Source organism: Pseudophryne corroboree, chromosome 6 (genome assembly GCF_028390025.1).
Source record: "Pseudophryne corroboree isolate aPseCor3 chromosome 6, aPseCor3.hap2, whole genome shotgun sequence".
NCBI lineage: Eukaryota > Metazoa > Chordata > Amphibia > Anura > Myobatrachidae > Pseudophryne > Pseudophryne corroboree.
Window position 1 is genome coordinate 397,703,174 of NC_086449.1, and position 72,089 is coordinate 397,775,262.

The following is a 72,089-nucleotide window of genomic DNA, read 5'->3' on the forward strand; positions in this document are numbered from 1 at the left end:
TGTCTTCAGTCCTGCAGTATAGTGTGTGTGACCTATCATGACACGTGTTTATGATGTCCCACGCACAGAGAGATGACCCGAGATGTGCACAGAAAAACATGAACTCTCCCAATGTGCTTTATTACACTATTTTTACTAATTTTGTATAAAATGCATCTACTTTAAATTCCAATTAGGCGGGGGCATTGCTGTGCAGTGTATATCATCCACCTGCTACGATCAGGGGGTGTGTGTGTGGGGAGGGGGGTGGGGGGGAGTACACTGGATGATGATATATCAATATGCTATTATACTCTATTTTTAGCACTACTGTGTATAGGGGATGGGAGTCTGCCTGTTACAATCAGTGGGGAAACTGATATATTATCAATATAGTCTCACTGACTGAAGAGGGTAATAATGGGTATTATAATATGCTGATATAAAATGCAGTCAGTGAGTGGACATTGTGCAATCAGTGAAGGGGAAAGTAATATCAAATAATTTAAAAGGCATATATCAGAAATGAAAATATAATGCTATGGATTATTTGAGGGAGGGGGTCTCAAAACGGTATCTTGATTAGGGCCCCACGAGGTCTAAATCCACCTCTGCAACTGATGGTGTGGTCTAAAGATGCACAAAGCATGATTGCAGCATTTGTAGAAACTAAAAGTGGGCATCTCAGTACTTGCATATTTGGACACAAGGATGTACACCAGTAGCTGCATTAGCAAGAAGTCGCAGATCCAACTGCAGCAAAAGATGTAAGAAATGACAACAGGGAGTTGTTCCTGATTTTCTCTTCTTATCAAGTGGGACCACCTCTGTTGGTACAATTTGCAGTGTTACAATATTTGAAGAGTGTTTTATTGCGCTATTTCTTCACAATGAATATACTCAGTATATACTTATTATAGTTGCTTTTTATTACACAAATGTTTAAAAGATTCACAGTACTCATTAATAAAGCATACAGTAAGTGGCTCATTAATTACTGCTATACTTATAAATGTATCCCTCTCGCTTATTATTGCAGAAGGTTATTTTGAAATATACTTTAATATACACAAGATCATAATATGTACTTTATATCTTAACTTAGTGAAGCATCCCTAAATAAAAGTGTTATATTATCAGTATATTATTATAGGACAATTGAACAATTCTCTGTAAAACATTTTAATTGCTTTTCAGAGTGTAAGATATTTGTTATTTTATAGTATGATGCATTCATATTAACTTAGTTATAAATTGAATTACCACTAATTCACAACACATCTAGGTAATTTTGGGGGGAATGCTGACCATTGCACAGGTCCCCTTACCTTAGTGGAATTATGTGTTTAATAGGATACTGACGATATTATGCAACAATGATTGAGAGAAGAGTGATGACTTTTCCTTCTAAAGTAGAAAAGCTTCTTCGTGGAATTAAGGTAACAGAGCTGCCGGGGGAAAAATAAATAAAGTGGCAGCAGTAAATACACTTATGGGAAGCCACAGTTTTGCAGAGACAAGTTTATGCTGGGATAACCTTATGTAGACAGCCAGCTTGCTGAGGCAGATGTTCCACAGATTTGTTACAGGTACAGTATGTATAGTATGGTGTGTACAGACTTTTTCATTTCTCTACAGTATTTCTTTGTTTTTGTTTTCAGGCTTTATTGTATACTGTGTAGCATTATCATTATATTACAGTATTTTACGGTTTCTTGTCATGTTTTTTTCTCTGTTAAAGTGCTATATTTCTTTGTATCAGTATTAAAACTTAAGGGTCATCACATACAGTATGGTAAACAAAAAATATATGGATACTGTATATGGCTGTTGATGATCACATGACAGTAAATGCTGGCTATTAGTGTTGGACTGGAGCATAAAGGGCCCACCAGGAGAATGTAGTCATAGGGGCCAATGCTTAGGAGTGTGGCCAGCCTCCAGAGTGAGTGTGGCCTGCCAACACAGAGGCTTGGCTAACTATAGTATTTGAGCATGCATGTTCTGGGACCCTTGATAAATATAGTTCATGCATGATCATTTATCATATTAATAACAGCAACACACTGTATAAAATATGCCATGAGCTCTGCGCTGTATAATGTAACATAAGTATAATATATAATTAAAGTGCACAGTCTGCAACCTTATCCCTGAAGGGGATACCTGTACCCCTGTGGTCCAGTCCAACACTGCTGGATATTACTGTACATTCTCTTGGTAATGAGACTAACTGCCATTTGCCATTGCTATTTCTTCTTAGCATTATCACTGTAGATATTTTGTAATTACTTCTTTAACACTTGGTTCTAAAATGTAATAAGCCAATTTCAACTACAATTTAGCCAAGACCTTCAGTACAATATTTCTAATTTATGTTTTCCCCATTAGCACTAGAATGAGTACCATAAAAAAGAGAGAGGAAACTGTGCTAGAGTTGGCCAATGACCATCGATGATTTGAAATCATTGATGTCTAAGACCAATGGTAACTAATTTTACAATAGATGATACAGAGTTATCAAATATTTTTCTCCAGGGTGTTGGAACTTGGAGCATAGCTCCACCCCCTGACACCCATGTAGCCACACCACTAAGCTCTGAATGTCCCGCAACTCACTGAACATAAAAGTAGGGGTGACTATCGGTTGGTGAAACCATCATTCCCTTAAAAATAGTTTTACACCCTTGAGGTCATTTATCAATGGTGCCATCGATGGTAACCATAGATGAATAACCCACCACTCACAAGTGGCATGTTTAATCATGCTTTTATTTGGCAGATTTTAATTCACATGCTGTACATTTCTCACTCCATTGTTTGTGACCATGGCTGTAGTATGAAATTAGATAAAGCAGAGATATTTTAATTCTTGCACTTCTTAATTAAACAAATAAATGTGTGAGAAATAATGAAACACAATTTGAGCCATTTTGTTACCATACTTTCCAGTATAGTATATTTGTTTAAAAACAAATGATTGAGAATTAAGGTTGACTAGAGGAATGGAGAACAACGTGTCAACTGCAGTTTAATGACAAAAAAATTAAAACCATGCAATTGGGTCTCAAAAACCCAAGGGCTAAATATAGTATCAAGGACACTATAATGGAAACTACAGAGGAGGAAGGGGATTTAGGAGTCACTATCTCAGATGAATTAAAGGCAGGTAAGCAATGTAACAAAGTAATGAGAAAGGCAAGTCAGATTCTTGGTTGCATAAGGAGAGGAATCAGAATCAGAAAAAAGAAGTAATAATGCCGCTGTATACTTTAGGTCATTGGTACGGCCTCATCTAAAGTTCGGCTCTGGAGGCTATATCTCCAGAAGTATATAAATACATTAAAGACTGTACAAAGAAGGGCAACTAGCATAGTGCATAGCCTACATCACAAAACTTACCAGGAAAGACTACAATATCTTAATAAGTATAGTTTGGAGTAGGGGGATGGAGCACATCATAGAAACTTTCAAATATATCAAGGGCTTCAACAAGGTGCAAAGAAGAAACATTCTCCAAAAGAAGATAATTATTAGAACATGAGGACATGCACTGAAACTGTATGGCGGTAGGTTCAAAGTAAATGTGAGGATACTTTACTTAGCAGAATGGGTAGTGGATAAATTGAATAGCCTCCCATCAGAAGTGGCAGAGCATAAGACAGTAGAGCATTTTAAACATGCTTGGGATAGGCAAAATAATATTCTTACAAAGAACTAAGGAACAAAAATGGATAAAATAATAAGTGTCGGAATAGATGGGCCAAGAGGTTATCTCGCATTAAATTCTATGTATCTATGTTTACTCTGGCATGTGTAACATCCTTTTTTCTCTATCAACTTTTTATTATGATAATAGAGTAATCAAAATGATTCCCTTTCAAAGTATTTACAGTACATTATAGTAATTAATACAGCTACAGTAAATTAGAGTTAGGATTAGAAGTTTTTTGGAATTGGTATTGAGGCCCACTTACAGTCTAGCACAGAGAGAAGAGGAGGCATTCAAACAACTCATCCACAGGGTTGGTAGAGGTATGTGCTGTATATGCTGACTTTTTATTTCTAGTTTTATTTATTTATAAAAGTTTGTTTATGATTATGAATATTATTTATAGTAGGAGGATTAGTAGTAACTTTTATTTTACTGTATCTTATCATATTATTTCTCTTTCACTCACAGTGTTTTTCTTTGTGTTGATTAGCAGGCCCATTAACGGCATAGTGGGTGTGTATTTTTTAAATTATGATTCTGCTGTATGAGGCTCATTCTGAGTTAGAAGAAAAACAAAAAATCAAGTGACTACACATAGGCCCTCATTCCGAGTTGATCGCTCGCAAGGCGATTTTAGCAGAGTTACACACGCTAAGCCGCCGCCTACTGGGAGTGAATCTTAGCTTCTTAAAATTGCGACCGATGTATTCGCAATATTGCGATTACAAACTACTTAGCAGTTTCAGAGTAGCTTCAGACTTACTCGGCATCTGCGATCAGTTCAGTGCTTGTCGTTCCTGGTTTGACGTCACAAACACACCCAGCGTTCGCTCAGACACTCCCCCGTTTCTCCGGCCACTCCTGCGTTTTTTCCGGAAACGGTAGCGTTTTTATCCACACGCCCATAAAACGCTGTGTTTCCGCCCAGTAACACCCATTTCCTGTCAATCACACTACGATCGCCGGAGCAAAGAAAAAGCCGTGAGTAAAAATACTATCTTCATTGTTAAATTACTTGGCGCAGTCGCAGTGCGAATATTGCGCATGCGTACTAAGCGGAATTTCACTGCGATGCGATGAAAATTACTGAGCGAACGACTCGGAATGAGGGCCATAGGCAAGTGTATGCTGCACTCAGCACTGTGGGTAGGGTAGACTTAAAATATTTAGAGTACAGGTTGAGTATCCCATAACCAAATATTCCGAAATACAGAATATTCCAAAATACAGATATTTTTGAGTGAGAGTGAGATGGTGAATCCTTTGTTTTCTGATAGCTCAATGTACACAAAATTTATTCAATGCACAAAGTTATTAAAAATATTGTATTAAATGACCTTCAGGCTGTGTGTATAAGGTGTATATGAAACATAAATGAATTGTGTGAATGTAGACACTTTGTTTAATGCACAAAGTTACAAAAAATATTGGCTAAAATGACCTTCCGGCTGTGTGTATAAGGTGTATATGTAACATAAATGCATTTTGTTCTTAGACTTGGGTCCCATCACCATGATATCTCATTATGGTATGCAATTATTCCAAAATACGGAAAAATCCAATATCCAAAATACTTCTGGTCCCAAGCATTTTGGATAAGGGATGATCAACCTGTAATATATATTTGAGAGCGGAGTGTCCACACTCAAACCTAAATTACAGTGTAAAAATAATGATGCCCAGCATTTTTGTGCTACAGTACATAAAAAGCATATTTAGCTTGCATGGAAAACAAAACTAAAAGTTTATGTTGTCACTTACATTGCAACATGCTTTCTCTTATGTCCTAGAGGATGCTGGGGACTCCGTAAGGACCATGGGGATAGACTGGCTCCGCAGGAGACATGGGCACTAAGAAAGAACTTTAGGTATGGGTGTGCACTGGCTCCTCCCTCTATGCCCCTCCTCCAGACCTCAGTTTATTAATGTGCCCAGAGGAGACTGGGTGCATTACTGGGAGCTCTCCTGAGTTTTCCTGAAAATAAAGTATTTGTTAGGTTTTTTATTTTCAGGGAGACTGCTGGCAACAGACTCCCTGCAGCGAGGGACTGAGGGGAGAGAAACAGACCTACTTTAAGTTAGGCTCTGTTTCTTAGGCTACTGGACACCATTAGCTCCAGAGGGAACGGAACACAGGTCTCACCCCGCAGTTCGTCCCAGAGCCGCGCCGCCGTCCTCCTTGCAGAGCCGGAAGACAGAAGCTGGGTGAGTATGTGAAGAAAGAAGACTTCAAAGGCAGCAGAAGACTTCACATCTTCACTGAGGTAACGCACAGCGGTAGTGCTGTGCGCCATTGCTCCCACACAGCACACACAAACGGCAGTCACTGTAAGGGTGCAGGGCGCAGGGGGGGTGCCCTGGGCAGCAATATGGACCTCCAAAGGTGGCAATAAACTTATATACAGGCTGGGCACTGTATATCAGAGAGATCCCCCGCCATATTTTGAATTTTTAAGCGGGACCGAAGCCTGCCGCTGAGGGGGCGGAGCTTGTACCTCAGCAATCACCATCCCCATTTTCTCCACAGCACACCGCTGATAGGAAGCTCCCCGGACTCTCCCCTGCTTACACGGTGAAAGAGGGTTTTAAAGAAGGGGGGGGGGCACATAATTTGGCGCAAATAGATAATTACAGCGCTACCTGGGTAAACATATAGTGTGTTTTTTCCTGGGTCATTAGTGCTGGGTGTGTGCTGGCATACTCTCTCTCTGTCTCTCCAAAGGGCCTTTGTGGGGGAACTGTCTTCAGATAAGAGGTTTCCCTGAGTGTGTGGTGTGTCGGTACGCGTGTGTCGGCATGTCTGAGGTAGAAGGCTTTCCTAGTGAGGAGGTGGAGCAATTGAATGTGGTGTCTCCGTCGGCAACACTGACACCTGACTGGATGGATATGTGGAATGTTTTAAGTGATAATGTAAATTTATTGCACAAAAGGTTGGACAAAGCTGAGTCCAGGAATTATGCAGAGTCAGGCCCTGCCTGCCCCTATGTCGCAGGCAGTGCTGTAACTAGGCATTTTAGTGCTGTGTGCAAGAAACGGCATTGGCGCCCCCCCCCCATGCAAGATAGAGGCAGTGCGCGTCGTAGGCGCGCAAAAAATATATAGGGGCGTGGCTTCATAGGAAAGGGGCGTGGCCACAAAATAATAGCAATTCATACTACGGTGCACAGTAGTCTCCATTATTCAAATTACGCTGCACAGTAGCGCCACTACACCAGGTAGAGCCCCTTTTATACATTACAGCAGACAGCGTCCCCCTTTTTACACATTACAGCAGACAGTCCCCCTTTTTACACATTGCGGCAGCCAGGCCCCCTTTTTACACATTGCGGCAGCCAGTCCCCCTTTTTACACATTGCGGCAGCCAGTCCCCCTTTTTACACATTGCGGCAGCCAGGCCCCCTTTTTACACATTGCGGCAGCCAGGCCCTCTTTTTACACATTGCGGCAGCCAGGCCCCCTTTTTACACATTATGGCAGACGGTGTCCCCCAGAGAGAGAGAGAGAGAGAGAGAGAGGGATATCCTTACCTTCTCCCCGCTGACAGGCTCCTCATGCTGGCATCTCCCTCTGTGCAGTGTGCAGGCATCGGACAAGGAGGAGGAGGGAGGGGGACTGAAGCCGCAGCAGCGCTATGTCGTAAGCACCGCTGCAGCATCCCCCTCTCCTTCCGTATTGGTTGCCTGGCGCTGCTGTGGATGCTGGGATGGAGGAACCGCATCCCAGCATCCACAGCAGCGCCGGGCAGCCTATACGGAAGGAGAGGGGGATGCTGCAGCGGCGCTTACTACCAATGAAATAGTGCTGCTGCGGCTCCAGTCCCCCTCCCTCCTCCTCCTTCTCAGCTGCCTCCGGCGCTTCTCTCTCCTCCAGCGCGGCTGCGGCGCACTGCGCGGACTTCAGAGGCGGCATGTAATGAGTCAATTTGACTCATTACATGCCGCTGGCCGTGCGCCCTCAGGGCAACTGCGCTGTGTGCCAAGCCCACTTGACACACACGTAGTTACGGCCCTGGTCGCAGGGACCCTCGGGGTCTTAAAAGCACCCATTATCCCAAATAGTAGACACTAATACCGACACGGATTCTGACTCCAGTGTCGACTACGATGATGAAAAGTTACAGCCAAAATTGGATAAAAGTATTCAATATATGATTATTGCAATAAAGGATGTTTTGCATATCACAGAGGGTACACATGTATAAGAAAAGAAACCTGAGGTAACCGTTACCCCTTCTCATGAGCTGAACGAGTTATTTGAAAAGGCTTGGGAATCTCCAGACAAGAAACTGCAGATTCCCAAAAGGAGTCTTATGGCGTACCCTTTCCCGACTAAGGACAGGATACGGTGGGAATCCTCCCCGAGGGTAGACAAAGCGTTGACACGCTTATCCAAAAAGGTAGCACTGCCATCCCAAGATACGGCTACCCTCAGGGATCCTGCTGATCGCAAGCAGAAGGCTACATTAAAGTCCATTTACGCACACTCTGGTACCTTACTCAGACCGGCGATAGCGTCGGCTTGGGTTTGTAGCGCTGTAGCAGCGTGGACAGATACCTTATCTGCGGAATTGGATACCCTGGATAAGGATACCATTTTATTAACCCTGGGTCATATTAAAGATGCTGCCTTATATATGAGGGATGCTCAAAGAGACATTGGCCTACTGGGTTCTAGAGTCAATGCTATGTAGATTTCTGCTAGACGAGTCCTATGGACCCGGCAATGGACAGGTGATGCCGACTCAAAAAGGCATATGGAGGTTTTACCTTACAGGGGTGAGGAATTGTTTGGGGAAGGTCTCTCGGACCTGGTCTCCACTGCTACGGCAGGTAAATCAAATTTTTTGCCTTATATTCCCTCACAGCCTAAGAAAGCGCCACATTATCAAATGCAGTCCTTTCGGTCAAATAAAAACAAGAGAGCACGAGGATCGTCCTTTCTTGCCAGAGGTAAGGGCAGAGGGAAAAAGCTGCCATCCACAGCTAGTTCCCAGGCCTCTACAAAATCTGCCGCATGACGCTGGGGCTCCGCTGAGGGAGTCCGCCCCAGTGGGGGCACGTCTTCGACTTTTCAGCCACATCTGGGTTTACTCACAGGTGGATCCCTGGGCAATAGAGATTGTTTCCCAGGGTTACAAGCTGGAATTCGAAGAGGTGCCACCTCGCCGGTTTTTCAAATCGGCCTTACCAGCTTCTCCCCCAGAAAGGGAGATAGTCTTAAATGCAATTCAAAAATTGTGTCTTCAACAGGTGGTGACCAAAGTTCCCCTGCTTCAACAAGGGAGGGGGTATTACTCAACCCTATTTGTAGTCCCGAAACCGGACGGTTCGGTCAGACCCATTTTAAATTTAAAATCCTTGAACCTATACTTGATAAGGTTCAAGTTCAAGATGGAATCGCTCAGAGCGGTCATCGCCAGCCTAGAAGGGGGGGGGGATTTTATGGTGTCCCTGGACATAAAGGATGCATACCTTCATGTTCCCATATATCCACCTCATCAGGCGTACCTGAGATTTGTGGTACAGGATTGTCATTACCAATTTCAGACGTTGCCGAGGATTTTCACAAAGGTAATGGCGGAAATGATGGTGCTCCTGCGCAAACAGGGGGTCACAATTATCCCATACTTGGACAATCTCCTAATAAAAGCGAGATAACGAGAGCAGTTGTTGAACAGCGTGTCACTTTCACAGGAGGTGTTACAGCAACACGGATGGATTCTCAATATCCCGAAGTCGCAGTTAGTTCCTACGACCCGTTTGACCTTCTTAGGCATGATTCTGGATATGGACCAGAAAAGGGTTTATCTTCTGATAGAAAAGGCCCAGGAACTCATGACTCTGGTCAGGGACCTATGGAAGCCAAAACAGGTGTCGGTGCATCACTGCACTTGAGTCCTGGGAAAGATGGTGGCATCTTACGAGGCCATTCCTTTCAGCAGGTTCCATGCGAGGACCTTCAAATGGGACCTACTGGACAAGTGGTCCGGGTCACATCTACAGATTCATCATTGATCACCCTGTCCCCCAGGGCCAGGGTATCTCTCCTGTGGTGGCTTCAGAGTGCTCACCTTCTGGAGGGTTGCAGATTCTGCATTCAGGACTGGGTTCTGGTGACCACGGACGCGAGCCTCCGAGGTTGGGGAGCAGTCACACAGGGAAGAAACTTCCAAGTTATTTGGTCAAGTCAAGAGACTTGTCTCCACATCAACGTCCTGGAACTGAGGGCCATATACAACTCTCTTCGTCAAGCAGAGACTTTGCTTCGTGACCTACCGGTTCTGATCCAGTCAGACAACATCACCGCAGTAGCTCATGTAAACCGCCAAGGTGGCACAAGGAGCAGAGTAACTATGGCGGAAGCCACCAGGATTCTTCGCTGGGCGGAAAATCATGTAGGCGCACTGTCAGCAGTGTTCATTCCGGGAGTGGACAACTAGGAAGCAGACTTCCTCAGCAGACACGATCTACATACTGGAGAGTGGGGACTTCATCAGGAAGTCTTCGCACAGATTGCAAGTCAGTGGGGCCTGCCCCAGATAGACATGATGGCGTCCCGCTTAAACAAAAAACTACAGAAGTATTGCGCCAGGTCAAGAGACCCTCAGGCGGTGGCAGTGGACGCCCTAGTGACACCTTGGGTGTTCCAGTCATTCTATGTGTTTCCTCCTCTTCCTCTCATCCCCAAGGTGTTGAGAATAATAAGAAAAAGAGGAGTACAGACAATTCTCATTGTTCCAGATTGGCCACGAAGGGCCTGGTATCCGGATCTGCAGGAAATGCTCACGGAAGATCCGTGGCCTCTTCCACTAAGACAGGACCTGCTACAACAGGGGCCCTGTCTGTTCCAAGACTTACCGTGGCTGCGTTTGACGGCATGGCGGTTGAACGCCGGATCCTAGCGGAAAAGGGCATTCCGGATGAGGTCATTCCTACTCTGATAAAGGCTAGGAAGGACGTGACAGCTAAACATTATCACCGTATATGGCGAAAGCATGTTTCTTGGTGTGAGGCCAGGAATGCTACTACGGAGGAATTCCATCTGGGCCGTTTTCTTCACTTCCTACAAACTGGAGTGAATTTGGGCCTAAAATCAGGCTCCATTAAGGTTCAGATTTCGGCCCTATCCATTTTCTTTCAGAAGGAATTAGCTTCTCTCCCAGAAGTACAGACTTTTGTGAAGGGAGTGCTGCATATTCAGCATCCTTTTGTACCTCCGGTGGCACCTTGAGACCTTAACGTGGTGTTGATTTTCCTTAAGTCTCACTGGTTTGAACCACTTAAAACAGTGGAATTAAAATATCTCACTTGGAAAGTGGTCATGTTGTTAGCCTTAGCTTCGGCTAGGCGAGTGTCGGAATTGGCGGCTTTGTCTCATAAAAGCCCCTATCTGGTTTTCCACATGAATAGAGCGGAATTGCTGACCCGTCCTCAATTCTTGCCTAAGGTGGTTTCTTCTTTTCATATGAACCAACCTATTGTGGTGCCTGTGGCTACGCGAGACTTGGAGGATTCCGAGTCCCTTGATGTGTTCAGGGCTTTGAAAATTTACGTAGCCAGAACGGCTAGGGTCAGGAAAACAGAGACACTGTTTGTCCTGTATGCTGCCAACAAGGTTGGTGCTCCTGCTTCAAAGCAGACTATTGCTCGCTGGATCTGTAACACGATTCAGCAGGCTCACTCAACGGCTGGATTGCCGTTACCAAGATCGATTAAGGCCCATTCCACTAGGAAGTTGGGCTCTTCTTGGGTGGCTGCCCGAGGGATTTCGGCGTTGCAATTGTGCCGAGCTGCTACTTAGTCGGGTTCAAACACCTTTGCAAATTTCTACAAGTTTGATACCCCGGCTGAGGAGGATCTCCTGTTTGCTCAGTCGGTGCTGCAGAGTCATCCGCACTCTCCGTTTGGGAGCTTTGGTATAATCCCCATGGTCCTTACGGAGTCCCCAGCATCCTCTAGGACGTAAGAGAAAATAAGATTTTAAACCTACTGGTAAGTCTTTTTCTCCTAGTCCGTAGAGGATGCTGGGTGCCCGTCCCAAGTGCGGACTACTTCTGCAAGACTTGTATATAGTTTTTGCTTTCATAAGGGTTATGTTACAGTTTTCATCAGTCTCGGTCTGATGCTGTGTTGTTTCATACTGTTAACTGGTTCGTGTATACCCTAGTTATACGGTGTGAATGGTGTGGGCTGGTATGAATCTTGCCCTTGGATTAACAAAATCCTTTCCTCATACTGTCCGTCTCCTCTGGGCACAGTTTCTCTAACTGAGGTTTGGAGGAGGGGCATAGAGGGAGGAGTCAGTGCACACCCATACCTAAAGTTCTTTCTTAGTGCCCATGTCTCCTGCGGAGCCCGTCTATCCCCATGGTCCTTACGGAGTCCCCAGCATCCTCTACGGACTAGGAGAAAAAGATTTACCGGTAGGTTTAAAATCTTAATTTTGAAGGTGCAAAATTAATTGCTTTGTTTCCTTTGCTTCCAATCAGCCCTTATGTTGGAATGTTATTTCTCAGTTCTAGTCTTTTTCTTTGTATTGTTAATCATTAGTCTTTGTATTGGATTTATTTTTAAAACTAAGTCTTTTTAAAATAATATTTATAACTTTAGCTTATTACTAACTTTACTGTAAAGATTCCTTTATTAACCACTTATCTGACATTGTGCACGATTCTGACCTGATCGCCGCTGTGCATTTTTCGCACAGCGGGCGATCAGCGATTATCTGCAAATGTGTATGCACCACAATGCACACGCGCGGCGGCAAACAAAAGGCATTGCCGGTCAGCTACTGGCTGGTGCAAAAATTCCAATCGCACAGCCATTCGCTTGCAGACTGACATGAAGAGGCCGTTTGTGGGTGGTAACTGACCGTTTTCTGAGAGTGTCAGTGAAAACGCAGGTGTTCCCAAGCGTTTTCAGGGAGGGTGTGTGACGTCAGCTCCGGACCCAATCAGCCTGTTCTCATCACACTGTAGGAGTAAGTCCTGGGCTGTGCACAGACTGCACACACTGGTAAAAACCATTCACTGGTGAGTAAGGGGCAAACGGATTTGCATCTGTGCGCTGACTGAGGGATTTTTTAGCTGCTTGGCGATCGTACACTTGCACAGCAAATATACACTCCCCTTGGGCAGCAACTATCTGATTGCAGGACAACAATGTTAGCAGCCCAGCATTCAGGTCTGAATCACCCCCATGGTCTGATGCGACCACCCCAGGCTGTGCTTTCCCTGACATGTTTGCATCTGATGCGATCTGTCAGAAAGCTCACTGTGCAGCAAGAGCAGCTTCCAGTACTGTGATGTTGTTTGACTAAAAATATTTTCAATCAATCAGGGAAACATCACAATTGGTGTTAAAAAATAGTATCCCTACCCATGGCTGTAAGGTACTGAAGTAGTTTTTTTTTTTTTATAACTAAAAACCATAGGTTCATTGCCCTTCTACATATTATTGTGGTGTCAAGTAGTACTGAGGCTATGGTTGGATGCTGAACAGTTTGAAGTTTGTTGTCCCATTTGTATATAAACTGTCTTTCATGACTGTACCCTTTACATTTGTAGCAGACCATTCAATGTATCTGTTATCCTCGACATTACAGCCTTTAATATCCTGAACTTCTCCCAGCACCTTGTCAGAATATCCTCCTTCAGATTATTAGGTGTAGCCATTTTCTTCCTGCCACCATCAAAGTTGACATTGTTGGCACAAGTCAGGTACAGGTAATATGACACACTGCTTATGCATATTTATGCATTTTGTTGTGACATGTGCTAAACACACAGCTGGCGTGTCAGTGGCAATGACACTTAGGATGAGGTCAGACAGAGGTTTTTCATATTTTGGAATAAGTGAAGGGGTGCTGTGCATGGCAGGTATTTTATATGAAAGCCCACTTGTGTTGTTATCCAGTGTATTCACTTCTACTGGTAATTGGCTGATGGCATTAGTATAGTGTCCAGGTTGCAGTCCGTGTGGACATCTTTGCTATAAGGTAATTCATGGATGACAGTTTCACCACTGTGTTGTGCACCTTCATCCTGTGTATTTGTATTGTACCACCCAAAAGCATAGTGCTATTCTTCATTGGTCTTCAGAACAGCTTGCTTCACAGATTTTTCTAGCAGCCTCCATCAAGTTTTCCCTGAGATTAGCCACTTCTGCCCTGAGAAGTCTTATCTTACTAATAAACTCTCTCATCATCTCAGAGCAGCTGCATGTACAGTTGTTGACACCTGTAAAACTGAGTCTCCCATGGGGTGAAAGTGGGATGCAATCAGGAGCTGTTCTAGGCACGGGCAAGTCGGGTGGGTGTCTGGGGCACTGCGGCCTGAGGGCGCAGCTGCAGTCACCACCGCAGGTGCCCCCCACCCACCCACACCCTGCATCCCGGCTGCAACAGGCACCGCGGGCTGTGTGGGCACCCACTGCAACCGGCACCTTCCACTTCGCGGCAGCCACATCCCTATTTTTTGCCATGTGCCTTCGTTGCGCACTAACCCTGTTTTGCCTGTAGGGGAGTGGGGCGTCAAAGGAAACTTTTGCCCTGGGCACCACAAGGTCTGGAACTGGCCCCGGATGTAATGTAAAGCTGTCCTGTCCACAAGTACCATTGTGAACTGCGAAATGTTTTTATTACATCGTTGAGTGTTGTTGATTCATAAAGGACTTTCCATGTTTCTTCTTTAAAGCGTACATCATTGCTATTTGTGGGATCACTGAGGTACAGTACTGTAAAGCTGGCCATACTTTAGGTCGATATTGTGTATGAATACATGATTATGACGCATCATACGATGCACTGTGTGCATATCGTGCATGTTTTGGGTACGATTACAATGTTATGCACGGTACTGCGATATGAATGTTGCATCCTCTGATCATACGTATAGCCCATATTATCCATCGTAATCATATGCACATCGTACCATGGTTTATGCACATACGTTGCGTCATACTATTTTTGAGTGGTATTTCCCTGGACTTTTTTTGGGGTAGGGTACACGATCGATCGTTTAACGACTGGTTGGTAGCACATCATGTGTCACTCGTGTGTCCAGGGCTGCCAGGAAGCTGCTGGAGAGTTCAAGTGATATCATGCTACGACTCACATCGGTTGCGGGTCGTCTTAATGTATGGCCAGCATTAGTCTATAAGCAAAGTGAGATACACTGGAATGGGTTTCACCACAGAAACTCACAACATTCACCTTTATGTTCTTGCAGTACAATTCATTCTGAAATGGAAAACAATAATAATAAATAATATTAATGTCAATTTTGGACAATTACTGTACATTCATTTTAAAAATATGCTATTGCAAAAAAATGCATATAGACTATTTATTTTATACTACAACTACTGTATACACTTTATAAATAAAGCATGAAATATACAGTATACCAAAGTATAAATCGAGTGCAACTAATCCCAATACAATATAAAAAAATAAAATAAGATAAACTCTGTGATATCTTCTTAAAGGACAATATTGCTGCTTCGATATAGGACAATATTGCTGCTTCAATATAGTATCTCTGAATACTCTCAAGCGGAATATTTTCTTTATTAATGAAAAACCTCAGTAAAAATAGCACAATATTTACCACATACAAATAAAATCAATTTATTACACACAATAAAAATACGTATATTTCATTAAGGTCAGTGCACCAAATTTAATTAGATCATCAGAACGATCCTAATAGGGAGGCAATCACGAGATCGCCTGTCGGGATCCCGGCGGTCACAATGCCGACGCCAGAATCCCGACAGGCGGTGAAATGTCACCGCTGGAATACCAGCGCCACAGGCTTTTCTCCCTCTAGAGGGAGAATAGATCCACTGTACCTACAAGGGGCTTTCTAGCGCTCGCCCCTCTGCCAGCATACTGGTGGCCGGGATCTCACTGTCTTCATTCTCACAGCCGGTAAAAGATATGTATTCCATCCTAATACTATAGTTGAAATGTATATTAAAATAAAAAAAGTCCAGAAATATATAAAGGAGAAAAACTCTAGAGCATAAGAACAAAGTCACAAATTGCTGTGCTATAATAATGATTGAGCATTTAATATGGTACACTTGGATGGCCAACTGGTGTTAGATGAAATGTCCAATGTAAACAATCACGTCCATGACACTGTTGCAGCCAAGATGTACTCACTGGATATAACCAGTGGCAGTTTCTTCAAACAGAGAATATACTGTATAAAGTAGTCATCAAAAGATTTAAAATTTTTTACAGGTATTCAAAAAAAATCTGTTTTGTATTAGTTAAATCTAAATTTAATAATATTAGTTAATAATGGAACAAAAATATCTAAGGCATCACAAAAGAAGTTCAGGAAAGGCATATTATGGCTATGTGTATAACTAAAAACCATGCATTCTATTGCTTATTAGAATGGCTTATCTATCTAATAAAGCCTCATAGTGTATCTACGGTCCCAGGTCCGAGATCTGCTTCTGCCTGAATTTTTAGTTATACAGGTTGAGTATCCCTTATCCAAAATGCTTGGGACCAGAGGTATTTTGGATATCGGATTTTTACGTATTTTGGAATAATTGCATACCATAATGAGATATCATGGTGATGGGACCTAAATCTAAGCACAGAATGCATTTATGTTACATATACACCTTATACACACAGCCTGAAGGTAATTTTAGCCAATATTTTTTATAACTTTGTGCATTAAACAAAGTGTGTGTACATTCACACAATTCATTTATGTTTCATATACACCTTATACACACAGCCTGAAGGTCGTTTAATACAATATTTTTAATAACTTTGTGTATTAAACAAAGTTTGTGTACATTGAGCCATCAAAAAACAAAGGTTTCACTATCTCACTCTCACTCAAAAAAGTCCGTATTTCGGAATATTCCGTATTTCGGAATATTTGGATATGGGATACTCAACCTGTATATATTTTTTTTAATTGATCAGAGGACATAAGAATCTCTTGAGCTTGAACTCAATGAATAGTCTTAATTAACAAAGAAACAAAAGTGTCTAATATATCACTATAAAAATTCCAGGTAAGCATATTATTTATAACCCTACGGTATGTATAAAAAAAACGAAAAAACAACAGCTCTACGGAATAATAAGATGACTCAAAGGTATAATACAGCCACACAGAGGATGTGAGCAGTGGTAGTTATAGGGGCGGGCAAGCAGGACTACCGCCCGGGGTGCTGCTGCCTAAGGGCGCAGCCAGAGTGATTCTCCAGCGCCCTCCCTTTCCTGCCGCAATTTACAAATTGCACAGTGCCGCTGGTGTTAGGATAGATTCAGTGCAGGCAAGAAAGAGGGACACACTACCTTCACAATGTAACAATATATAGTATCCCCTTCTTTCCTGCCCACACTGGCACTTTCAGTCTCCCTTACCCGCACCCCTCAAACAACTGTGACTGCCATCGTGAACACCAGGAATAGCTCCACATTCACAGTGTTCCCTTTTCCCCTGTGCGTGACCGCAGCGGGTCAGTGTCGGAATGTCCTCATTGCCTCATTTCCGGATCCGGAATCTTATGATGGCTCCCCTCCTGAATTCAGAGCATGTTGTGGTCACTGTGATTAATAGTCTTTCTCAAGTGCCCTTTATATAGTCACAGTTTATAATCACAGTCTTATCCGTGTGATCGTTTAGAATTTTCAGTGACCTATTATATCACAGTTTCCTGGATACACAATTAATAAGTCCCTTTGTGGATTGTGGACACATAATAATTTCTAAATAAGTGCATATGTTCCACAAAAATGCAGAGGATGGTCACCATTTTTATGGGACTCGGATTTGTATTCTCTCTACAGGTAATCTGAATATACTGTAGCTATTGTTCTAGTTTGTAGTCCTGTGAATTTCCTATATTAATGTTAATATGTAGTGTATTTCACTTTCTCAACATATGGTATCTCCCCTCCGGGATTCAGAGCACAGCACCACTGCCATAGCTGACAGCATTCCCAATGTGATCCTGTTAATATGTAGTATATTTCACTTCCTCAACATATGGTAACTGCCCTCCGGGATTCAGAGCACAGCACCGCTGCCGTAGCCGACAGCGTTCACTATGTGAGTCTGTTAATACTGTATGTAGTGTATTTCACTTCCTCAACATATGGTAACTCCCCTCTGGTATTCAGAGCACAGCACCGCTGATATAGATGACAGCATTCCCAATGTGATCCTGTTAATATGTAGTGTATTTTGCATCCTCAACATATGGTAACTCCCCTCCGAGATTCAGAGCACAGCACCGCTACCGTAGCTGACAGCGTTCACTATGTGAGTCTGTTAATATGTAGTGTATTTCACTTCCTCAACGTATGGTAACTCCCCTTCGGGATTCAGAGCACAGCACCGCTGCCGTAGCTGACAGCATTCCCAATGTGATCCTGTTAATATGTAGTGTATTTCACTTCCTCAACATATGGTAACTCCCCTCCGGGATTCAGAGCACAACACCGCTGCCATAGCCGACAGCGTTCTCTATGTGATCCTATTACGCTTACAGTTTAATAGTCTCCTATGGGCATGTAGACAATAACTCACTCTCGGGATTGCAGACACACATTCATCTTAAATCATATTACACAATATATTTGTTCTTACAGAGGTCATCTCCGGTGTGCATCTAGCCTGATGCACGTTTCTCTACCTGCTTTATCAGAGGCAAACCCGAATGCCTCCCGCGTTCTGCTTAAATACCGACAAGACTCCTAGTTCACCAATCAGAATCAGGCTGATTCAAATTTACCAATAGTGTCTCATCATAAGTGAATGTGTATTGCCCGGTCACATAACTGGAGTCTTCCATCGGCTTCGTCCGTATCACTTCACGGTTTCCCTAATCGATGGCTGGTCTAATCCAATTCTGTTTTGACCCTTCAGGCTGGATCAGTAGATTGCAGATCTGACATTGAGGAGATTTTCATATACTGTACATCTTATGTATGTGCCTGATCTTATTATTTTCTAATCTAATTTAGGTGTATCTCCACGAATTTATCGTGTTCAGGATCTGTAATTAAACCCAAACCATGTAGTTCATATTTTACCTAAATATAAAAATTAATTAGGTGTAGAAGTCATTGACAAATTCATAATCTGTTGTTATAAATAGACATTTAGGGAGTATAGATAAGTATATGAATGTTGGTCCATGTTCATATTGGTAACTCCACTATTCATACTAATCACCAGATTGTGTTTACATTTGTAGGGATTGGGATGATATTGTGTTAATCCATTCTATTAAAAGGACATCATTCTATAATCTTAGCTCCTAGAACAGGAAAACATTTGTAAATTGTATAATATTTTGTAACGTATAAGAATACTATTTTTGTGATATACTGTATCTGAAAATAAGCATTTACCATGTGATACTTGTGTCTGTAAAGCAATATCCTACTTGTTAGTGAATTTATTGAGCGCTGTAAGCAAAAAGGTTTACATTATAGTTGTGATTGTGATATTAACCTAGTTATATATAAGTGTGTGCATGAACTGGTATATATGATTATATACACGTGCCTATCTCGTGAACAAAATTCATTAAAAATTGATAGTGTTTTTACAGAGAATATTTGGCCATTCATATCAGTCCCTGCGCCAGTGGATCTTACAGTCTATTTTTCCTACAACATGCACACGCACACTTACACTAGTGAATTTGGGAGCCAATTAACCTACCGGTATATTTTTGAATTGTGGGAGGAAACCGGAGGAAACCCACACAAGTACAGGGAGAATATGCAAACTCCACAGAGTTGGGGCCATGGTGGGAATTGAACCCATTACCTCAGTGTCTGAGGCAGTAATGCTAACCATTACACCATTCGGACTGTCCCAATGTATGTATGAGCATAGTGGCTGTATCTACTGTATGCATAGTTTGTATGAATATAGTGATTGTATGTATGAGTATAGTGACTGTATGCATGAGTATAGTGACTATTTACTGTGTGTACATGTACAGTATGTATGAGCATAATGACTGTATGTATGAGTATAGTGACTGTATCTATGTATGTGGGCACCTCTATCTGTCTCTGTATACGTATGTCTGTACATTGTGTATATTATCTAGATGTATATGTATATATATATATATATATATATATATATATATATAACAGTGAATGCTTACACCTACAACGATATTGCACAAGAACCAGCACTGCAATATGCATACAGAAAAATAGTCTCTTTAATGCAATATAAAGTGCATACCAAAAAAAGGTAGAGGATAGATTTGGCATATTTACTTGTAGAAAAATAGTAAAAATTAGTGGGACATCTCATAGTCACCAATCCTAGAGATTGCTTTATTCAGCGGCATCATATCAGTCAACGATATTGTTTCGGTGTAACAAACACCTTCATCCTGGACTGCCTGCTAGTAAATGCTTATTGCTCACTTTTATAGCTTGTACCTACATACCTAATTCAGTGCACATGAAAAAACCCATAATGAGACTATCAGAGTGAAAGGAAGGAAGGCCCATATAAGGACTTCCTCCTCCACTATGGTAAACTACCGTATATACTGGAGTATAAGTCGACCCGAATATAAGCCGAGGCACCTAATTCTACCACAAAAACCTGGGAAAACTTATTGACTCGAGTATAAGCATAGGGTGGGAAATGCAGCTCTAGCCGTACACAGCCCTCAGTGCCAGATATGCCCTCATACTGCCAGATATGCCCCACAGTGCCTGATGTGCCAGATATGCCCTCATGCTGCCAAATATGCCCCACAGTGCCAGATGTGCCAGATATGCCCTCATGCTGCCAAATATGCCCCACAGTGCCAGATGTGCCAGATATGCCCTCATGCTGCCAGATATGCCCCTCATGCTGCCACATATGCCCCACAGTGCCAGATATGCCCTCATGCTGCCAGATATGTCCTTCATGCTGCCAGATATGCCCCTCATGCTGCCAGATATGCCCCACAGTGCCAGATATGCCCTCATGCTGCCAGATATGCCCCTCATGCTGCCACATATGCCCCTCATGCTGCCACATATGCCCCTCATGTTGCCACATATGCCCCTCATGCTGCCACATATGCCCCCTCCCCAAGTGCCAAATATGCTCCCCCAGTGCCTGTTACTTACCCCTCCGTCGATCCCACGCTGTCTTCTGAAGGAGGGACACGGAGCGCACAGCGCGCGCCTCTCCTGTGTCCCTCCTGCATCTCCAGCGGCCGCGGCGGATCTATTAAAGGAAGTGCCGGTTCGTGAGCAGAGGTCACGAACGGGTACTTCCTTTAATAGACCCGCCGCTGCCGCCGGAGATGCAGGAGGGATACAGGAGAGGCGCGCGCTGTGCGCTCCGTGTCCCTCCTTCATACTGCTCTGCCTGTCACACTGCACTGCCACTGACTCGAGTATAAGCCGAGGTGGCTTTTTCAGTGCAAAAAAAAGTGCTGAAAAAGTCAGCTTATACTCGAGTATATAAGTGTATATCACCATCAAACAAAATACACTTAATAACACACAGTGACAGGCTGCTCTCACATAGTAAGCCACAGTGATCCAGTAGTATTTCATCAACTCTGATCAACATTGTCAATTGCTATAGGACAAGGTATAACTCAAATCCCTCTAAAACATGGAGTTGCTGTCTAAAGAGATGATGCACATCGCCCCACCATTACTATGGTGATCGCAACATACCTCACTCAGTACCCATATACAAGGACACACATTCGTCATGGCTCAGGGTTACCTGGAAGCAAAAATCTTCACCATGTACTCATTGCTACAGCTACCAGGATAGAGGTTGCTCACTGTATTGGTTGCTGGAAATACATAGACGCATCTTGCATCATAATCAATAGGCGTATATTGCGTAATTGTTGCTAAGGTAACGGATGCATGTGCTACTCACCATGTCCTTATTGTTAGGGTTACGGACACCTGCAGCACCATCATAATAAAGCTATCTTAACCCCTTACTTCGCAATTAAGCCATATAAAAGATAGTAGTGCAAACACCGGACAAACCTTCTAGATCAGTCATTCCCAACCACGGTCCTCAAGGCACACCAAAAGTACAGGTTTTAGTGATATCCAGGCTGCAGCACAGATGGATAAATCAAAATAACTGAGCTACTAATTAAGTCACCTGCGCTGAAGCCTGGATATCACTAAAACCTGCACTGTTAGTGTGCCTTGAGGACCATGGTTGGAAATGCCTGTTCTAGATCATGGAAAAAGACAGCAACATCCAGAGTAAATTTAACCCCAAAAGCTTCACAGTGAGAGCAACCTGTCACATTGCAATAATTTTCCTGGCACATATCAAAAATCAAAGGTCAAAAATTCAATCAAACAACACAAAAAAGGGACATAGCACATTCAGCAACATGGATCTTCATAAATTGGTGAGCTTTGGACATATATATATATATATATATATATAGATAGATAGATAGCGGTGTTGGGGTCGGCACTCAGTGTGGGGGCTGCTGGATTACTTGCTGTGGTGCCCTCTGTGATCCCTGCCAGATCCAATGTAGTAGAAAAGAAGTCAGCGGCACTCATATATATATATTTGAGGAATACAGCATATAGTATTGTTTAATTATTGATTGGAGCAAGTCAGCCAATATGCCACTTAGAAGATCTCCTCCTGTGCCTTCTACGATTTCCCTCCCATTAGGTTGGGTGTCCCAATTCAAATACCTTGAAATCATTGTCAACAGTACCCCTTAGGATTATTATGATCTTAATCTTATACCAATACTATCATACATTAAGGAAAGGTCTAAAATATGGGTTAAGCTTCCACTAACAGTTAAAGGGCGGGTTCATTTAATAAAAATGTTGGTACTCCCTAAATTGTAATATATTTTGCAGCAGTCACCGGTGAACCTTCCAACCTCCTTTTTTAGGAAATTGAATATTATGCTCAGCTCACTTATATGAGCTAATAAACAACCCCGGTTCAAACTAGATACCTTAACCAGACCTAAAGATGATGGAGATTTAGCCCTCCCAAATTTTAAACTATATTATTATGCTGTGTGTTAGGTTATGGATCCAGGATAATTGCGATGATTCCCTTCACTATGTCTTTATACAACAACTAATACTGGGATGCACTCCTCTGCAATTACTATTAAATGATAAGATACCTCCACAATGCCCTCCTATTATAACCCAGGCGCTAAAAAGTTGGCAGAACGCACAGGCTTTAGCTGGGTTTGCTGAACTGGGCCCAGAGACTTCTCTCTGGTATTCAAGCCAGCTAACGGAGTTGCAAGGTATGGATGATAACCAGGTATGGGGTTGTAGGAATACATACTTAGTGGGCCAATTATATAGGGATGGGGGGTTAAAGAGTTTTAAGCAATTAAAAGAAGAATTTGATATACCCCAATCATACTTCTTTCGTTATTTACAAATCTGACATGCTCTTCAGGCTCAGTTTGGCGATACTTCCCTGAATTTGACTCCTTCTCCTATTCACACCTTCTTGTCTGCACTCAGCCAGCAGAATGCTATTTCCTAAACATATTCATTACTGTTAAGTAACAAACATACGGCTCCTCTGCTAGCCCTCCGTGGTAAATGGGAACAAGACTTAGGCCCTTTGGATAATGATGAGTGGTCTACAGCTAGAGAACTTACCCATGTAGCCACCACCTGTATTAGATTCCAACAAGTACAACTATTTATTTTTCAGAGAACATATTTAACTCCAGTGAGGTTGGCTAGATATGGAGGACGCTCATCAAATAACTGTCCCAAATGTATACAGAAATTGGTCAATTTCTGGGTCCTTATGTGGGAATTCTGGGCTGAGGTAAAACAGGCATTAGAATAAATGGGGATTGCGCCTATATTTCTAACACCAAAAATGTGTGTGTTAGGGGCAGAGGCAAAAGGGGTCCTTGCCCGGTCAGATGCGATGTATGTTAAAAATGTATGTGTTTGCCTCCGGCTGTGCACCTCGGGCAGAGGACGGGATCCCGGCCGGGTAAGCTGCAGCACCCCTCCCCTCGATCGCTGGTCCCCCTGCCGCGGAGACAGCCGGCTCCCATTACCGCTGGGCTCAATCACCCTGAGCTCTAGCCGCTGCATCTCCCGCCAGCCGCCAGCCGCTAGCCGCTAGCCACCTCCCGCCCCACAGTGGTCACAAGAGCTCCCAGGGAGGCCACATCACTACAGGCCACACTGCCAGGAATTATAAGCAGCCACAGGCTGTAGGGCTAATTAATCAGCCATATAAACAGCGGAACTCGCACCGGCTGCACGGAGCGGTGACCCGACTGCGACAGATAGGCGACCATCTTACCGGACCCCGCTGAGGTCTCCGCCCATCATCACTGCCTGTTGACAGACAAAGCGGCACCCAGACGCCATCGGACCTGACGGGTGAGCCTATAAGCCGCATATTGCGGGACCCACGACCTCTCCGTCTCACCCCCACAAGCAACAGCCTGTCTGAAGCCAACGACACGAGACCCCTGGTCCCCCCACGACACGGCATCCTAATCTGGATCCCTGGGGAGTGCCCGCGTTCTGGAGGCACGGACCCGCCGACTTCCCACCCTCTCCTCGCTGATTACGGGGAAAGCTGCGACCCTACAGTGCAGACGCTGGGAAAGCTCTCACCCCACCTACCCACCGCAAGAGCGCCCTGCAAGAGTGACCTGCACTCCATTACCAAACCAAGTCTCTCCCCCCGCTTGATGAGCCTCATAGAGCTCATGGCTCCTTAAGCATAACGACCACGAAGTGACAGGGGGCTCTACTATTCATATTGCATTAATCTACTACGTTGCTATAAAGAGCTCTATTTACAATGTCGCAAAAAAACCGCAAGAACTCTCAGATACCTAAAGCTAGTGTCCTGCGGGCTTGGGAGAAATCCGGCTCCTCCACCCGGAGCTCCCCATCAACTGAACAATCCTTTGACCCTGCTGACATCGCCACCTCTAGCAGTCCACTGACCACTCAGGATGTAGTGGCTATCGTTACAAAAACGATCCAGTCAGAAATGAGGTCGGTTTTAACTGAGTTCAGATCCGAAATAGCCGACCTGGGCTCCCGCACAGACACGCTAGAGCGTAAAGTGGACGACGTCTGCCAATTTCAAACGGTAGTGGAGCAAGAACTTCTGGATATTCGGGCGGATATGGAAGCGTACAAGGAACAACTGGAGGATATGGACAACCGCAATCGTCGGAATAACATCCGAGTCCGCAACATCCCTGAAAATTTATCCCCTAGCTCTCTTCCTGAATATCTGGAGAGCCTGTTTCTACAGCTGACGCCGGATGTCCCTGAAGCCCTGCTCCAGCTAGACCGAGCCCACAGGGCCCTCCGCCCTAGACCACCGCCGTCACAGCCGCCACGAGACGTCATTATACGTTTTCATTACTACGCCACCAAAGAGCGAGTCATGCTGGCGGCTAGAGGTCTACCGACGGTGTCTTATGCGGGATCCCAGTTACAACTGTTTCAGGATCTTGCCCCCTCTACCCTTAAAAAGCGCAGGGACCTAGCACATATCACCAAGGTCCTCCGAGCCCATTCCATAAAATATAAATGGGGCTTCCCCTTCTCACTACAGGTAACGCAAAATGGGAAGACTTTCACAGTCAAGACACCATCACAAGGGGCTGATCTACTTCAAACTTTCGGCATTTTTGAAGACCTCCCTGAATCAACTCAAGACCAGTTGTCACCCTCAATCTCAAATCCACGAGCCCCAGCTCCGGAATGGACTTCCACTTGAAAGATTTCAGATTCTTCACATTACTATCCGTGTTATATGTATATTTAATAATTTCTGAAGGCTTACAGACCGCGGTTCGCCACGTATTCACATACGTTTTTCGAACTCTCCGCGTGGCCGGCTGGCTACGGCGCTGTGGACGATGCTCTCCACTTGGCTACACGTGAGAACCACATAGCTCTCCAGATATAAGTTTTTGTCTTATCTATTTATTTTTATTCTTATTTCTATAGTATGAAGGCTTCCATACCTCGGTTTGACATGTTTACGTATAAGTTTTCCGGGCTCTCCGCGTGGCCGAGTGGCTGCGGCGCCATGAGCGGGGCTATCCGCTTGGTTACGCGTGAGAGTCAAATAGTTTTTCAATTCTGCTACCTCTTTATTTTTACGTATAAAGCATGTCTTCATGTCGGTTTATATTGGTCTGTGATTAACAGGGCACACATCCGTTATTATTATTATTCACAATCTCATGATTAGACGGATGTCGATCTTGACCCAAGACCGGATGTCACCCTTAATCTCAAGCCCAAGGGCCCCGGCCCCGAAGTAGTATTCTATTTGACTGCTCTCAGGCACCACATGATACAATCCTTGTTAAACCCGATATGTATAGATACTGAATGCTTTAATCTTCATACTTCACTGCCTTGACATGCTACGTAATCACATATGTTTGCTCAGGCCCTCCGCGTGGCCGGCTGGCTGCGGCGCCTCGGGCGGCGCGGCCCGCTTGGCCACGCGTGAGCGTCAAACTGTTTTCTTATCTAAATGTTTTTTTTGTTTTCTTTTTGTTGGTATGTTTTATGTTAGTTCATGTTGGCCCATGATTAGCGTGGCGCTCACATGTTACGGTTTAGAATTTCCCGATAAGACTGATGTTGATTTAGTATCCGCCACCAATGCATGCTTTATCCTTCTCCCTCATCATGTCTATACCGCTCACATTACTCTTTTATTTCAACAATGCAATTCCCCTCGCTCCCTTTATTCCCCCCTGTCACTTGGTCGTTCCTATTACAACCTCTCCCCCCTATATGCTCCTCCTCACCCTAATTATCGTTCTGTCACAATGCCACGTCCCCCCCCGAAGGATACGCCAGGATTGCGTTTTTCCTTTTAGTGTTAAACCTGGCCCTTCTACAGGAAAAGGTTCTTCCCCGCTGTATTCTAATACAGTCCCCTTCCCCTTTTCTTTCCTCCTCTCTCTCTTCTTTCCCCCCCTCCATCTCCATGGTCGGACGGTTCCCATCCCGCCCCTCTATTTGCGCCACCCACAGTTCTTCCCACCATGACCCTGAAAATTATATCGGTTAATGCTAATGGCCTTAACTCTCCCACTAAACGAGCCATGGCCATCCAATTCTTTAACAGACAAAAGTCTGATGTGGTACTAATTCAGGAGACCCACTTTAAACCCCCACACCCTTCTATGTCCTGCAAACAATACCCACATGTCTATTATTCAAGCATGCCTAACAAACGAAGGGGAACCGCTATTATGTTACGCCGAGGCCTCCCTATAACTGTTCATGATACTATCTCGGACCCCCAGGGCCGTTACGTTATCCTTTCATGTTCCTATAACCAAGCCCCCCTGATTCTGGCCTCCATGTATGCCCCTAATGCGCAGCAGGGTTCTCTGTTTACAGCCTTTTTTGACAGCCTATCCCGCCTCCCTACGGGCACGACTATAATTGGAGGAGACTGCAATGTCACGCTGGATCCACTCCATGACAGATCTCGCCCTGCCCCTACCACCTCTACTCCCGCCAAACTCGGCAAGCGTCTGCAGACACATTTAACACTATATAACCTGTATGACAGCTGGAGGACTTTGTACCCTTCAGCGCAGGGTTTCACTCACTACTCCCCGCCCCACGATCTCTATACCCGCATAGACTATATATTCGTCGACCGAGACACTACTCGTAAACTCCTCAGTGCCCAGACGCTCCCTACCTCCTGGTCGGACCACTCTGCTGTTTTGCTCGAGATTTCATCCTCTTCACCCCTCCCCACCAGATTCTGGCGGTTGAACGAATCTCTTCTGCTTAAAAAAAGCACCGTAGCTGATATTGCCACCGCCTTAGCCAACTATTACGCGGAAAACGCGACCCCTGACGTCTCTCCCTCCCTAATATGGGAAGCGCATAAGGCGACCATCCGGGGCTACCTTATAAGCCTCACGGCCGCCCAGAAGAAAACCGAAGCCCAACGGAACGAGTCTTAGAAACAGAACTTGCCGCCCTGACCCTTCTGCACCAGCGCCGCCCCAGAAAGAAAACTTATTCCAAACTCCTAGCAGTCAAAGGTCAGCTATCCCAAATCCTCACCAAAAAGGCAGTTAAGGCACTTTTATGGGCACGCCAAAGGTTCTATGAGAAATCTGATAAGGCTGACACTCTCCTAGCCCGAAAACTAAGAGCGAAACGCACTCAAAATCGCATTGTTTCCCTGCGCTGTGCGGACGGGTCTGCCACATTCGATCCATCGCGAATGGCCGCCCAATTCCGGGATTATTATACATCCTTGTACAATCTCCCCTCCACTCTTGATGCTGATCCTAATCATGTCTCCAAACTCCGAGACTATCTTTCCACTTGCAAACTCCCTAAACTTTCCGACTCGGATATATCGACACTCAATGCCCCCATCTCCACTGAGGAAATCTCATTAGCCATTCAGCAGTTACGCCGCACAGCGGCCCCTGGCCCGGATGGCTTCACCGCTCTATATTATAAAAAATTTACTACCTCTTTGCTCCCCATGCTCCAATCTCTGTTTAACGCAATCCTAGATGGGGACTCATTCGACCCAGCCACCACTAGGGCCAACCTTATCCTCATCCCGAAACCTGACAGGGACCCGATGGAGATGAGGAACTATCGACCCATCTCGCTCTTGAATGTGGACCTAAAGCTTTTCGCCAAAATCTTGGCTAATAGACTTGCTCCATTCTTACCCGCCCTCATCCACCCCGACCAGGTCGGTTTCATTCCCTCCAGACAAGCCGCAGATAATACTAGGCGTCTCATTGACCTCATCCAATTGGCACATGACAAGTCTCTTCCGATGCTGGCCGTGGCCCTCGACGCAGAAAAGGCCTTCGATAGGGTGGCTTGGCCATTCCTACAACAGACACTCCTAAATTTGGGCCTACATGGCGCCTTCTATAAAGGAGTTACTTCACTATATCAGAACCCCTCAGCCTCTATCTTAATTAATGGCCTTTCCTCCGATCCTCTTCCCATACGCAACGGCACCCGACAGGGCTGTCCTCTTTCCCCCCTACTCTTCGCTCTCATTATGGAACCGTTGGCAGCTAGAATTAGACTAAACCATAACATAACAGGTATCACGTCAGGAGCTCACAACCACAAAATTGCTCTATATGCCGATGACGTCATCCTCACCCTGACTGACCCACCTGCCTCCCTCCCACATCTGATGGAGGAGATAGCTACGTACAGCAAGTTCTCAAATTACAACATTAACTCAGACAAAACCGAAATATTGGCCCTACATGTCGCGGACCCAGATCTTCGACTCCTACAGGCCGCCTTCCCATGTGCTTGGCGAACTGAAAAGCTCAAATACCTGGGCATCTATCTTACTAAGTCCTACTCTGGTCTCTATGCTGCCAACTTTCCCAGACTCTTAACATCTATCAAACAAGATATGACAAAGTGGAATAAATACATCTTATCTTGGTTTGGACGGATGACAGCAGTTAAGATGACACTACTGCCCCGTCTGTTATATCTGTGGCAAACTCTCCCCATCCACGTCCCCACCTCAATCCTTAAAAATCTTCAAGCAGACCTCACCAGATTCATCTGGGCAGGGCGAAAGCCCAGAGTAAAGATGCGAATCCTCCAAAAGCATCGTCTAGAAGGGGGTCTAGGAGTTCCTGACCTCCTCAAATACTATAGAGCTGCTCACCTAACCACATGTGTCCTCTGGCACGATAATCCAGGACACAGAATCTGGACGCAACTAGAGGCTACCACACTCCACAGATATTCCCCCTACAGTTTGCTCTGGTGCCGGCCGAATAGCCGTCCCCCAGCTTCCTCGCTGATGCCCACAGTGAAATTCACCCTCGCCATATGGGACCTTTGCTCACGTCTTTACCGACTACGCTCCTTTCACCCTCTACTCATCCCTCTGTGGAACAACCCGGCATTCCCGCCAGGGGAGAACCACTTAGCTTTTGATTCATGGACCAACCATAACTCACTTTTCCTTCTAGACATCGCCCCGCTACATACATTCCCCACGTTTGATGACTTACAATCCCGTTTCTCGCTCCCACGCTCAACCTTTTATCAATTCTTGCAGATACGCCACTTTTTTGCCTCTACCTCCGGAACACCACCCGTGGGAGGTAAAACGAGCTTTGAATCCCTCTGCTGTACCTGTCGATCAACTAAAGGCTTACTTTCAACTATATATCAAATCTTATTAGCTCACAACTCGCCCCTGAAGGAACCCCACGAAGTAGCATGGGAACGAGAGGTAGGTGAAACCCTGACGACAGATGAATGGTCAGAGATCAGGCAAGAAATTTCCACGAGCTCAATTGCGGTCCGAATTAAAGAAAATTCCTACAAATTATATTACCGATGGTACCTAGTACCATCGCGTCTCCATTCAATCTACCCCTCCTGCTCAGATAACTGTTGGCGTCAATGTGGCCGGCGTGGAACCCTGCTGCATATTTGGTGGAACTGCCCGCAAATTAAGGGATATTGGACTAGGGTCCATAGACTTATTTTTAAGGTCCTCGGAGTGACGATCCCGAGGTCTCCTCTCTATTCCCTGCTCTCTCGCCCGATACCTCACACCCCCCGCCACCAACAAAAGCTAATTAAGCATATTTTAAATACGGCCAAATGCCAAATCGCGGCCAACTGGAAATCTCTGTCAACCCCCACGACCCCTGCTACCATTAACGCTATATGGCAAACCTATAGACTGGAACGTATTACAGCGGTTCTCCGGGACACCCCAGATAATTTTACCAATACGTGGTCACCCTGGACATCACACTTTGGTGCTGAACCTCCACTAACTACCATATAAGATAAAGGGAACCATTACAATACCCTATCCAACTGAGGATAATCTGATATACTGCCCAGGCGACTGGGACCGCCCGACCATTCCTCCCTTACCTCCCTTTCCAATCCTCCCTCCCCTCTTTTTTCTCCCCCCCCCCTTTTCCTCTTTTCTCTTCTACTTCTAATCTTACGCTTACTCTTTGTTACTCTTTTATAGGCTATAATGCTTCATTAAGAGTTATTCCCTCGCCCTTAGTTACAGTACACACTACATGTATTACACTATCTATCGGCAACTCTTTATACACTGGCATGCATGCCGGACTGAATTCTCACTCTCTCATTGTTGTACATAGATAGATATACTGTCACTGTTATTTAACAGCTAATTGCGATATGTACCGATGTGTGATACCTGTAATGTATTTCTTACGAATATCTTGTTAAAAGTACAAAACTCAATAAAACTTTTTCTCAAAAAAAAAAAAAAATGTATGTGCATTGGCTAAAGTTATCATTGCACATGCATGGATGGTGCCTGATGGGCTGGAATTTGCCTCTTTTCGGTCACTGACCAACTCTACAATTATACATGAGTGCTATGTCTATATGTGCAGATATGCCAGTGGGGAGTGTAGTTTATTAATGCAGAGGCACAATAGGATGGAAGTTGATAAACTGCTAAAGTTATTAAAATGCATAGTGGAATTGGGCATTCTATTGCAATAAGTAGATAACCCTTTGCCTGAGGTACAAGGTTAAGATAAAACTCATATAGGGGTGTATTCACTGCCCTTAAAAATAGCATGAATAAAGAAATATATACTCTGTCTTGCTCCTGCATAAATACATATACAGATGGAGCCTCTCTCATCCTTGCAGTTTCTCAGCCTAAATGGAGTATTTGTATCGCCTTAGCTATAGCTCAGGTTGTTGAGGTCTTGTGTGGTAAGGCGCATTGAGGTGCGACAATATTCACAGCATGCAATACACATCTTCACCACTGGATGGCTAATGATCCACTAATCCAGTACTGTAGAGTACTGTAATAGTGTACTCTTAGCAAGTGACAGTGACAACTGTAATGCTATACATACAGACCAGTGGTCAGCTGGAGAGAGTCAACCAGGAGCTTGAACTGTATAGCGTACTATAAATAAGGAGGCATATTATTATGCAGTGGGCTCACAATGCCTGGACTGTCATTTCGGCAGTGATGTGTGGGTGTCATAGATGCATTGATACCATTATTTACTAATGAACACTGGGCTTAATTAGTAAATCATGCAACAAGTCATGCTAAAGAGCCCTTGAAGTCATACCATGCCAGGGCGGGACTCGGTAGCGCTGATCATCTTTTTTTTTTATTTTTTTCCATGAAAATGCGTCTTAGATGCAAAGTAATGTAACAGGAAGCACAAGCAGCTTCTGCTGTATTAACCACTTAACTGACAATTTATTTTGCCAAAAACCGCTCCGAAATTGTCGGGTTTTTCTTATGAGTGAATTAGGTGAAGAACATGAATTTAACCCTATCCAAAATTATTTTAGTAAAATATATATATATATATATATATATATATATATATATATATAATTTATTTATTTATTACAATATTATGTTACAAACATCGAAACATTGATCAGGAACATCGCGACCATCAGAACATCGGAAACATTGCGGCTTTCATTTTGAAAATCGGGACAGCCTACAGGTACACAGGGGGGTCTTGGGGGGGTTCATTTACACTTCACCAGCAGCTGCTATTGTCTGCAGCTGCTGGAGGGGGGGAGTTCTGCAATGATCGGTACCACGGCAGACACAGGGGGAGAGTGCAGTGACTTCCCTCGGACAGCAGCAGCGGAGGGAAGTTTCCCTTCCGTGCCACTGCTAACACAGTTTATCTGACACACCAGGTCAGATAAAGCACTTGCAGGCATGGTCGCATCTGATGCGACCATGCCGGGCAAGTGGTTAAATGATATACAGCATGCCTATATTCTGTGTGTGACTGCGACTGTATTTGCAAACAAAATGCTCTGCTACAGTGTTTACCTGGAAAACACTGCAACATTTTATATCGGATGCACATAGAGCTGCTATTACAGACATAATATAGGCATACTGCAAATCATTTTAATCAGAAGAAGCTGCTTGTGTGTCCTATTACATTATTTTGTGTCTAAGACTCAGTTTTGTGGAAAAAAATTGTAAAAAAACGATTGGCGCTACAGAGTCAGCCCCGCTATGGTGTGACTTCAAGGGCTGTTTAGCTTGATTGTAGCAAGGATGTAAGAGGACACATCTGTAAGATGCATTTACAGCAAGAAAAGATGCCGACATTAGCAGAGCTGCCCGGCAAATGACGGATCACTCATGCCAGGCATCTCTTGATCTCTAGGTGCATGCACAATGGTAGCATGTCTTACAAATGAATGTACCTTCTGTGGCTTCTGGATTCCCTTCCCCCAACCAAAGCCAGCATGAGCCATAGGCATAGGCATCTTTGCATCTAGACGCATTTTCGCGGGGGGAAAAAAACAAAAAACATGATCAGTGCTATCAAGTCACGCAGTGGAATGGTGTGACTTCAAGCGCTGTTTAGTGTAACTGCAGCAAGGATGTAAGAGGACACATCTGGAAGATGCATTTATGGCAAGAAAAGACACCCGACATTACCAGAGCTGCCCGGCAAATGACGGCACACAAAGAAGCCACAGAAGGCACATTCATTTGTAAAGCATGTTAGCATTGTGCATGCACCTAGAGATCGAGAGATGCCTCGCGTGAGTGAGCCGTCATTTGCTATGCAGCTATGCTAACCTCACGCCTGCGCAATGGTGACTTTCAAAAGCAACACCTAGTGGTTGATCACTGGTATTACACTCACTGGTAATGCCATACGCCTAGCTAAGCTTTATGAGCCACACTGCGACATAGCGCTCTGCCTTGCGACCAGGCACACTGCAACCCCATGATCGGGACAAACTCCATAGATGGTAAAGATGAGTGAGGCTCCATCTGTACATACAACTATTTACACCTAATCACATTTATTATAAAAAAATAAATGTCAAAATTTAAAGGGAAATAGTAAATATAGCATATGATTGAAATGAATCAATAACATGACATTATTAAAATAAACACATACTGTAATTAAGTGTTTTTTTCTCTTAAAATTTTTCCCACAAACTTTAGAGAGCACAAACACAAATACAAAGTATGATAAACCTTTTGAATATGCTGACAGAATTAAAATTTACAATTTATAGGGGATATAAATATCCTTGAACAGAATATTTAATTTATTAAAGGAACAAACAGGGTGTACACCCACACATAACCACCTGTAGAGAAAGTAGAGTAGGACATATATAAAACCTGCTAAATAAAAACAGAGGCCCTCATTCCGAGTTGTTCGCTCGCAAGCTGCTTTTAGCAGCTTTGCACACGCTAAGCCGCCGCCTACTGGGAGTGAATCTTATCTTATCAAAATTGCGAACGACAGATTAGCAAAATTGCGAATAGACACTTCTTAGCAGTTTCTGAGTAGCTCCACACTTACTCGGCAACTGCGATCAGTTCAGTCAGTTTCGTTCCTGGTTTGACGTCACAAACACTCCAAGCGTTCGGCCATACACTCCTCCGTTTCTCCAGCCACTCCCGCGTTATTCCCAGAAACGGTAGCGTTTTTTCGCACACACCCATAAAACGGCCAGTTTTCTCCCAGAAATACCCACTTCCTGTCAATCACATTACGATCACCAGAACGAAGAAAAAACCTTGTAATGCCGTGAGTAAAATACCTAACTGCATAGCAAATTTACTTGGCGCAGTCGCACTGTGGACATTGCGCATGCGCATTAGCGATGAATCGCTCCGTTGCGAGAAAAATATAACGAACGAACAACTCGGAATGACCCCCAGAGTGTATATTGGCCACATAGAACCAACAAATACAGCCAGTGGATTAAGGTTTTACAGGGGGGAAAAAAAGGGGAAGGCAAGGTGATTGTACAAAAACTACTCATGTACGCACAAATGTCAACTTATTGCATATCTGACAATACTGCTTTGTGTACATGTTAGTATGTCTTGTTATGTCAAGTATGTATTTATTTCTTATATATATATATATATATATATATATATATATATGTGTAAAAAAACCAATAAAGAGTACTCAATTTAAAAACAAAAAACTAAAGATATTGTACATTGTTAATGACCAGGGTCGCAGGAGCACACATCGTTAACGATATAGTGAAAACGCACTGGACGATGTGAACGATATATCGTCCAATCCACTGGATCAGACAATGTATCGGGTGCATATCGCCAAGTGTGTACCAGCCTTAGACTTTATTTAACAAGTTTAATTATTTAGACTGTGGATGCCCCATTGTGGGACATTTTTTTCACAGAACTGTATATATTTGTTGGAGATAAAGCTGGAGGGTCCATTTTGTCTTTCACAGGCTGCAATCACAGGTGTTTGCACAGATTTTAAATAGAGATGAGCGGGTTCGGTTCCTCAGAATCCGAACCCCCCCGAACTTCACCCATTTTACACGGTTCCGAGGCAGACTCAAATCTTCCCGCCTTGCTCGGTTAACCCGAGCGCGCCCAAACGTCATCATCCCGCTGTCGTATTCTCGCGAGATTCGTATTCTATATAAGGAGCCGCGTGTCGCCGCCATTTTCACTCGTGCATTGGGGATGATAGGGAGAGGACGTGCAGCGTTCTCTCAGTTGTGTTCAGTGTGCTGCAAATATCTGTGCTCAGTGTGCTTGCAAATATCTGTGCTCAGTGTGCTGAAAATATCTACGTTCTCTGCCTGAAAAACGCTCCATATCTGTGCTCAGTGTGCTGCAAATATCTGTGCTCAGTGTGCTTTATTGTGGGGACTGGGGACCACCAGTATTATATAGTAGGAGGACAGTGCAGAGTTTTGCTGACCAGTGACCACCAGTATTATACATTATCTGCCTGAAAAACGCTCCATATCTGTGTTGCATTGTAGTATATAGTAGGAGGACAGTGCCGAATTTTGCTGACCAGTGACCACCAGTATTAGATTAGTACGGTACAGTAGTCCACTGCTCTACCTCTGTGTCGTCAAGTATACTATCCATCCATACCTGTGGTGCATTTTAGTTGTTGTGCGCAGTATATATAGTAGGAGGACAGTGCATAATTTTGCTGACCACCAGTATATAATATATAGCAGTACGGTACAGTAGGCCACTGCTCTACCTACCTCTGTGTCATCAAGTATACTATCCATTCATACCTGTGGTACATTTTAGTTGTGCTCAGTATATATAGTAGGAGTACAGTGCATAATTTTGCTGACCACCAGTATATAATATATAGCAGTACAGTACAGTAGTCCACTGCTCTACCTACCTCTGTGTCGTCAAGTATACTATCCATCCATACCTGTGGTGCATTTTAGTTGTTGTGCGCAGTAGTAGGAGGACAGTGCATAATTTTACTGACCACCAGTATATAATATATAGCAGTACGGTACAGTAGTCCACTGCTCTACCTACCTCTGTGTCATCAAGTATACTATCCATTCATACCTGTGGTACATTTTAGTTGTGCTCAGTATATATAGTAGGAGTACAGTGCATAATTTTGCTGACCACCAGTATATAATATATAGCAGTACAGTACAGTAGTCCACTGCTCTACCTACCTCTGTGTCGTCAAGTATACTATCCATCCATACCTGTGGTGCATTTTAGTTGTTGTGCGCAGTAGTAGGAGGGCAGTGCATAACTTTGCTGACCACCAGTATATAATACAGTATATAGCAATACGGTACAGTAGTCCACTGCTCTACCTACCTCTGTGTCGTCAAGTATACTATCCATCCATACCTGTGGTGCATTGTAGTATATAGTAGGAGGACAGTGCAGAATTTTGCTGACCAGTGACCACCAGTATTATATCAGTACGGTACAGTAGTCCAGTGCTCTACCTATCTCTGTGTCGTCAAGTATACTATCCATCCATACCTGTGGTGCATTTTAGTTGTTATGCGCAGTAGTAGGAGGACAGTGCACAATTTTGCTGACCACCAGTATATAATATATAGCAGTACGGTCATAGGCGTGCGCAGCACATTGTGTTAGAGGGTGCACCATCAAAGGGGTGTGTCTAGCACCACCTTTTGGGCGTGTCTAGCACCATCTATTGACGGTCAACGCAATATAAAATATCCACCCTTGTACCAATCCTAATAAAGCAGATACTGTACATTGTCAGATATTGTGGTGTGCCCCAAACAAACACCCCTGATGGCACTCACTGCATGCTCCTCCTCAGCCTGGTCTGGCTCCACCTCGCTTTCCCCTGCAAGCTGCAGCAGATTACTTACAAGTCAGTCACTGACTGACACTGACAGTCGCAGACTAGTACTGCTGCTGCTGGAAAAAGGAGTGACGTATCAATACTGCTGCCAACCGCCTGCCAGTATTGAATTTGTCTTCGTAGGTGGAACGCTGGCTGCATGCTGATCCTCATCAGTGGCTGGCATTGGCATAGTATTTAAGGAGAGAGGTGGGCATGTGGCAGGTGTGACAGGTGGGCTTGCGAGCAGCATGACGTAATCACGTCACATCATGCTGTTTTTGTACATGGAGGTGGAGCCGGGAGTTTGAAAGCCGGTGGCAGTGGTACCCTTAATTAACCCAGGCGTCAGGTCAGTAATGCAGTCCTGACAGGGTGCAGTACAGAGGGGACGCTGCATCAGGCGTGTGAGATCGGGGTTCCAGACATTAGGGGGTGCCTGTGTGCACCAGGCACCCCCCCTGCGCACACCTATGAGTACGGTACAGTAGGCCACTGCTCTACCTACCTTTGTGTCATCAAGTATACTATCCATCCATACCTGTGTTGCATTTTAGTTGTTGTGCGCAGTATATATAGTAGGAGGACAGTGCATAATTTTGCTGACCACCAGTATATAATATATAGCAGTACGGTACAGTAGGTCACTGCTCTACCTTCCTCTGTGTCGTCAAGTATACTATCCATCCATACCTGTGGTGCATTTTAGTTGTTGTGCACAGTATATATAGTAGGAGTACAGTGCATAATTTTGCTGACCACCAGTATATAATATATAGCAGTACGGTACAGTAGGCCACTGCTCTACCTACCTCTGTGTCGTCAAGTATACTATCCATTCATACCTGTAGTGCATTTTAGTTGTGCGCAGTATATATAGTAGGAGGACAGTGCAGAATTTTGCTGACCACCAGTATATAATATATAGCAGTACGGTACAGTAGGCCACTGCTCTACCTACCTCTGTGTCGTCAAGTATACTATCCATCCATACCTGTGGTGCATTTTAGTTGTTGTGCACAGTATATATAGTAGGAGGACAGTGCAGAATTTTGCTGACCACCAGTATATAATATATAGAAGTGCGGTACAGTAGGCCACTGCTCTACCTACCTCTGTGTCGTCAAGTATACTATCCATCCATACCTGTGGTGCATTTTAGTTGTGCACAGTATATATAGTAGGAGGACAGTGCAGAATTTTGCTGACCACCAGTATATAATATATAGCAGTACGGTACAGTAGGCCATTGTTATTGATATACTACTGGCATATAATTCCACTCATTAAAAAATGGAGAACAAAAATGTGGAGGGTAAAATAGGGAAAGATCAAGATCCACTTCCACCTCGTGCTGAAGCTGCTGCCACTAGTCATGAAATGCCATCAACATCGTCTGCCAAGGCCGATGCCCAATGTCATATTAGAGAGCATGTAAAATCCAAAAAACAAAAGTTCAGTAAAATGACCCAAAAATCTAAATTAAAAGCGTCTGATGAGAAGCCATTTACGACAGAGTGGCAAGGAACGGCTGACACCCTGGCCTATGTTCATGGCTAGTGGTTCAGATTCACATGAGGATGGAAGCACTCATCCTCTCATTAGAAAACTGCAGTGACACTCCTAGATGGGCCAGGTGTTTGTGTCGGCCACTTGGGTCACTTAGCTAAGTCACACAGCTACCTTGGTGCACCTCTTTTTTTCTTTGCATCATGTGCTGTTTGGGGACTATTTTTTAATCTGCCATCCTGTCTGACACTGCAGTGACACTCCTAGATGGGCCAGGTGTTTGTGTCGGCCACTTGGATCGCTTAGCTTAGTCACACAGCGACCTTGGTGCACCTCTTTTTTTCTTTGCATCATGTGCTGTTTGGGGACTATTTTTTAAATCTGCCATCCTGTCTGACACTGCCGTGCCACTCCTAGATGGACAACAAGATAAAGAAAGGTTACCAGCGCTGGCTGATCATGCTTATAAAATATGTAAATAACAATCTATTTTCCAAAAGCTTAATAATTAAAATACCACATTTATTTCACATGTATAGACATATAAAAGGATTAATATATAATAAATGAATAAAATATTCGGTAATGTATGCCACAAGATGTCTGAATTATTTGTATATCCACATTTGGCTGTTAGTAGCACTCAAGGGGACTAAAGTCACTGGAGATGTCCATCACTAATTGGTTATTTTTGCATAAAGCCGATAATTTTGCAGATATGAGGTATTTACCAGTGATCCTGAAAGCAGATAATGTCCACCTGTTGTATAGCTGGGTCGGTTATCCTCTTTGGCATGGAGGATTGGATCCGGAAGGGTGGATGCTGCTAAATAAATGTCCCAAATGGTGTGCACCAGAGTGTCAGAAAAGCCAGTGGTAATGATGAATGTCAGGATAACTGAAATAGCTCAACGCGTTTCGCTGGTTTAGATGATCCAGCTTCCTCAGGAGCAAGTGAGATAGTGGCTAAAATGAGGCCTTTTTATACCGGATGTAAGTGGCAGTAATTGATTACACATGAGTAAATTACATAAGATTATAATATATAAGCCTTTTGGAAAATTCGTCTAATAATGTATATATTAAAACACCTATTGGTCCCATACACTTAATATAGTCACAAATAATCAAAACGATTTTGCATTAAATAGATACATACTTTTGAAAAGGTATACATGATTCTGTAACGTCCCGATCATGTGACTGTTTAGGTCACGTGATCGGCGCCCCATCCAATGTAGGGATATCATTTGGGTCATGTGATATAACACATGACCACAACAGAGTTGGTTGCTAAGTGGCAGGTCCAAGAGGACTATGTCCAGAATCATGACATTGAATGGTTACATAACGTCCCAATCATGTGACTGTTTAGGTCACGTGATCGGCGTCTCATCCAATGGAGGGATATCATCTGGGTCATGTGATATGGCCCATGAACATAACAGGGTTGGTTGCTAGGTAGCGGGTCCGAATAGGGCTATGTCCGGTATCGTGACGTAAAAGACACGTGACCAGACAGATGCCCTCAAGTTAAACTTCTCCCGACCGTCCTCATCCTCTCACCACAAACGGCGGCTAATTACATGACGTGTCCGGCCTCCTGTGTAAATCACATGACCGGGGAGGATAGAATGGGTGTTGGTGTAGGAGAAACCTAATTGGAAGTTATGGTTCCCATAGCAACCCGTAAACCAATGGGAGTATTCGACAACGTAAATAATAACATTCATAACAAGGAAATAGAGAGAGCAAGAGATAGTTGATACATCATCATAACAAATGGTATTTTATATAAAAAATAGTGTATTAATCTGGAGAGATTCATCCCTACTTGGAAGGAATTAAACAATAGTAGAAAGAACATCCGATCTTTTAATATGACAGCCTTTGAATATATGAGAGTAAGTTACATCAAGAAGACAAGGTAAAACACCCATTTAACTAGATGACAGAATTCAATTCCATGGTTTCATTTAAACCAACCGGATGCAAAGAATTAAATTTCAGCATCCAATATACCTCACGGCTACAGAGTCTCTTGAATCTATCGCCCCCCCTGGGAGTTGGGGCAATCTGTTCAAGACATATAACTGATAAACAAGATGGGTTGGACATATGTTTTGAAAAATAGTGTCGTGAGACACTATGAGTTTGACATTTGTTTATGATATTCCTTCTGTGTTCCATGAAGCGAACCCGTAATTTTCTAGTTGTGCGTCCTATATAATTAAGTCCGCAACTGCAAGTTAGCAAATAGATTACATAGGTCGTCTCACAGTTCATAAAAGTTTTAAATTCATAAGTCTTATTAAAAGATAGAATATTAATTGAATTGGTCTTACGTTGTATGTGAGAACACATCGTACACTTGTCAAGCCACATTTATGGAAACCCAGTGGTTTTGTACTGAGCCATTCTGTACCTTTCTGGGTCCTAGGTTCTTTAATACTTTTTAGATGGCTAGGAGCCAAAATGGTTTTTAACGACCTGTTTTTCCTGTAGGTAATTTGTGGTTGGATAGGCAAAATAATACTGAGTATGTTGTCTTGTTTTAATATTTTGTAATTATGTGACACTATAGACTTTATTTCTTGGGCACATCGGTTGTATTTGCAAACAAAGGAGAAATCCCTATTGCCCTGTTTTTCTATTTTATGTCAAGGGTCAGGAAAGCAAAAGAGTCCTGCCATTTTATGTCTTGTATTTTAGTAAGAAAATCAGTTGTATCTTTTAGAACTCAGTGTCTCACGACACTATTTTTCAAAACACCCATCTTGTTTATCAGTTATATGTCTTGAACAGATTGCCCCAACTCCCAGGGGGGGCGATAGATTCAAGAGACTCTGTAGCCGTGAGGTATATTGGATGCTGAAATTTAATTCTTTGCATCCGGTTGGTTTAAATGAAACCATAGAATTGAATTCTGTCATCTAGTTAAATGGGTGTTTTACCTTGTCTTCTTGATGTAACTTACTCTCATATATTCAAAGGATGTCATATTAATAGATCAGATGTTCTTTCTACTATTGTTTAATTCCTTCCAAATAGGGATGAATCTCTCCAGATTAATACACTAATTTTTATATAAAATACCATATGTTATGATGATGTATCAACTATCTCTTGCTCTCTCTATTTCCCTGTTATGAATGTTATTATTTACGTTGTCGAATACTCCCATTGGTTTACGGGTTGCTATGGGAACCGTAACTTCCAATTAGGTTTCTCCTACACCAACATCCATTCTATCCTCCCCGTTCATGTGATTTACACAGGAGGCCGGACACGTCATGTGATTAGCCGCCGTTTGCGGTGAGAGGATGAGGACGGTCGGGAGAAGTTTAACATGAGGGCATCTGTCCGGTCACGTGTCTTTTACGTCACGATACCGGACATAGCCCTATTCGGACCCGCTACCTAGCAACCAACCCTGTTATGTTCATGGGCCATATCACATGACCCAGATGATATCCCTCCATTGGATGAGACGCCGATCACGTGACCTAAACAGTCACATGATCGGGACGTTATGTAACCATTCAACGTCATGATTCTGGACATAGTCCTCTTGGACCTACCACTTAGCAACCAACTCTGTTGTGGTCATGTGTTATATCACATGACCCAAATGTTATCCCTACATTGGATGGGGCGCCGATCACGTGACCGAAACAGTCACATGATCGGGACGTTACAGAATCATGTATACCTTTTCAAAAGTATGTATCTGTTTAATGCAAAATCGTTTTGATTATTTGTGACTATATTAAGTGTATGGGACCAATAGGTGTTTTAATATATACATTATTAGACAAATTTTCCAAAAGGCTTATATATTATAATCTTATGTAATTTACTCATGTGTAATCAATTACTGCCACTTACATCCGGTATAAAAAGGCCTCATTTTAGCCACTATCTCACTTGCTCCTGAGGAAGCTGGATCATCTAAACCAGCGAAACGCGTTGAGCTATTTCATTTATCCTGACATTCATCATTACCACTGGCTTTTTTGACACTCTGGTGCACACCATTTGGGACATTTATTTAGCAGCATCCACCCTTCCGGATCCAATCCTCAATGCCAAAGAGGATAACCGACCCAGCTATACAACAGGTGGACATTATATGCTTTCAGGATCACTGGTAAATACCTCATATCTGCAAAATTATTGGCTTTATGCAAAAATAACCGATTAGTGATGGACATCTCCAGTGACTTTAGTCCCCTTGAGTGCTACTAACAGCCAAATGTGGATATACAAATAATTCAGACATCTTGTGGCATACATTACCGAATATTTTATTCATTTATTATATATTAATCCTTTTATATGTCTATACATGTGAAATAAATGTGGTATTTTAATTATTAAGCCTTTTGGAATATAGATTGTTATTTACATATTTTATAAGCATGATCAGCCAGCGCTGGTAACCTTTCTTTATCTTGTTGTCCATATTTTTCCAGGGGTCCTGCCATCCCCATACCAGCCGCTATTGATAGCGCACCCCTTTTTTTCTTTTTTGATATATTTATCCACTCCTAGATGGGCCAGGTGTTTGTGTTGGCCACTTGGGTCGCTTAGCTTAGTCACACAGCGACCTTTGTGCACCTCTTTTTTTCTTTGCATCATGTGCTGTTTGGGGACTATTTTTTAAATCTGCCATCCTGTCTGACACTGCAGTGCCACTCCTAGATGGGCTAGGTGTTTGTGTCGGCCACTTTGGTTGCTTAGCTTAGTCACACAGCGACCTTGGTACACCTCTTTTTTTCTTTGCATCATGTGCTGTTTGGGGACTATTTTTTAAATCTGCCATCCTGTCTGACACTGCAGTGACATTCCTAGATGGGCCAGGTGTTTTTGTCAGCCACTTAGGTCGCTTAGCTTAATCACACAGAGACCTTGGTGCACCTCTTTTTTCTTTGCATCATGTGCTGTTTGGGGACTATTTTTTAAATCTGCCATCCTGTCTGTCACTGCAGTGCCACTCCTAGATGGGCCAGGTGTTTGTGTCAGCCACTTGGGTCGCTTAGCTTAGTCACACAGCGACCTTGGTGCACCTCTTTTTTTCTTTGCATCATGTGCTGTTTGGGGACAATTTTTTTAATCTGCCATCCTGTCTGACACTGCAGTGACACTCCTAGATGGGCCAGGTGTTTGTGTCGGCCACTTGGGTCGCTTAGCTTAGCCATCCAGCGACCTCGGTGCAAATTTTAAGACTAAAAATAATAGTGTGAGGTGTTCAGAATAGACTGGAAATGAGTGGAAATTATGGTTATTGAGGTTAATAATACTATGGGATCAAAATGGCCCCCACATTCTATGATTTAAACTGTTTTTGAGGGGTTTTTGTAAAAAAACACCCGAATCCAAAACACACCCGAATCCGACAAAAAAATTTCAGGGAGGTTTTGCCAAAACGCGTCCGAATCCAAAACACGGCCACGGGACCGATTCCAAAACCAAAACACAAAACACAAAAAATTTCCGGTGCACATCTCTAATTTTAAGTAATTTACTTTGTTACATCTGTGACTTTATGCAAATGTCACTACAAAGTACAGTACTTCCCTATGTTACATCTGTATGAATGTGCAAAGACTGAGGCACCCACTGTAAGCATCTGTAGATGCTGTAAAACTGCCTGGTGCATCTTTAGGCATAATCATTGGTTGCACCATCAATACTTGCACTAACCCTTTGGTATATGCAAATATTCCATCTGAATATGGCCTCCAAAGTGAATGATAGAGCATCTGTGCATTAGTGACACACCGTGACTCTCACATAACATGCCATAACAAGTACCATCTCTGTGCGTCTGTGTAGCCATATACCTGTCACCACCTAGAACTGCCTAGCATTTCCAAGACATGTCTGTTAGTGTGCATCTCAGTCACAACAGCACCTTGTGTGTACACTCTGTGTAATGTATGCACTGCAAGAATTTTTTAGACATTTTCATGTGCACGCAGTAACAAAAAAAATGTTAATCTCCATCATATTCGACATCGTGTGTTGCTCCTTTCTGTGTTATTCTCACCCTTAGATCCTGCTGCAGCCATACAGTAAATTCACAACTAATGCCAAAAGCACCCAAGCAAGTTCGCTAATGTGCATTGAAGTACATATGCACCATATATTCTACAGAATAATCATAAAACATGCAATGGACAATCACTGCTGTATGTATAATGAAGCTTAATGTTCTGTACATGTTGATCCTGCTAAAGGCAGCATGTTAGTCGTCACAAATGGTATACAGCAGAGTAAACCAAAAAATGCCTTCCTTGCATCCAGCTAAACTACAAGGTAGTCATATATACAATGTGCAACCAACCAAACCAAAAGTATCTCAACTACAGTAAGTATCTAAGCAGCTAAAGTGCATCTAAGGACATGTACTGTATTATATGCATTAATAGGAATAGTGTATAACACGTGCAATGAAAAAACACAACGTATAATCAAGCCGGGCAGCTTTGGATGTGGCTGTGCTGCTAAGCCTTTGTGTTTTCCTGTACAAAAGACACTGCTGCGAGCCATGAGGCAGCTGTATATTCAGTAAACAACTAATACAAGGCACCCAAACTGGTTGCTAATGTGCATCTAAGGACATGTATATCATACAGTCTACAGAATAAATAAAACATGGAATGACTGAACACTACTGTATGTATACTGAAGCCACAAAATAGCCATACATACTGTGTACAACTGACTGTAGACATACTAGTAGTATGTATATACAGTATTTATTTATTAACAGTTTCTTATATACACAGAATATTACAATTGGACAAAATGATAAAATAAGACTGGGAAATAACAAACAGTCACAGAGGTAGGAAGGCCCTGCTCGCAAGCTTACAATCTATTGGGAAACAGACATTGATACAAAAGGACAGGTGCTATCTATTGCATAGTTGTCCACCAGATTGCAAAAGTTTTCGTGTACATATCCAATATACAGTACATATCCATTATACAATGCATTGGTTGCCATTTTGATCCAGTAACTGTCTGTAAAGCAGTAGATGTACAATAGCATACATACTGGTGTCCGTGGTCGTTGCAGTGGGACATGGTCATATCAGATGCGGCCATGTCCCACTGGTTGCTGTTGGAAGGCAATGTCCAATCAACTACCTTGCACAGCCCAAAGTGCCCACCCCTCAGCTTCATATGACTGGTAGTGAAATTACCATCTCACACAGCAGTTATGCTTGTAGACTTAAAAAAACAAGGTTCTGTGTGAGTGGGGATGGGTGAGGTTTCAATGGTACAAAAATAGTTTGACAAGCACAGTAGTGGCAGAGATTAATGGTAACATGAGAAAGTAGGAATGATGACAGTATGTGCATGTAGGTATACTACGGTATATATAGTGTTCCAAGGACATACTGTAGCCATTAGAGTGCATTGCCAGCAATATTGGCCTAGTAACTGTCTGCAAAGCAGTAGGTTCACATAACCATAACCACAAGCACAAAATTACACATACTGCCATCTGCAGTTCTAGATATGGTGATACAGTCGCATGCGACCTTGTCCCAGCAATGACTGCTGGAATGCCATGTCCAGTTAGTTGCCTTGTTCAGCACAGAGTGTCTGCTCCTCATCTTCATACAGGAGTGCCATTATTCATCTAGTCTCAGATCATGCCAAATACCCAATCCATGCATCATGTAGCTGATTATTTTTACTGAATGCGCAGCTTATGTTACACTTCTAATGTGTGAAAACAAAAAGTACAGTATGTGTACCCTGTACCCCAATAATGGATTTGCATGCTATAGCTGTGCAACAAGGATGCTAACCTGAATATAGAAAAGAGATTGGGGGCCAATACACAACATGAAGACTTTTTCAAACGTCTTATCAAATATGATTCATACAGTAGAAGAGACTATAGAATCAAGGGCCAGCTCATCAGAAGTAAATCCTGAAAGAGAAAATGATGACGGGTGTTTTCAGTTTACAATATGTGACATACTGTATTAAGCCCTGAAATGTCAATAATTGTGTTGAAAGCATTGCATTCCACATAGGTGAAGTATCTCTCTCCACTATTGCAATATTAAAATAAGTTTGCTCAGGCATGGAAACTCTCACGTATTTGAAGAGTTAATATCTTGTAAAGATCCATCACCTTCCAAAGGGAAGGAGCGAAAATAGAACAGAATATGGGATATTTTATTCCATGAAATTTATTTGAAATTGCCTCCTAAAAATACGTTTTTAAAATGCTTTTTCTTTGTGCATTTAGAAGAGGTTATTTTGAAAGGAAAATTTATAGTAAATAGTGTGGATACATACAAACAGTTATTTTTATATATATTAAGGTTACAACAATGATTCGGTTTATTGACTGCACACCAATGATTTGATCTACCTAGCGTGCAATAGGCGTTAACAAAAAAAGACATAACAAAAATATTTTAAATCTAATATTATTTTATATGTGCTATGTGTTTAATTACTGATATGTTTATATGATATGTACTGTTGCCTTATTAAGTAATTGCTTGGTTCTTCAACATATAAAGTCTGAACATTATTTTCTCACTTAAAATATTAGTAAAGACATAAAATATGTTTACATAGAAGCAAAATCAATTAGATTTTCTGAGAAATACCACTTTAAACGTGTTCTAATGAATGATTTGCTTAAACCGCCCATTATTTGTTGTTATAGGTACTGCACAAAAAAATGATAAATCAATTCAGTTTATTTAAAAATTTCCAGCAAATACCAAGAGATAATTGGCTTCATTTTGAGCAATACCATAAGTAAAGGGGGATATTGACTGAAGAGATGTGTGCTGAGCGATCTTAACACAGACCGCTCAGCACACATCTCTTCCCCCCTCCCCGCTCAGCACAGCGTGATGTGTGCTGAGCGAGGAGGGAAAGGGGGGGACACGGGGGCCGCTCACTTCACACAACGGTAAAGTGAGCGACCCGATAGATTAAGCCTGCATGCAGGCTTAATCTAGCACCAGCGATAGCGATGTGCAGGGCCGCGCATCGCTATCGCTGGGGGGCATACACACAACAGATCCGTGCTTAAAATCTAAGCAATCTAGTCAGATTGCTTAGATTTTAAACACGGATCTCTCCATGTGTACCCCCCTTAAGGTCTCTTTTTATATGAAGTGAAATGACTGTCTGCTTTTGCATGTACCACTATTCACCTTTAATTTTATATTGGTTTAAATTTGAGCCAGGATATGGCCTCCCATATCTTTTATTCTGCATATTATAAATTTGCTGATCTGTGCACACCGCACAACTTGCTTTAACCAAAGAGATAATTTGTAACCTCTAGTTAGAATACTCCTAAATGAGGTCCAAACTGTGACCTGTGTCTGAGAATATCTGTGGCAGAATACCTTTATATTTGAATTTATAACTCACAAACAAGATAGCATGGTTCTTACCAGTACACGGTAAAGGAGGAGGTCAAACCTCATCTTCCTAAACATACCTAAGTAAATGGACTCAAGTTATGAAATGGCTATCACTAGGTGGTATGCTAAAATAAAATAAAATAATATATGTGTCCATTCTTCATTAAAGACTGACACTGTTTGCTGATCTACAGTATTGCAAACTGCTAATTAAGGCGCCCATAACTTTATTGTGATTACATAAACCTTTTTCTTAAGCTAGCTTATCACTAAAATAACACGACACAACACACTGAAATAAAGACACGGACACGGTAGCTGGAGTTAAAGGTCAGACGATGTTTATTGATCGCTGACCAACTCTTTAAACTATAATTGTGATCGAATTAGAATTAGTTTAGATTAGAGATTTAAATTTAGCTTGGAGGATGGCAAACAGAAAGTCACTACCAGACACCAGCACCAGTCACCTAGATGAAAACCACCAAACCAAGGAGGGAAGTACCCAGACCCCGCCTCCTTCCCGCATAACCCGCATTGTGCTGGCCTCACCCCTCTTTTCTCTGGCAAACGTTCGGTTCCCGCAGGGGAACGTCTAAATGTCAAACCGCAAGAGAAGGACACACCTGCCGTCCTTCTAAAGAGGGAGCCCCACAATGACCACTTATGCCTGTGTGACAGCTGGTTGGTAGTGACTTCCCGCCAATCTGGCTTTCAATAGCCTACTGAAGGAAATAAAACAATCAATACAATCCGGGAGGGCGGGCGGGCATACAATGAATGGCAAGAGGAAGTCTGAGGCAAATGCTCTGCCCTATATACTATCCTAAGACCAACCTATTAAGCTTAATGGACAACCTTCTAATCCAATTGGGAAAACCACAGGAAAAACTGATCTGCCTAGCAACTGCTTAGTCATTAAACAACCAATCACAAAAAGTTGAGCTCTTATATTGCCTCAGGCTTATGCAGCCTTCAGCTTATTTAAGGCGCCCATAACTTTATTGTGATTACATAAACCTTTTTCTTAAGCTAGCTTATCACTAAAATAACACGACACAACACACTGAAATAAAGACACGGACACGGTAGCTGGAGTTAAAGGTCAGACGATGTTTATTGAACGCTGACCAACCCTTTAAACTATAATTGTGATCGAATTAGAATTAGTTTAGATTATAGATTTCAATTTAGCTTGGAGGATGGCAAACAGAAAGTCGCTACCAGACACCAGCACCAGTCACCTAGATGAAAACCACCAAACCAAGGAGGGGAGTACCCAGACCCTGCCTCCTTCCCGCATAACCCGCATTGTGCTAGCCTCACCCCTCTTTTCTCTGGCAAACGTTTGGTTCCCGCAGGGGAACGTCTAAATGTCCAACCGCAAGAGAAGGACACACCTGCCGTCCTTCTAAAGAGGGAGCCCCACAATGACCACTTATGCCTGTGTGACAGCTGGTTGGTAGCGACTTCCCGCCACAAAGGTTTACAACCGCCACCGCCATCCGCAACCAGCAACCAAAACCAACTAAGAACAAACTAAATAGCCCTACCGAAAAGGACCAAAAATATCCTCCAGGAAAATCTGCACTCCTTCCGGAGAAAGATGAACCCCATCCTCCTTGTATAACTGCCTATTATGCAGCACTAGTAAAGGATGCCTGATCACTACTCCATCTATGGCCCTAACAAAAAGAGACACTGCCAAATTAACCTTCTTGCGGGCCTTCTCAAGCGCCGAGAAATGCACCGCACCACGCCAATGAAAACGCGGCACTATCTCCGACCAAACAATGCGCACTCCTGGCCAGTGACAACGAATCGCCACCAAATCCGCCTTAACGGACAAAATCAAATCTATGCCCTTAACTCGACATAGATCATTACCACCTAAATGAAGGACAATACAACTAGTGCGACCCCAGCGGCGCTCACGGGAAAAAAGGAGCCGCAACAAGTCACCCCCCAACATACCTCTGACACCTAACCATCAAAATTCCTTAGACCCAAAAACATCAGCTGCCATAAGTGCCCTGGGATGCCTCGCCGCCCAAAAAATATAGGAATGGCCTACCAGCCATATATGCTCCCCAAAATTGACGATAGCTGAAAAAGAAAACATCCTAACATCAGAATTGTGAACACAATACATAGAATGCATAACGTAACAAAAAACCCAAGTGAAGGAGAAAAATCAAAAAACCTCCCGTGGACCTTGATAGAACAGCCAATTGAAATTAGGCCCCCTCAGAGGAAAAATTTTAAAAATTCACTTCACACCCTCGATTCCTGAACGGTAAGCGTTCAAAAACCGACGAGTAAACACGTTTTTGGGTTAGCGCAACAGGCGCACCTACAACTTATCCAAACGGACATAAGACCTATAGGAGGCAGACTTCCAACGGCCCAGCTCCCGAATAGCCGTAGGGGATGAACCCGTAGCCGCTGCATGGGTAGCCGCCCCAATCCTAAAGGAATGGGTACCGAATTCCGCCCCCCGCAAGCCGCCAAACATTTTTTAAACACAGTAGCAAATTGAAACTTTGTCAGCGGGCCAACCTGCGCGTGCACCAGCAACTGGTCGCCCCCCGGAGGCCTCAACCGTATATACTCCTGCGTCAACCGCAGCGGGCAAGCGCCCCTTTCCTCCTGGGCCTCCAAGGACACCCCGCGGCCCCGACCTGTTTGATCTGTCTTGGACCGCACAATCCTACAGAGTAACAGGCCACCCTGCATGCGCACATTTTCGTAGAGCAGACCCGACACCCGAGATGCCTTGCTGCATGCCACTAACTCGCCTACTCGGAAAGCCCCAAAAAAGGCCAGGGAATACGCACAACTAAACAAAGCCACCTCGAATTCCGAGGTCGCAATTTGAGGCAGCACACACAGCAACTCTGTCAGAAGTTGCAACGTCACGGGTCTACGGGAGTCCGCGGGCGCCGGACGCAACCTAGCCCAACCTTGCAGCGCTCTGGAAAGGACAAAAGACCCCGTGGGGTCCGTCATCCCGTGGAGCCGCGAGTGAAAAGCAAATGCCCGCAAGGGCAGATGCCATGGTCGCTTTCGGCCTACCGGTTTGGTAATGTTACCACACAAAGGCCATCAAGGCGTCAGCCGAGGACTCACCCGCTACCCTGTACCTACTTTGAAAGACCGACCAATCGCACCAGGCTGCATCATACGCCCTGATAGTGGAGGGAGCCAGAGCACACCTGGCTAGAGCAGCTAACCCGATTCGACAATCTGTCAGAAGAAGGCGGGCACAGTAAACCCTCAGCCGCCTCTCCCGGAACCAACGCCCGGAACTTGTCAAAATGGAATCGAGACAACGCATCCGCAATTCCGTTGTCGATTCCAGGAACGTGACGGGCCCTGAAATTAATACTGCGCCGCAAGCAAACTAACACTAGATGCCGTAGCAGCCTCCGAGCCTGCAGGAGAGGAGGAACGCTGATTATTAATCGCATGTACCACCCCCAAATTGTCGCAACGAAACGAGATGTACCTATTCGCGCACTGGCAGGCCCATAATTCAAAAGCCACTATGATCGGGAACAATTCCAGCAAAAGGAGGTTCTTGGTAAAACCTAGCGTTACCCAAGGGGCCGGCCAGGCAGCAGCGCACCATGCCCCATCAAAAAACACCCCAAAACCTTGACTGCCCGAGGCATACGTGAACAATTGTAGCCGCTTGCGAAGGCCACAAAACCTCCCTGTTGAAGGACACCAGGAAAGAGACCAAATCCGCAAATCATCCCTGATTTTGCGGGTAAGGTACACGGTGCGATGCTGCCACCCAGTCCCCGCCGTGGCCCGGTCAAGTTTGCGACAGAAAATCCTCCCCATGGGGATAATCCGGCCCGCAAAGTTGAAAGAACCCAGCAAGGACTGTACCTGCCCAAGCCGAACCCTGCGTTTGCCCAAACCGTCAGTAATTAAACCCAAAAGCTTACGCACTTTATCTTCGGGTAGGCGACAGCAACCCCCCACCGTGTCTATTTGAATTCCTAAATAGCTAAGACAAGTGCAGGGGCCCTCACACTTGTCCGGCGCGACCGGCACCCCTAAACTGTCGAACAAGGATCTAGCTACCGACAGAATATCCCCACAGATCGAACTGCCCCCTGGACCCACAAAGAGAAAATCGTCCAGGTATTGAGCCACCCCGCGTTAGTCGGAGGCGGACTGGATGCACCAATGCAAAAATGTGCTGAAACTCTCAAAGTAGGCGCAGGAGACCGAACAACCCATGGGGAGACACCGATCCATGTAAAACTCGCCCCCTAGTTTGAAACCCAGAAACCGCAGGGAGTCCGGCTGCAGTGGAAGTAGCCAGAAAGCCGACTCCACGTCCAATTTTGCCAACAGAACCCACCGGACCACAATCCCGCACCAAGCGCAGAGCGTCATCAAAAGACTGATAACGTACCCTGCACTCAGCCTGCGGAATAGCGTCGTTAAACGAAAAGCCCAGAGGGTGCGATAAGTGCTGTATCAGGCGGAACTTGCCCGTGGCCTTCTTGGGCACCACCCCAACGGGGGAAATGCACAAGGAGGGCAGCGAGGGAAAGGCGTAGGGCCCAGACATGCGCCCCAAGCCGATCTCCTCGTCCACTTGCCGCCGGACCTCCTGCGGGAATTCGCGCGCCGATCTCAAATTCTGGCGCGCCACCACATGCACCGAATCCGAAATGGGCAAACGAAAACCGTGCCGAAAACCAACCAAGAGGAATGACGCTGCCGACTTGTCGGGGTATAAGCTCAGCCAGCGCCGCAACTCGGGAACTTGAATCGGGGAGGAGGCTTTACATGCCAATTCCTCCGGCCTCGGCAGGAGCGGAGGGCTTACCGCTCGCCGCTGAGGTGCAATCTTTGGCTGGGTGACTGGCCCCGCACAACTTACACGAGTGGCGAAAACGACAATTCACCCCCTTGACGCATTTGCCCTCGTTGTAGGCAAAACACTTCCCTTTCCCTATCAAGCAGGAACCCGGAGCCCGGGCCGCCCCGGGCTTCTTGACCGTGACGTCCGGGGTGGGCTTAACCTGCTGCGTGACCTCCAACCACACCTCGACATCCTTAAAACCCGCGGGCAGGATGGGGTTGCCATCTTGATTATGACGGAACTTCTCATCGTAATCCCGCCAAGCGAAACCCTTGGATTTTAAGTATATGTCATGTACTAAAAACAAATATTTAACTAAACTGGCATACTCCGCGGGTCGCGATTCCGTGTAGCAAGCCATAAAAACCAAAAACCCTCGCAACCACTGGTGGAAATTGCGGAAAGCACTTTCCCCAATGCCACCCGGTTTCCTAGCTGCGTCAAAACCCTGCCGCAACTCATCCGTAAGGGTGAAGATGTCAACGTACTTCCTTTCCGAATTTTTTCGTGCATCCGTTTACGCACCCCACGTGTAACTGCCGTATTGGAGCAATGCACCATCTCCGTATAACGGGAGGGGTCGGGAGGCACCGCCGACGCCAGTGCTGCCCCTTTCCGCGATTCTTTCGCTATGCGCCGCGCAATAAGCCTAGCTAATTTACGCGGGCGCCGCAGAGAACCTGAAGATACACTGCTAGACAAGGAGGAAGAAGAACTAGACGAACAGTGTGAAGGAATAGCGTGCTCACCCGTGCTTGAAGGACCCGGAACAGCCTCGACGGGTGCACCCGACTCCGTTGGCGGCCGAACCTCTCCCGTCGGCGCCGCGGCCGCGACCCTCACCGACCTCCGTCCCCTCCGCGACGCCGACCCGGAACCAGCCAGCACCTGTGAGGAAGAAACATAAGGGACAACATGCGCAGGGGAGACCAGCGCGTCAACGGCAATGGGGGTAACAGGCGGGGGCGGGGGCCAAGCCCTGTCGCTCCACGGCGAGGGGCCAGCGGGAAGCGGCAGGGCAGGACCCCCAACTGGGGGGTACGCAGAGGCCCGGGGGAAGGCAGCCCAGCCCCGGGAACGCCGCCTATGGTGTAAGCAGGCCGCCATGAAGGATGCGGCAGGTAACTGACTGCCCCTGAAAATCCCGACGAAACCGGAAGGAACTGGGGAGGCGCCGGGGGGGGGGGGCAAACCGTGCGCTAATGGATTAGCCCCAGCCAGGGACGGCCCGGAATATGAGCCCGAAAATGCAGGGGGGGGAACCGCAACCCGGGGGCCGCCGACCGCCCACGTGGGCTGGACGCCGACGCCCGAGCCGGAAATGTACGTGAAAAATTGTGGGGTGGACGTAACTGGTATTCCTAAGGGCGACGCTCCGGCGGCCGTAGGGACCGCCGGCACAAGAGGCCAGGGAAGGCCACTGGGGAAAAATTGATCCCCAGTAAACCCTTGAGGCTGGCCAAACGAGAGAGCAGGGCCAGGTAGGTGGAACGCAGCTGCGATGGACGACTGCGTCGCCACCAGCTGCAACTCTCCCGGCGGGCCAGAGGGAGGAGCCAGGAGCCCGACACCCGGGGACGACGCCACGGGACGCCACGCAACGGGCGACCGGGAACCCAGCCAAAAGGCACCCGATGCGGGATTCCCGTCCGGGAACCCTCGCCCAGACACATTAGGAGGGGCGGGCGCCGCTGCCGCCCCAGCCACGCCCCACGCCCCGAAGATACCCGGGCCCGACCTAAGCCCCCCATCCTCGACCTCACAGCCGGGCGCCACAGTCCCCACCGTAGTGAGGGGTAAATCCGCCTCAGCTGCGGGTCCGGGGGCAGAGGGCACCTTACCCTGCTGCCCCAGAGTTAATGATTTGGTGTTGACATGGAGCCCCCCCTCTCCCCCTGCAGCCCCGCCACGGCCGCCCGGCACCACGTGGGCGCCCGAGCCGCCGCTCAGAGGCCGCCGGCGGGGAGGGAAGGGGAGGCCCGACGCCGACCAGCGCGCCGGGCGAGGAAGCCACTGGGGGAGCTAAAGCCGCCGGGGATGCAGGTGACCGTGGCCCGGCCGAGCCGCGTGTCTCGGCGGCACGAGCAGAGCGACCGCCGGCCGCACGCCTAGCGTTGGCGGGGAAGCGGGCCGTCACGGCCCGACCCCGCCGCGGGCCCACCGACAGCAACCCACGGGGGGCCGTACTGCGGGAACGGGTGCGGGGGTTGTCCACGGCCTCCACGAGGCGCTGGGGGGGGGGGGGGGGCGGAACGGCGTGGACGCGGCATCAGGGGGGGGGAGCAGCAATACAAACACAGGCAAAACAAATATATATATGACAGGAAGGACCACCACAAGGAGGGGAGTGCATATAAAACAAATAAATCCACAAGGAAACAAATATACTGAGTGATGTCTATACTTATCCTTCCTGGGCCATACAATGAATGGCAAGAGGAAGTCTGAGGCAAATGCTCTGCCCTATATACTATCCTAAGACCAACCTATTAAGCTTGATGGACAACCTTCTAATCCAATAGGGAAAACCACAGGAAAAACTGATCTGCCTAGCAACTGCTTAGTCATTAAACAACCAATCACAAAAAGTTGAGCTCTTATATTGCCTCAGGCTTATGCAGCCTTCAGCTTATTTAGTCACTGCAAGACAAAATAAAGTATATTATAAAACTAGATATTCTGCCAATTTTTAATCAGATGTTTTAGTCAGCTCTTATAATACAAAGGGCCTAATTCAGCATGAGTTGTAGTTTTGCAAGAAATTGCAAAACTACAACTCGTTTCTCTAGTATGCGAGGAGCGGCCCAGCATTCCGGGTCCTGCCCCCGCCAAAATATGAGTGCTTTGCTAAACAGTGAAGTGCTTGCATGTTTAGGGTATCCCTTTGCCTAGCTGTGAAGGCAGTCGCCGGGCCGCCATGTTTCAGGTTGCAGTAGCTGCGTGTGATGTCATGTAGCTGCTGCGGCCTGCCCCGCAAATGGTCTGGACACGCCTGCGTTGTCCGGACCACGCCCCCCAATGTCACTAAAATTCCGGGACTTAGACTGTTTAAGTCCTCGCACATGTGCTCAGAAGTACGGAAATTGCCAAATAGCGATTTCTGCACTTTAAGAACTCATGCTAAATCGGGCCCAAATAACAATATAGAAGTACTTGCTGCAGTCTGAGAAAAGGGGGAATTTGCCTCTTTTTATTACCTTGCCTCAAGGTAGTAAGAACATTAATAATAATAATAATAATAAGCCTCATCTAGCCTATCAAGGGTTCAGTCATTAGGTTTCTTAGCTATACTTTAGTTTCTAATGGTCACTGTGTACATTTGATATGTGGCTCCCTCTAGTCAATATCTTAACAGTTCAAAAGTATTTAACTGCCAATAATCCTCTATTATTATTATTATCATAACTTGAATCAGAGGGTAAAAATTTGTGAACAAAGTAGTCACAGTGGTGCAATTTGTTCCAATATCAGAGACATTCCCTTAAACAATAAAAAGTGCAATGGATGAGCATGAAAGAGCACTGTAGCAGCATAAAATGCTAATTCTAAACTGTTAAAGGCTTTACCAGCCTCATGAGGCCAGACCTTATGGTGCTTTCATTCTTTCTTCTTCTGTCACAGCTGTTATCAGTGCAATACAGTTATAGAGGGGAAAAATCAAGATATTTTCTGTAGGAATTTAACATTTCTTGAACTATTTGTTAGATGCTGAGTTTTTATGGATTTATTAGTAAACTCCAATTCAATATGGTAATTTAGAGTACAAAATGAAATATCACAATAACTATACTAAATGGAAACTCTTTATTTTTTCAGTTGCCACTCGGTTCTTGGACAATTGGAGCAGGATTTGTCTGGGAAATTTTTGTATGGGTGGCAAGTAGACAGCACTGGATCATGAGCAGTGGTCTACCTGCAAAAGGTTGTTCTAGATAGAGAACACATGGGCTAATGTATTGACGACTGAAAAGCCTTTGGGGAGATTCAAATGTTTGAAAAGTCAGATGGGAGTCTGTTTTTTCCTATCTAATAGACAGGAAAAAACAGACACCCAACCGACTTTTCAGACATTTGAATCTCCCCCTTTGAGTCGGAGAAAACTGGTGGCTTTTTTTTTCTATTGCTTCTCCATAGCTATTAATAGGGTTAATACCTGGGGAAACCCCTTTTGGAGGAGCCGGTTTCTAAACTATCAAGGCAGTACTCCATGTTCTGTTTAATGCCATAATCAGATGTTTTTACCAGAACACAAGCATTAATAATATATATGTATTCCTACAATCTTAAATTTATCATCTTCTGATACTATTATGAGTACAGAAGCTCAAAAAATAAAATAAAGCATATTTTATACAGTACTATTTACATTAGATTTTATTAAATTATTAAAGAAAGGTATTTGTTTATTTGCCTGAGACCACAGTATCTCACCAGCGCCACACTACTTCCACTTTTCAAATCTTTCCCTGCTGGTTGTAGTCAAGATTTGTCCATGCAAAATATTTGGAAAGAAGGGATGCAGTTAAATTGCCGCAGTCCGGATCCCGGCGGTCAGGATTCTGAAGCCTGAATCCCCGACTGCTGACAATGCCGCCAGCCGGAATCCTACGACACCCACAGAGTGGGAATAGAACCTGTGGAGCAGAGCCGGCCCTAACAAATATGATGCCCTAGGCAAGATTTTGGCTGGTGCCCCCTAGCACCACCGCTAGTTCTGCAGGAGATGCCTGGCATGAGTCAGCTGGCAGCTCTGCTAACGTCGGTCGCCTTTTGTTTATGAAAATGCATCATAATATTTGCATTACTATGTGGCTAGGATGCACAAGCAGCTTCTGCTGATTAAAATGATATGCAGCATGCCTATATTCTGTGTGCGGCTGTGTCTGTATCTGCATATGAAATGCTACATTAAGTGATTTACAGGAATACACTGCAACGTAGCATTTCGTATGCAGATACAGCCGCAGTCACACACAGAATATAGGCATGCCGCATATCATTTTAATCAGCAGAAGCTGCTGGTGCCCCTAAGCATACAAAATGCCCTAGGCATTTGCCTAGTTTGCCTATGCCTAAGGCCGGCTCTGCTGTGGAGAGTGCAGCGAGCCACTGAGCCCACAGGTTGGCAAGCGCAGTGAGTCCACAAGGAAATTTCTTGTGCTCACCCCGCTGACGACATACTGACGTCCGGGATGCCATTGTCTGTATACTAACGGCCGGCATCCCGACCATCTGTAATTCTTACTGATCCCGAAAAGAATGGAATAAGCAACACTAAAGTGCTGTGATGTCCCAATCAAATACCAAAAGAAGTCACAACATTATAAATTGAAATATGTAAGTTAAATTATAATTAACATTCAATACAATTTGTAATGCTAAACTCCTATTGTTTTCAGTAAAATAAAAATAAAAAATATTTTTTTCCCTCTTCATTCTGTCTTTTATTCTTCAGTGTCTTCATGAGTTTGTTGGTTCAATGGTTCAGGTGTAAGATGACTCGTTTTTTTTGTTTAGACAGCATCTCAGACCATAGAGACACTAATGGAACCCTCCGTCTGAGTTTTACATTTAGTTATTTATATAATTGAGGTACTTGAAAGTTAGTGTGTATGATAGCTTGCACCAGAGATGACTTCGGTGGATCGATAGGTATGCAGCCAAGAGAGTTCTAATGAAAGAAATTGGCATCCAGTTCTCCACAAAGATTTTGTTTGGTGATTTGGCTTTTATAATACTGAGTACTGTATTACCTAAAAAAAAAAGCAAAAAATGATCACAGTGTAAACTAGATACATTTTAGCATTTGCGTATATATAATGTGTGCAGGGTGTGCAGTGTAATGTACAAAGATGCAGATAATGCACAACAAAACTTGTCATGAGAAAAAGCTGTGGCTGCTGCATCATAGCACTTCATATACAGATTCAGACTCATTCACACACAGATGTGCAAATGTCGCACATCAAATTAATCAGCACAGTTTACAGTAGTTATGTTTTGTCACTTCCATTGTTTTACTGGGGGGAGGGGAGTGGTTATTCAGATGTGGTTAGAGTTGCTGTTCATCCAACAAAGTGCTGAATATTGGTACTTTGCACATACGCAGGACCTGTACTGCATGTGTGTGAATGGGTCCTGGCACTACAGACACACTACAGCATCATACTGTCAGTAATTGAAAGTCTGATGCCAACTGGGGGTAGGGAGGGGGCAGCGATGGCCTCCGTTTCTCCAAATGGAGGCATGTCACTGCCATTTTGGGGGAGGGAAGAGGCTAGGCGTCTCCGTGTTTGCATGGAGATTTCCTGGGCTCTGTGATGGGTGGCTGGCGCTTAATTCAATGCTGCGTTCTACTGCAGCAGGAGGTGTCTTCTTGTAATAGATGCCTCTTCCTGCATTAGCCTTGTCGTGATGCACTGTGTCTCTCGTCCTGCAGCCCCCACAGCCAGGGAAAGTACTGTTCCTGCTGTGGTGAATGGGCAATCTTGTAGGTAATCTTGTAGATAGCAGTACCGATAAAGACAGGGGCACATAGCACTACTGTCATTGAGAAAACATTGCCACAGTTATATATGGGGAGAAACGGTATCAGAGCACATAACATTTTTCTTTTTTCTTTAAAGACAATACTCAACATCACACATTGCAAAAGACCAAACAAATTCTTTGGGAAGTGCAAGATACTAAGGGGTCTATTTACTAAGACTTGGATGGAGATAAAGTCAACAGAGATAAAGTTCCGGCCAATCCGCTCTTAACTGACATTTCACAGGCTAGGTTTGAAAAATGACAGTTAGGAGCTGGTAGGCTGGTACTTTATCTCCGTTGACTTTATATCCATCCAAGGCTTAGTAAATAGAGCCCTGAATTATTTATTAGAACTGGTGTAGCATTGGCACCCATCAAGATTGTATTGGTCATAGCCCAAGTGACTGCTTCACTCATAATCAAGGTGTTCTCCTACAAGACTCCTGTTGGCAAGATGATCATTGTAAACCTAATACTGTGTTTGTGGAAACCAATGACCTAATTGAGACCTGATCGCAGCAGCAATTTTTCTCTCTAATAGGCAAAACCATGTTTAGTGCAGGGGGGGCAGATATAAAATGTGCAGAGAGAGTTAGATTTGGGTGGGGTGTGTTCAAACTGAAATCTAAATTACAGTGTATAAATAAAGCAGCCAGTATTTACCCTGCACAGAAACAATATTACCCACCCAAATCTAAATCTCTCTGCACATGTTATATCTGCCCCCCCCCCCCCCCCCTGCAGTGCACATGGTTTTGTCCACTAGAGAAAGAGTTTGCTGCTGCAATCAGGTCTGAATTAGGCCCCAAGTTAGAATGTTCTCCTATATCACTCTCTCATAGGTGGTCATTCCGAGTTGTTCGCTCGCAAGCTGCTTTTAGCAGCTTTGCACACGCTTAGCCGCCGCCTACTGGGAGTGAATCTTAGCTTCTCAAAATTGCGAACGAAAGATTAGCAGAATTGCGAATAGACACTTCTTAGCAGTTTCTGAGTAGCTCGAAACTTACTCTGCCAGTGCGATCAGTTCAGTGCTTGTCGTTCCTGGTTTGACGTCACAAACACACCCAGCGTTCGCCCAGACACTCCTCCGTTTCTCCAGCCACTCCCGCGTTTTTCCCAGAAACGGTAGCGTTTTTTCACACACTCCCATAAAACGGCCAGTTTCCGCCCAGAAACACCCACTTCCTGTCAATCACATTACGATCACCAGAACGAAGAAAAAGCCTCGTAATGCCGTGAGTAAAAAACCTAACTGCATAGCAAATTTACTTGGCGCAGTTGCACTGCGGACATTGCGCATGCGCATTAGCGACTAATCGCTCCGTTGCGAAAAAAAAAATAACGAGCGAACAACTCGGAATGACCCCCATAGAGCACACAGCCTTACTTTAAACAGAAATGACCAAGGTTACATGCTTGATGTACAAAAAAAAGATTAGGAAGTAGACAAACAATCAGGTTAATCAAAGACTTAGTTAATCAGAATTCAGAACAAAGTTAGCAACAAATGGGCAGTAAGACAGGAACACATATGATATCCCAGCAGATGGGATGCTGGCTGACACTATACCTACAGCGCAACCTGACTGTCTGAATCCCGGCAGGCCTGGTGGCTAGCTTCACTCGCCACAGGTTCTATTCACACTCAGTTGGTGGCGTGGACTCACCAACAGAGTAGGAATTTCAGGTGCTTGTTGGGATTTTGTTTGTCAGTAAAATGCCAGCTGTCGGGATTACAGCATCGGTCTCCTGAATGCCAGGATCCCGACAGCCAGTATATTAATTGCATCTCATAAGACATATCAACACAGCAAAACCTGTAATGAGCAACAAGAGAGATATAGTGGTAAAGTTCTGAGTGGCAATTTTGCATTTTTTGATGGTTTTCCAGTGGATTTCTGGTGGTTTTCAATCCGCAGATTTATTAAAGTGCAAGCAAGTGGGAAACTGACAAGAAGCCACACTTTAGAATAGAAATAAACATTGAATGAGCATTGAAGTTTTTTTCTATTACAGGTTTTACAAGTTTCCAAATCACTGCAAAATTGCCACTAAACATGTTCAAATAAATTACCTTCCTCCTGCAGGAGAGTTTAAAGAAAACACTGTGCAGATCAGTAGGATCTGTGCAAATTTTATGCTAAAGATCAAAATAATCAAAATCATCAAAATAAAAAAAATGCTCCTTCACGACCCCACCCCCCCCACCCGCCCCATGAACGCCTCTGCCTGTCAGAGGCGTTTGCAGTTAATGCGGGGTGACCAAATTAACTGCGCACGCATGTGCAGTATGGGACCTGTGCTTGCAGGCGAGGGGTCCCGTCACTTAAATTGTGGTCGCATCGCATTTGTGATGCGACCTGAATTATGTCCTTGAGCTTGAGATATTATGTAGGTCCTTCAAATACTGTAGGCTACACAAATTATTTCTTTTAGTATTTTCTCCTCCCTCTCCTCTCTCCTCAGCCTATACGTCCACTATTTCATATCCATTTAGGCAAATCTTGTCTATGTATAAAATTATTTAGCCAGTAACTCACAGCATCAATATTTTTACTCCTTTTGAACAATATTCTAGATATATAATTCCCCAGCAGATTCTTTTTTATACAACAGTCTACAATGCATGTACACCAGTGATGGGGAACCTGCCCTGCTACAGTTTTGCAATTTGGCCATGCTAAAACTGTAGCAGGGCATGCTGGGATATGTAGTTCATCAACAGCTGGAGTGACAAAGGTTCCCCATCACTGATGTACACAGACAGAACATAGCTGCTACACTATCATTTAAACTGATAAGCTGCAGTGTTAAACTTATCGGTACATAATCTCACAATTGGCAATTGTTGGAACACTTTTGTTATTTGGACATTAAAGAAAATGACAGTAAATTGCAGCAAAGAAACAGTTAAAAAATGCAGTAATTTACAAACAAAAATCAATTATTTCAGTATGTACTTTTGCAGATTTAGCATGTTTCAAGTCTCCAGAACAAGACCTATGACATGTTTCTTTAATCAATGTATGTGTCAAAATAATGTGTTAATTTGTATTATCTTTGCCAGCAAAATCTTATGTCTGCTATTGAGTTCACATTTAAAACAAATTTAAAGTTGTAAGAGATAATGTGGAAACATACTTCCCCTACAGCTCAGTTTGACAGCAGACCCTTTACCACCCAGTTCTCAGTAATGAGGACTGTATGAATATGATGTTGCTAAGCAACACTAGTGACTGCATAGTAAGGCTATACTATGCAACCAGACTGCTTCTGATTTTCAAAATCAGTTTTAAATTGTTGAAGCTACTCAATGGATTTTACAACATTGTTTAGCGTAACTCCCAACTTTCTCCCAGAATTAATATTGACAGCCATGTACACCTGAAATTAATGGACGTGGCTAGTAGCATGGCCTCATAGAAATGCCATTCCTGACAGCCATGCCCCCATTTCCTATCACTATAGGATTTCCCAGCACACTGGAGCAGCTGGACAGGCCCCCAGTCCCTTTTTCCAGTGAGTGGACACTCATGCAAGTGAGAGGGAGACCTCCACACTTTCCTCCTGACTGCTGGATAATACGGCCTGTGTTTGGGATGGGATGCTGACTCTTGGCCGACATACATTAGGTTGACAGTCATTAGGTCGACACCATATGGTCGACAGACACTAGATCGACGTGGACAAAAGGTCAACATAATAAAGATTGACACTGGAAAAAGTTGACAGGTTTAAAAGGTTAACATGCTCAAAAGGTCAACAAGTTTATATGGTCGACATGACAGTGGACAACACACATATGAACGACACATGCTTTTGGTTTTTTTTCTGTATTACTTTTTCCTTCCCTGACTATCTATGTCGCAAATCATAACCTATAGTAACCTTGTGGCAAACAAAGCACAGCGAGACACCATTCCCCAACAATTGGTGGTCCCAAATGCCCAAACTATCTACACTAACTGCACAAATGCAAAGCAGAGTGTGTTGACCATTATTGTGTCAACCATTGTAATGTCAACCTTTTGACCTTGTTGAACTTTTGTGCCTGTCAACTTTTGCCAATGTTGATCTTTTATCCATGTTGACCTAGTGCCCTGTCGACCATATGAGAAGAAATGTGACAAAAGCAGAAACTGGATCACATAGTACCTAAGGAGACAGCATATTGGATGAAGTGGGATCTGATCTACGTGACACTGTATGGCATGGTATTGTATTAACATTCTGTTTATCCTGTTCTCAAAAAGTGCATGAATTCAGGGTTATTGAAAGACTTGCCAGTGGAACACATACCATGTTTGTGAAACTGCAATATGACATATGTTCTGCATGCAAAATAAATCTCAATTTTTTCCATACATTTTTCCATATAACGTTCACCGTGAAATGTGCTAGATTAACTTACAATTATTCAGAACAGATGTCGTATGTGTTTTAGTCCAGTAACTTTGCATGTTCTTTCAACACATTTAATCGCTACTTAGCTACTGTAGCTATTTCTATTCTCTGTTTTGTAGCTAACCTCTTCAAGATTTCTTTGACAACCTGTGAATGTCTTGCAGCTGAACGCAGTATTAATTACATTTCAAAGAAAACCTTGTGTATCCAATCTGAGAAACAGAAATCTGTGACTACAACTGCTGCCAAGTCAATTACAGAAAAAATACTCACAATGCAAACTGCCAGCTACAATTAAATACTAAATTGAGATTATACATATATTTTCAATTATTTAACATATTCATAACTTTTATAAGACTAAAAAAACCAAGTTGGATGTATGACTTCATTTCTTATAGAAGTGCATTTAACCTCAAATTCTTTCCACTGCACGAGTGTGACAGGAATCATGTGTCACTTGATCTAAAGCTGCTCATACACTAGACGACCTGTAAACGATGCATTCTCGTTAACGATTTCCCTTGAACTCCCCTGGCAGCTCCTCGACAGTCCTGGGCAAACAATATAGTACAATACACATAAGATATATCTTAAGATCTGGGAGTGGCTGCATCCAGAAGTATGCTGTTGTTGATGATAGCTTCAGACCTTCCCTGCAGCAGGGAAGATTTGAAGCTCTGACCAACGACCAGTGGAACCGTGCATCGTGATCATTATCATTCACAGACACTGAACGATCTGCACTATTATGAACGATTTGTAGTTCCGATTCGTCTAGTGTGTGGGTACATTTACAGTCTAATGGCAGATTTAAATAATAGTGCAATAGGTGTATACAAGGCCCCAAAGCAGTGAGGAAACCCATGGCTCCGGCAATATTGAAATGCTGATGAAACCATCAGTATAGATATATTTGAACTGTCATGTTTATGTTCATGATTGTATAGGACTGTCCTCTCATACTGATTTATGGGGTGGAGAGGTATTGGGAGGTGTTGCTTGCTGAATGCTGTGGAGACAGACTCCATGGCATGCAAAAAAAAAAAATTGGCATGTATTGTATGCCAAGTCCACTCCCCCTTCCCACTTTGAGACCTCAGGTGGTGGTACTGTATGTTATAGGAGCTGTGGCTATAAATGTCTTGGTTTACCTGCTACACTGTTTGAAGGCACTGCATGTTACTACAATTGACAGAAGCACCACAAATGTGTAGTATCTGGCACTCATTGTACTTGAAGATAACTTTGCCCCTTTGCCCTCCAATTGGAGTATTATGTTCTCTGAAAAAGTTAACCCCTGAGTGCTGCCACTGCCCCACACACTCTATCTGAGACAAGCACTTACTGTACATTTTGCTTGTTGATGTGTCTATTGCACATTTAGCTTGTTGATGTTTTCACTGAAGATGAAACATAGAAAAAGGGACAACATAGCTGGTGTTTGAAAAAGACATTTCAACCACCCTTCTGGTGGTTCTCTTCATGGACCTTTGATGTCAGTACTAGTATATTGGTATATTTTCTATCAGAGGCACCAATCAAGTGATGAAATCACATTAACACCCTTGTGCAAGTCCATATATGTTCCATATAAGTAAGTCCCTCTCTCATGATTAGGCGCCATTGCACACTGGAGAGTGGAGGAAGAGGTAATAGATGGGGCTGGAGCACTGTGTTGTTAGAAAAAAAAGCCTTTAGCACACCATCAGATTGCTACTGTATCTATTAGAAGGAGTGGATACAGGGTTTTATTTATTTGTTGTACATTACATACTACTTACTAATTACTAACTAATTACTATGATCTCTCCCTGGCACCCAAAATGGCTGCCTCATCTTTTGCATGCTCCTGATCATCTCCATAAAACAGCTAAAATTCACCACAACTGACCTATGAATCATCATAAATATCCAAGGACTTACCTTTAACTTGTACTACTCTACGCGGATATTTCATCAAAACCAACGGATTGCATTCCTGCGCTGAGATACACACTGGATTGAATCCTGGATTGAATCCTCTGCATACCTCCACTGAGAAATCCTTCAGTTTAGCAGCTGCTTTACTCTGCATTGGACATTACCCAGATAAGGTACTGTGGATTACAACCTATCTTTGGCTCCATCCAGCCCCTCACTTAGACATCATCCACCTCTGTTCTCTGAGCAACAAATAACTTACTTATTGCATTAATCTACTAATATCAGTATATTCAGGCTCTGAATTGCTGAAGGCTCACTGTTTCAAATCAGGATCCATTTCCAGGACACGTTATCACTACCCCCACAAGAAATCTACTTCAAAGGCCTCTCACACTGAGACTTTTCACACCTACACAGTAGGAATTGGCTTCTAACACCTTTCCAAAAGTCTGCCTATCCTAGGATAATTGACTAAATCAGCAGTTATTTTATTTATCAGTTGCTTCAAATATACCCAACAGGTTATAGCAATAACTTTGTTCATAAACCCATTATAATTTTGGATCACATACCGAATTGGGGGAAAACAAAACACAAAAAGGAAAAAAACAAACAAACAAAAAAAAACCCACTGCTTTCTCTCCCTCTCATCATCATATGCAGCTCAAACTTATAGTAATCTTTCATTGATGACCAAATGTATACGTATTGCTCCAGCTTCATTCTTTCACTCCGCCCACCACGTTCTGCAGTTCCTATCACACCATCACAGGCTTCTATTCTCCAATCCCATGGCATTTTAAAAAGAAAACACAGGCGCATTCGTCGGAAGCGAGCAGGCCGGAAATTTATTTCCCCCGGTAACCATCTAAGTCCTTTGCCCACATACTCACCCCCATATTCAAAGAACAATCAAATAGAAGTGGTGATACCCAAAAGACGGCCCTGTGTTTGGAAGAACAGAACTGTCAACTCTCGCTTTGTGACCCCCATACCCAGAGCTCCTGCACTTAACATAAAGAAAACTGAAGGCCCTCTGGTATGCCCAATCAGGTCAGTCCTTTGTAATGCCAGATCTATAAGAAACAAGACTGCAACAATTGCTGACCTTATTGAATCTGCAGATCTAGCATGTATTACAGAGACCTGGCTAGATGAAAATGCAGCACCTATATTGGAGGCTGCAGTACCAACAAACTACTCTGTCATCCACAACCCAAGACTGGACCGCAGGGGTGGCGGAGTGGCTATCTGCTTCAAAAAAGAACTTAAACTTAGGGTCCACCCTACTGAAAATACTCGCTCATTCGAGTGCATTGCTGCCCGGAGTTCGACAGGATTAGGTTTTAGAGTACTTCTCATTTACCGGCCACCTGGAGATGGAAAGATATTTCTACAAGAAATTGCAGACACTGTTGCTGGCCTGGTTCTGGAACATCAAAGATGGCTCATCCTCGGGGATTTCAATGCATGGGTGGATGATGAGCTCTCACGCCTTGTCCAAGACCTCCTGTGCACAATGAATGGTCTGGACTTCACACAGGTCATTCCTTCTGCCACACATAAAAGTGGTCACACTCTCGATCTTGTCTTTCAGATTGGATTAGAAGTCACTGACCTAAAAATAAACCCAGTCATCTGGTCAGACCACTACTCCCTTTGGTTCTCAGTTGCAACCCCTCAAATAAGATCTCTGCCCGTGGAGTTGACCAGGTGTCGTCCAAGGAGGAGTATGACTCCCCAGGCTCTTGCAGCAAATCTGGATCTCTCTGCTATACTGGGTGCCTGTGAAGATCCCTGCTCCCTAGTCCATTATTATAATAGGGATGTTTTGGCTGCAATTGATATTATCGCCCCTGTGCGTATAAGACCTCGTAAACCGCAACGTCAAGCACCATGGTTCGACAACAGTGTTAGTGAGCTTAAGAAAAGGGGGCGTAGACTGGAAAGATGATGGAGGAAGACTAACCTAGTGGATGACAAAATAAAACTAATAAAGCATAACGAAGAATATCAATCGGCAATCACTCGTAAGAAATCACAGTTCCTGTCAAATGAGATCACAGCAGCAAACAATAGGCCAGCTCAACTTTTCCGCACAGTGGAGATGCTTTGCAAGCCAGCATGCCTGCAGACTGATGAGACCCTCTCCCAGGCAAGATGCAATGAGTTTGCAAACTTCTTTGCAGATAAAATATCCACCATCCGGGCTGGAATCTCCACAGTGCCATCAAAGGAGTGCCAAACTACAAAGCCTGCCAATATAAGCTACCTGCCTTCATGGACCAGCTTTGAACCAGTGGATGTAAAGGACACTGCTGAAATTGCTCGGATTTTGCGTCCCACCACCTGTGATCTGGACCCAGCCTCAACCAAGCTTCTAATAGGTTGTATATATATAATTGGTCCTGTCTTTGCAAAAATTGTTCAATGCTTTTTGCAGACAGGCATTTTTCCTGGACCCCTAAAGGAAGCAATTGTTAGACTGCTTCTTAAAAAACCTAATTTAGAGCCCGACTGCATGACCAACTACAGACCGGTATCAAACCTTCCTTTCCTAGGAAAGGTTATTGAGAAAGTGGTTGCAAATCAACTGGAAACCCGCCTGACAACCCATGATATTTATCCATTTCAATCAGGATTCAGGAGAAGACATAGCACTGAAACAGCCCTGGTGTGTGTGTTAAATGATCTTCTGATGGCAAGAGACAGAGGTGACTGTTCAATATTAATCCTTCTAGATCTCTCGGCAACATTTGATACCGTGGACCATGGGCTTCTGATTGAGCGACTGATACATTTCTGTGGTCTGGATGGCACAGTCCTAAGCTGGTTCAAATCATTTCTCACAGGCAGGTCACAAAGAGTGTCATCTGGATTATACTCATCACCACCAGTGCCATTGCCATGTGGTGTCCCACAAGGTTCTATACTATCCCCCATGCTTTTTGCAGTATACATGCTCCCATTGGGCGAAATAATCAGGCGCCATGGCCTGGTCTACCACTGCTATGCAGATGATACACAACTGTACGTGTCCTTTGCTCCAGGCACTGATAACCCAATAGCAACCCTAAATTGCTGTCTAGCTGAGCTACAGGAGTGGATGAGCGCCAGTTGGCTGCGACTGAACCCGAATAAAACAGAGGCCCTTATGATTCGTCCGCAACATCAAAGGACAAGACTGCAGCATAGCCAACCAACTGGAATTACACTCGGGGATTCAGAATTACAGACCAATGATCATGTGCGGAATTTGGCGTTGTCCTGGATGGTGGCTTGACACTAAAACATCAGATATCAGCCACAATCAAATCCTCATTCTTTCACCTGAGGAACATAGCCAGAATCAAGCACTTAATTCCCTCAGATGATATGCCAAAAGTCATACATGCATTTGTATCTTCTCGATTAGACTACTGTAATGCCCTCTACCTTGGTCTCCCAGCAAAAGAATTGCAACGCTTACAGCTGGTGCAAAACACAGCTGCCAGGCTGTTAACCAACCAGCCCCGTTCTAGCCACATAACACCCATCCTCTACTCCCTTCACTGGCTTCCTGTAAGATGGCGAATCATCTTCAAGATTGGCTTACTGAGTTTCAAAGCATTACATGACCAGAGCTCAAGGTACCTGAAACAGCTTCTGACCCCATACTGCCCCACTCGATTACTGCGATCTGTAGATGAAGGACTTTTAGCAGTACCTAGAATCTTCAGTAATTCATCTGGGGGTCGAGCTTTTAGTCATGCGGCTCCGACTCTATGGAACTCACTTCCCCGCACAGTGTGAGAGGCCCCAACTATAGAATCCTTCAAAAGTAGACTCAAGACTTTCCTGTTTACTCAAGCATTTCCATAATTTCCCCTTTAGTATCTTCATGCCTCTGTATTTTATTAAAATGTACTTCATTATTTTCTGTACTATATTATACTATGTATCTGTTAAGCGCCTTGAGTCCTATTGAAGAAAGAGCGCTATATAAATAAAATTATTATTATTATTATTATTATTATTATTATTATTATTATTATTATTATTATTATTATTACTAAGTGCTAGTGGTGCCAGAACTGGGAAGGGTGACAGGCTGTCTGCAGGCATAATCATTGTCAGTGTGTACAGTATGTGTGGTGCTGCAAAAACAATTTAAGAAAACAAAACAAAAAGCTCTTGCTGGTAAAGTGAACCTGTACTTTTCTTATAATGTCAGTAAAGGGAGAGGGTAGAAGGGAAGGGAAACTGTTGCACAGGAATAAATATATCTGTTCTCATATAATATATAGCTGGATACCCCAAATCAAAATACTGTATTAATTAATCATACAGGTGATGGGGGTGCTACCACAGATCAGGTAAGAGTACCTATAGCAAAAATGGGAAAAAGAAAGGAAAAGATCTGTTTTTGGTGCACAGGGTAATGAATTGATTAAATAAAATATAACCTTTATTTCATCTCTTAAAAATTAGTGAATGTACTGACATGTTCTATTTCATGTCCAAGGATCTGACTACTGCGAAATATTTAAAAAAAGAAAAATCACATATACAGTTACTGTGTAAACGTGACAACACTGTGAATAGAAAAAGACAAGTACAATAAACATATATTAAAAAACTACTGAGCGTCTCTTTTCGTATCTGTCCTCTATAATTGATGTCTGTGCAAATTCCTTATGTTATATTTCTGCTTCAGAAAATATTGTAGATATTCATGAAATATAATGTCCTTGTGCTTTTATAGAGATTATAGTGTATTGCCTAAGAAGAAAGTTAGATACAATAGTATTTCTTGTGATCATGGGTTTGTGACAATGTATCACTTCTGTACTCTTGTAGAAAGCATTGGCTCATTGCCCAGAAATTATGTTAGATGGGATTCTATAGCATGGTGATTATCTGTATTCTGCAACTAGATGTTATATCCTTTAGTAATAAATCCATTTAATAGAAGGTCAATGTGATATATACATCCTCTTAGTCCGAATGGAAATAGATAGGGCTAGTATGCTGGATGTTTATGTATAGAAGAGTCTGTCCTGATGCACAGAAAGATGGAAAGAGATATAATGAAATATAATATATATTATCTCTCACATAAAATGTCAGATTTCAAAAATAAAGAAATTCTTTACATATAGGTTAGGTCAACTAGTCACCTCTCACATATAGTGTCAGGTGTCACTCACACATATTTCCACATTAAAAATTAGTGGATCATCTCTCACTTATAGTGTCAGATGTGAAGTCCCTCTACCTCTCACTCGCAGTGTCCAGTATTGTACGTTCGAGGTAGTGAGTGTATTTTAAAGTGGTTTGTATATTAATGTCACTTGTGGATCTCTCATCTAATAATGTCAGGTCCTTGTTGTGACTCAAAACCATACATGACCCCCTATATGTTAAGATTTAAGCTCCCTGGATCTCTCACTTTTAGGTGTCAGACCTTGCTGTAGCATAACTGGAATTAATTCACTATATAGTCTCCTTTTCACTCACAGAGAAACTTCCTTCGGTAATAGGTGGAATTCACAGTGAATATATTACATAGCTAGCTTGTGTCCTATCTGTGAAAGAAATAGGATCTAACATGACCTCCTTATTATATTTAATCTTCTATATAGTCACTGTTTAATGATAATCAGATAAGCATGCCAATATCAATATGTAGTATATGATTGCAGATAATTAAATTGTTCCACTGTAGATCTATAGAGATCCTCATGCCAATATCATACACATAAATCTTTATTATTGCAAGGATATAGAAATAGCCATATATAGGTCTCCCTATTATATTTGGAGATCCCCTGACTATTATATGCAATCCGACCATTTTATTAGGGATATATAATGGATATCATGCACGGTCCCTTATCATAATGTCTAGATATAATTTGATCTCAGTGATTATAAAGGTACATGCACTATATAGCATAGAGGAAACTCATATATCACATAATTGTATGACCACGCATAAGTATATAATCATCTGGGCAATGAGATTAGAGTATTTATGATGGACTATCCCTTCATGTATATATAATTTAAAGCAGGTAGTCTAAATTAAGTAATAGAGTAATCACGATAGTCCCTGTTTCTATAAATCACTGTACTGATACATATTATTGCGCTACTATATAATCTCCATTAATGTAATAAGCAGTTCAGATATAATGTGCACATTTCAATGAAACATAAGAGACAGGTACGTAGGACGCTCAGGCCCTACGTACGTTTCGCATTTGCTTCGTCAGGGTAATCTGAGGCAGCTGGTGAAGTGTCCTTTTATCGCGTCCACTGCCAATCAGCGCATCTCGCGGGTAATTCAAATCCTATGACGTATCAAAGTCCGTTAAGGCCACTCGTATCCCTATGTGTTGAAATGCAGCCCCAGGTCCGTTGGAGCCATTCATATCACTGTGTAATTAATCACAGCCCCAAATCAGCAGTCAGCGCTTCATGCTGGTCATTCAAATCTTACGACGCATTACGGTTCACTGAAG